General features: G+C 45.3%; 1 protein-coding gene and 1 pseudogene across 1 annotated transcript; both read right to left on the bottom strand.

Moving 5' to 3' along the window:
• The window catches only part of LOC143998088 (H(+)/Cl(-) exchange transporter 3 pseudogene), a 3,022-nt pseudogene extending 1,842 nt beyond the window's left edge, over nt 1-1,180 (bottom strand).
• A 44,904-nt stretch (nt 1,181-46,084) lies between these two features.
• Nucleotides 46,085-70,483, bottom strand: GDAP1 (ganglioside induced differentiation associated protein 1). Its single transcript, XM_077492887.1, has 6 exons — nt 70,293-70,483; nt 61,591-61,783; nt 56,534-56,707; nt 55,285-55,379; nt 51,820-51,934; nt 46,085-46,660 (listed from the first exon to the last, which is right to left on the bottom strand). Exons 1-6 carry the CDS (start codon nt 70,371-70,373, stop codon nt 46,275-46,277), a joined length of 1,044 nt encoding a protein of 347 aa, XP_077349013.1. The 5' UTR covers nt 70,374-70,483; the 3' UTR covers nt 46,085-46,274.
• Nucleotides 70,484-72,089: the final 1,606 nt, after the last annotated feature.

The following is a 72,089-nucleotide window of genomic DNA, read 5'->3' as shown; positions in this document are numbered from 1 at the left end:
GAAGAGCCACCTTCACCATAGCCTCCCAAGAGGACATTTCAGGTGGGACCGTGGACAACCATTTAATCAGAATTTTCTTTCTTAGTATAATAAAGGAGATATGATATTATTAGTTTAGAATGATAAGAGTGCTGCTCATCACCTGAAATCCCCAATAGGGCCTAGGAAGGAGTGGGCGATATGGTAAGTTGTAACCTAAGCTTTAACTCAAAAATAGCCTTCCAGTAGGGCACAATAGCAGGGAAATCCCAAAACATATAGTATGCAGGTATGATCCCAGTTGGAGTCTACAACGGTGACAGAGAGGGTCTGGCTTAGGAAACATTTTGTGGATTCTCGAGGGAGTAAAGTACACCCGGTGAAGAAATTAGACTTGAATTAATTTATGCTTAGCGGAAATTATCAGTTTTGATCCCTTTTCCAAACAGTCATGCCAGGCCTCACTATCCAGAAAGGAGATATCCCCTAACCAGTGCTCCCACAATTTTCTAATTTTGGGTGAATCAACTGTAAGAAGGGCACTATAGAGTATTGAGAGAGGCTTGTCTACATCTCCAGGGGCCAATAACTCCTCAATAGGATCAGCTTGAAGGATAGGTGACTGCGGGAAAAGGGACCTAAGAGCATGTTGTAATTGAAAGTACCGGAACAGCATCTAGCACGGAAAAGAAAATCTCAGAGACAATCGTGAATAAAAGTTACCAGGGTGCCAGTAGGCATTATGTCCCTAAGGGTCTTAATCCTGCAGCAGCACCCACAGCTGAGGGTACAGAACAGTATGAAGTTGGGGAAGCTCAGGGTTACCCCAAATCGGGGTTGAGCAGGTGACAACTGACCAGAGCAGAGAAAGTGTCACGTTGCAATTTTCCAGACTCACCAAGCGCCCCTCGGTATATTAGGTTACACAAGTCCATTGGGGATTCCAAAAATGCTCTAAGTAAGTAGCAGCATTGGACTTAGAACTTTGAAACCACCAATAGACAGATACCAGAACTACTGCACAAAAATAGACCCAAAAATTAGGTAGTGCAAGGCCCCCCAACCTCAGTGGTAGGGATAGCGAAGATTTTGCTAAACGGAGGATGGCTCCATTCCTGATAAAAGAGCTCACGCTGCCATCTGTGTCTTTAAAAAAGGAGTTAGGAACCCAAACTGGCTGTCAGGAGTGACAAACCTGCATCACTTATGTAGAGTAAAGCATCGTCCACATATAGGGACAACTTCTCTTCCAACTGTCCTACCCTCAAACCTCTAATCTCTGAGGATTCTATGACTAAAATGGCAAGTTGCTCCAAGGACAGGGTAAACAGGAAAGGAGACAAGGGACACCCCTGCCTTGTGCCTCTGTAAAGAGGAAATGCCTCCGATATCCAGTCATTGGTGTGGACCCGGGCCCTATGAGCTCTATAGAGTAACTGGAGCCAATGAAGGTACTTGGGCCAAAACCCATATCTTCTCATGATTTCCCACAAATAGACCCACTCCACTGAGTCAAAAGCTTTTTCAGCATCTAATGAGGCAATGACTCTAGTGCCCGGATTGTCATGTGGTATTGAAAGGTTCAGAAAACGTCTGTCCCCTTACCCGGCATGAACCCTGTCTGATCTACATGGATCAGATTTTCAATAATGGTAGAGAGACTGTTGGCCAAGACCTTCGCCAAGATCTTTGAGTCAACATTTAGAAGGGAAATGCTTGGGGGGCTATCATCTCTACAAAATTGGAATAAAATTTTGTAGGGAGACCATCAATGCCAGGAGTTTTGCCTGCCTGCAATCACCCAATAGCTGTTTGAATCTCTTCCAGTGATATATCGGCATCTAATCACTCTCAATCTGCTATGGCCAATGTTGGCAAGTTGACAGAGTCTAAGAAGGAAAGTAAGGCGTTCTGAGAGTATGCAACTTTTGACGCATATAGAGCCCTAAAAAAATGCACAAAATGGTGGTTAGTAAGGTCCGGAGCCAGAAGTAGCTGCCGGTGGAAGGTGCAGGTGTCTCCAGACATCCACCAGAGCAAAGATGGAGGCCCATTGCATAAGTGCAGACGTGCCCTTAGACACCACTCGCAATCTGTCCAGGTCTGGACAGGGAACCAAATTAAAGTCACCTAACAGAAAAATGGCCGCAGTGTCATAACTTAATACCAAATGCACAATGATATTCAAAACAGAAACCAATGCCGGGGGCGGCAAATAAAGTCCCACGAGGACCACAGTTTTTTTGTATATACATGCATGCAATAAAACATATCTAAAATTCAGATCCATGCAAACCTCTAGTTCCCTAAATGGCAGAGACATATGTACCCAAACACTTATTCCCCTAGCATTGTTAGAATAAGTCGCATGGAAATGCTCACCAACCCAGGGTCACCGAAAACCTTTGATCCCAGATCCCTGAAGGTGGGTCTCCTGCAGTAAACAGATATGTGAATTATACTTCTGGAGAAATTTACAGTGCCTTGCAAAAGTTTTCACCCCTTTGGCATTTTTCCAGTTTTGTTGCTTAACAACCTGGCATTAACAAGGATTGTTTGAGGATTTGCATCATTTAATTTACAGAACATGCCCACAACTTTGAAGATTTTTTTTTTATTGTGAAGCAAACAACAAATAGGACAAACAGAAAAAGTCAACGTGTATAACTATTCAACACCTAAAGTAAATACATTGTACAGCCACCTTTTGCGGCTATCACAGCTCCATGTCACTTTGGATAAGTCTCTGTGAGCTTACCACATCTTACCACTGGGATATTTACCCATTCCTCCATGCAAAACCGCTCCAGCTCCTTCAAGTTGAATGGTTTGCGCTTGTGAACAGCAATCATTAAGTCTGACCACAGATTTTCTATTGGATTGAGGTCTGGGCTTTGACTAGGCCATTCCAACACTTTTACATGTTTCCCTTTAAACCACTCAGGTGTTTCGTTTAGCAGTGTGTTTGGGGTCATTGTCCTGCAATATTGAACTAAAGCTGTAGTGTAACAAAATGGGTAAAAAGCCAAGGGGGTTGAATACTTTTCCAAGGCACTGTAAATACCAAATCGTTTGACTGCCGAGTTAAGACCCTGGACATTCCAGGAATTACATTAAGCTGGGACATAAGATTTGAGGTAAACATAAAAAAATAAAAAAAAGGGAGGGGGCTAAGAACAAGACAGCAGAGACCACTGGCTTCAGGGAAACAGATCTGGATGGTAGACAGGCAGCATAAATTGCAAATTTTAAAACAAACTGTACTGGATACTGCATTTAAAATTGTTTATACCAGCAAATAAAATATAAAGAACCAAACAAACTAAAACCAAGAAAATTAAAACATAATATAGAACAGCTCCCCTACCACCCCTGACCCCTGGGCGCAAAACAACCGCCCCCCACCCCGCATCCCCATCCCAAACATGGAGAGCATGAATCCCTGAAAAAACTGACAACCAGTCAGTTAATCAGTGGCGGTGCATCCAGGGTCGGATTAAGAGCATTATGGGCCTAGTGCTGAGGAATTTGGTGGGCCTTAAGGGCCGTGCATCAATGTGCAACCTGAGGTGAAAGTGAAAGGGTGCACCGGCACAGGCCCAATGCTATGGAAGTCCCAGGCTTCCATAAGAGCCCTGCATCAGCGTGCGTGGCAGTCCCTGAGGTGAGGATGAAGGGCACAGCTGTGCAGACCTAACATAACACTACAGAAGCTGAATACCTGGCTTTCATTAGGACTGCCCATGGTGCTCGTTATTAATCCCTCCACCAAGCCCAGATGGTGCATGCGGAATTCAGGACTGGTCAGGCCTGGAGAGATCTCTACCTGTCTGCCAATTGCTTTTTGTGAGTGGCCTGTTCTTTTAGGGGAGAGTGTAATACACAGAGTGCTGGGTTCTGGAGAGAGTAATATACAGAGTGCTGGGTTCTGGAGTGCATAATACAGAGCGCTGGGTTCAGGACGGCATAATACACTGACTGCTGTGTTCAGGACAGCATAATACACTGAGTGCTGGACTGAGGACATTGAAATACACTGAGTGCTGGGTTCAGGAGAGTGTGATACACAGAGTGCTGGGTTCAGGAGAGCATAAGGGCATTGGTAATACCCATCAATGCAACCTCACCTGGCCCATTAATGCAGCCTCATCAGTGCCCAGCCATCAGTGACCATCAATTTAGCCTCAGCAGTGCCCAACCATCTGTACATATCAATGCAGCCTCAAAAATACCCAGCCATCAGTGCCTATCAATACAGCCTTAACAATACCCAGCCATCAGTGCCCATTAATGCAGCCTCATGATCAGTGTACATCAGTGTACAGCCCAATCCCATCAGCTCAGCCTAACCTGGCTGTGCCCAGGTATCTGGAGAGGAGAGTCACTGCAGAGTGGGCCCCAGGGATATTCCACTTACCCAGCAAGTTAAGTGTCACACTAAGTCCCGCCTCCTGGACCGTGTCGGCTCCTATGATGGATGGCTCAGCCTGTCCAGGAGACGGGACCTCGTGTGTCACTAGACTGTTCTGGGTAAGCGGGAGATGGAGATCCTTGCTCTGTTAACCAGCGGTGCTCGCCACCCCCCTCCTTCCCTTCAGAGGAGGCAGCCCAGTGGCAGGCAGCCAACAGCCCAGAGTTCCTGGCCAAACCCAGGCCTTGGGTCTCGGGGCTAATAATTACCATTATAAAGACTGAAACGCGGGGGTTTTTGGGGCTCCGTTCAGGGCTATAGCCCTGGTTGCCACCCCGATGCCATGGAGCAGCGTGCTGTCACTTGTAGCACAGAAGCTGGGCTTCTGTGTTTACAAGTGACAGAAAATAGTGCATCCATAAGGAAGCCTCTCTCCTGCCACCCCCTCCAGCACCAATAGATAGATTCATGCATTGCATGAATCTATCTATGGCAGCTTTTGCCACCCCCTATTCAGGCGCCTTCACCATTTTCGGGCTGGGGCACCTGAATTACAGCGGGGGGGGGGTGTTTTTGAAGAACCTGATTATGCCAGCTTTTGCCACCCCCTATTCAGGCGCCTTCCCCATTTTCGGGCTGGGGCACCTGAATTACAGCGGGGGGGGGGTGTTTTTGAAGAACCTGATTAGAGCCATAGGCTCTAATAGGCGTCAAAAAAGGTGACCTGCGAGCGCCATATTCGCTTTCCTAACACTAAACTGTCTCTCCGCCAATTAGGTGCTCAGATCTGTTACCCATCACCTGATTGGCTGAAACGTCAGGCGCTGTGATTGGATGTGATTGGATGCATATCAGGCGTCCAATCAGAGCAGAGGATGGGAAGGATGGGAAGAGAGGACGGGAAAAGACATCGAGGAGCTGTCCCACCGATACAGGGTAAGTGTTGACGGTGGGCGGGGGGCACACTGGCAGCATTTGATATGACACACAGGCATCATTTAATATGGCACACTGGCAGCATTTGATATGACACACAGGCAGCATTTAATATGGCACAGTGGGAGTATTTGATGGGGCACAGTGGGAGCATTTGATGGCACAGTGGCAGCATTTGATGGCACAGTAGGAGCATTTGATATGGCACAGTGGCTGCGTTTGATAGGCACAGTGGCTGCGTTTGATGGGATAGTGGCTGCGTTTGATGGCAGAGTGGCTGTGTTTGATGGTACAGTGGTGGCAATTGATGGGCACAGCGGCTGCGTTTGATGGCACAGTGGCTGTGTTTGATGGTACAGGGGCAGCAATTCATGGGCACAGTGGTTACATTTGATGGCACAGTGGCTGCGTTTGATGGTACAGTGGCTGCGTTTGATGGTACAGTGGCTGCGTTTGACGGTACAGTGGCTGCGTTTGATGCCACAGTGGCTGCGTTTGATGGTACAGTGGCTGCGTTTTGATGGTACAGTGGCTGTCAAGTCCATCTAAGCCCCCGTTCACATTAAGTGCGGCTTTGAAATCATGCAATTTCACCTGAAATTGCACAATTTCAAAGCTGCAGCTCAGTGCGACTTCAGGTGCGACTTTGAATACATTTGTGTGGCTTCGTGCACAGATGTCTATTAAAGGTCGCACTGGAAATCACCAAAAGTAGTGCATGCACTACTTTTTCAAATTGATGCGGCACCGCAAAGTTTGCGTCACATCAATTTGAACACTGCCATTGTCAGCAATAGGATGCGACTTGTCACGTGATTTGACCTGTCAAATCACTCACACATTTTTTTGTTGTATGCTAGTCTCATGGCGAAAGTGAAGAGGTTACTCACAATTTTCAAAATTTCAAATTCAAAATTTTCGTACGATGGAATACAACGTTAGAAGTGACGTAATGTATTGAATAGTTTTGCATGTATTCTTTCGTTTCTGAGCATGCGTAGTTTTGCTCTTATGTTTTTTTTTTCGTATAAAAACTGTACTAATGAGATGAAAACCGGACGTTGAGTTCACATCCGACAAAAATTTTATAGTCTGCACATCCACCTTTTGTCTGCCGAAAAAAGTAAAATCAGCTGTCGAAAGCACCGTACTTACAATCCAAAAATCGTTCAGACAGCTCGACGTAGGAATTTTTCCATCCGATTTTTGTCTCATGTGTACTGACCTTAAGAGATCTATAGTAAATGCAGCACACATTATACACATTACACATACTTAGGCACACATTTAACACCTTGATCACCCTAGATGATTTTGGCAAAAGTAGCCACTACAAGTTTTGGACGCAGTTCCACTCGGTCTGGAAAAAAGGTAATATGCCCATTTGATTCTCCCAATGCCTGAAGTTCAGAGACTCTGTGTTCCTTCAATGTGTTCTAACTATAGGGGGGTGGGCTCACTAGATCATGACAGACTTCACTGCTCCAGATCACTGGGAGCAGTAGATCTCTGTCATGTTGCTATGCAGAACAGGGAAATGCCTTGTTTACATTGAGTCCGCAGGGCCCATGGGCACGCTCCTACAGCGCGCGTGCCGGCGACAGTGTGCGAGCCCGGGAAAGCCGTCGATGACGCAGTGACATACGGGTACATTGTTTTGTGCACCTGTGCCATTTTGCCAACGTATATCAGCGTGAGTCGGTCGGCAAGTGGTTAATGATGCCCTTAATTTCGTCCATGAAAGAAGGATTGGCACTTTTGGAGGAAAGGAAAATAGGATTTTGCCTTCTTGGGGGCTTCCTCTTCCTCCCATGCAAAGGCCTGCTTGATTGCCTAGATATATGGATCCACCAGAGAGAAGCTAAATCCGAGCTGTTCCGAACCACTCTCCGAACAGGAGGAACTGGTGTCTTCTGCCTGTTATGCAGATTCTGCCGAGACAACTCTGTAATGAGGATCGCTACCTGCTGAGGTTCCTGGTTGATCCTCTATTAGAGATTCCGGGCTGGGGCCACTAACGGGCTGTCTGGCTGGAATAATAAACGTGACCTCAGAAATGGAGTCTCGCACCACCTTCTTCAGTAAGGTTGACACTTGTACAGTCTCCTGTCCACAGCGAACTCTTCCAGGTAGCCCCTGCAAACTAGCTTGTTGGGCATTGGGGCTGCTTCACAGGCCCAGCGGGTCTTTTTATTAGGGCATGGTCTTGCTCAGGAGAAGAGGAGGTGTGCCGCCTCTTTTTTTACTTCCTTTTGGAATGGGAGCGGTGACTGTGGCTGTGCTCTCCTGAGGACTCTCTTTCTTCTCTGGCTCTAGATCTTTGACGTCGTGAGCATGCGGGGGTGAAACAAACCTAAGCAATCCGCAATAAGAAGGCACTCTTTTTTTTCTTTTTTAAATGTACTCAGATGTTGGTCACCTAACTTACAAGTTAAGGGTCTTGTATAAACAGTGACTGACTCATAGCTGGAGAACAGGTAGGATGGCCAGCTGAAAAGGAAAGGCAGGAAAAAGAAGCCAAAGTTTTAAAAATATTTGGGATGAAAGAATAAAACATGCTTCCCAAAAGGTCAAAGGAAAATGCTCCTTTTTTCTTTTTTTTGAGTAATACCTGCAGGGAAACAGCAGGGGGCACTCAAAGAACGCTTGTCTTGCAGAGGGGAAAACCCAAGGAGAGCCGTCTGCATAATACACAGAGGCTTTGGGGGTTATTTACTAAAGGAGAATCCACTTTGCACTGCAAGTGCACTTGGAAGTGCAGTCGCTGTAGATCCGAGGGGCACATGCAAGGAAAATAAAAAACAGCATTTTAGCTTGCACATGATTGGATGATAAAATCAGCAGAGCTTCCATTCATTTCGGATCTACCCCTTAGATTTAGAGTGACTGCACGTCCAAGTGCACTTGCAGTGCAAAGTGGAGTTGCCTTTCGTAAATAACCCCCTATATGTCTGCCTGCATTCAGGCAGACCAAGCCTATTAAATAGAGCAGACCCACCCACTTGCTGGGAAAATACCAGGAATTCTTTGCTCTACCAACATGACGGATGGAGCTCCTGCCAGCCATAGTGCATGTGTAGCCTGGCGCGGCCCGCTAATGTCATCACCAGGCTCCATAGATTGAAAAGGAGCATTAGGTGGCTGCGCTCGCCCTATAGGGCAAACCAAAGACCCCTGAAAGGTGTGCATTACACCCCTGGATGGTATGGACACAGGACCACCGCCAGAGACCGATAAGTGGAAGAAGTAGTGAGATAGAGGCAAAGGAGACAGAAAGAAAAACAGACGACAACAGAGGGTAAGAAACCAACAGAGACCCAAAAAAGAAATAAAATAAGGGACAGCAAAACCCTAAACAGCACAGGCTGCCAATGCAATTGAAAATAAAAAAATAGCTGCCCCCCCCCCCTCCACACCTCTGCCCACAGTCACTTAATAAATGGCAGATTTCATTCCTAGTAAGAAAACACTGCTGGCCCCATCAAGACCCAGAGAAGGGGCTCCCTAGGCTATAGTGCATTTAGCAGCCCGAGCCTAGACCTCATACTGGGAGAGGCTCAGCAGGATCCTGAATGGAGGCAGAGGTGAGCACTAGGGATGGCCGAACGGTTCGCCCGGTGGTCGGTTCGCGGCGAATTTCGGCTGTTCGCGGTCCGCCCGATCGGCGGACTATTGCCGCTGTTCAACCGTCGGACTTACGTGTTTACTGTGTAAAAGAACTTTGACCTATGATGACACGTCCATCATGTGGTACAGGACAGCCAATTAAGACATTACAGCACATGGACACTTGGACATTCCCCCTAACTTATAAATACACCCGATCCGGCGGCCATTTTACATTCTTTCTACTGTCACTATAGGGAGAGGTTGCTGTGTGGAGCAGGGAGAGACTTCAGTGACCCAAATCACTATTTATTAGGTCCACAAAAGTTCTTTTAAGGACTGGTAGGGTATAGGTGTAGTTCAGGATATAGGTTTGAGGCACTGCTATTCAACTCATTGTTGCTGCAGGTTGTATTTTGTCAGTGCTGAGAGAGGGACAGATAGGACGCTGTGTGTTGCAGAGAGGGACAGTCAGTTTAATCATTAGCTGTTACTATTAGGTCCACAAAAGTCCTTTTCAGGACTGGTATGGTGTAGTAGTACAGGATATAGTTTTGAGTGCTATTCAAGTTATTGTTGCAGCAGCCTGTGTTTTGTCAGTTTAAATAGGGACAGACAGGAAGCTGTGTGTGGCAGTGAGGGACAGTCAGTTTAATCAGTAGCTGTTACTATTAGGTCCACAAAGGTCCTTTTCAGGACTGGTATGGTAATAGGGTTGTACACGTATAATATTCTTTCTTCCAAATATAGAAAGAATATTATACTTGACTGCTGCCCTTCTGCTGCAGTAGTCCTTTATGAGTATAGGGACTGAGGTACAGTCTGCTAATCACAACCTACTAGTTGCACAAAGGTCCTTCTAAGGACTGGTAAGGTATAGTGTAATAGAGTATATATGGTTGAGTGAGGTACAGTCTGCTAATCCTTAAGGACTGGTATAGGTCCACAATATATAGGGTTGAGGTGCACTACTGCTGACTGCTGCCCTATTCTGCAGCAGTCCTTTATCAGTATAGGGACTGAGGTACAGTCTGCTAATCGCAAAATACTAGTTCCACAAAGGTCCTTCTAAGGACTGGTAAGGTATAGAGTACTAGAGTATATAGGGTTGAGTGAGGTACAGTCTGCTAATCCTTAAGGACTGATATAGGTCCACAATATATAGGGTTGAGGTGCACTACTGCTGACTGCTGCCCTATTCTGCAGCAGTCCTTTATCAGTATAGGGACTGAGGTACAGTCTGCTAATCACAACCTACTAGTTCCACAAAGGTCCTTCTAAGGACTGGTAAGGTATAGCGTACTAGAGTATATAGGGTTGAGAGAGGTACAGTCTGCTAATCCTTAAGGACTGGTATAGGTCCACAATATATAGCGTTGAGGTGCACTACTGCTGACTGCTGCCCTATTCTGCAGCAGTCCTTTATCGGTATAGGGACTGAGGTACAGTCTGCTAATCACAACCTACTAGTTCCACAAAGGTCTTTATAAGGACTGGTAAGGTATAGTGTACTACAGTATATAGGGTTGAGTGAGGTACAGTCTACTAATCACAACCTACTAGTTCCACAAAGGTCCTTATAAGGACTGGTAAGGTATAGCGTAGTACAGTCTATAGGGTTGAGTGAGGTACAGTCTGCTAATCCTTAAGGACTGGTATAGGTCCACAATATATAGGGTTGAGGTGCACTACTGCTGACTGCTGCCCTATTCTGCAGCAGTCCTTTATCAGTATAGGGACTGAGGTACAGTCTGCTAATCACAACCTACTAGTTCCACAAAGGTCCTTATAAGGACTGGTAAGGTATAGTGTACTACAGTATATAGAGTTGAGTGAGGTACAGTCTGCTAATCACAACCTACTAGTTGAACAAAGGTCCTTCTAAGGACTGGTAAGGTATAGCGTACTAGAGTATATAGGGTTGAGTGAGGTACAGTCTGCTAATCCTTAAGGACTGGTATAGGTCCACAATATATAGGGTTGAGGTGCACTACTGCTGACTGCTGCCCTATTCTGCAGCAGTCCTTTATCAGTATAGGGACTGAGAATTTTGTCACAGGGTCATTTAAAAAATGACAGGCAGAGGAAGAGGCAGGCCCTTCCGCGGGGGTGGTAGGGGTAGGGCAGGAGCAACAGGCTTGAGCCAAAGTGGGAAATTGCAGAAGGTGCATGCGATTACGTCAAAGGAAGCACCAGAATTGGTTGATTGGCTCACTCAGCCTTACTCTTCTGCACCCTCCTCATCCTCTCGATCTGCACCCTCTTCTTCACTCTCTGCTATGTGCACCCCCAAAGAAACTACCACCAACAACACCACCACCACCACCACCACATACCTTCCGCTTGAGTCACAGGAATTATTTTCCGATCCATATCAAGACATTACTGATGCGCAGCCACTCTTGGCATTGGATCAGGAAGAGGAGGTAGCAACAACCGCCACTCAGCAGTCTGACGACAGTACCCAGATCAGCCCAAGGAGGAGGTTGGTCCCCGATGTTGCTGCCTACTCCGAGATCTCTACTTATAGCGGTGGGGATGGTGAAGTCGATGATGACGTGTCTAGTGATGTCACGTGGGTGCCCACAAGAGAGGAAGAGGAGGGGAGTTCAGAGGGAGATATGGACCATCAGATAGGGAGGAGAAGCAGGAATAACTTACATTGCACAGGAGGGACAAAGCAGACTGCTAATGTATCAGGAGCGAGTCATCGACCATGTACTGTCACATCTGGCGCTCCCAGGACACCGGCACATGGCTCCGCAGTGTGGGCTTTTTTCAACGTGTCCGCTGCTGACAATAGTGTTGCCATCTGCAATCTTTGCAGGCAACGCATTAGTCGCGGTAAGCCCAACACTCACCTAGGGATGACTGCCTTAAGAGCCCAGTGGGAGCAACGGAACACACAAAGCCACACTCCAGGCTCTCACCATCCAGCCTCGTCTTCTACTTCTCCTTCTCCTCTCTCCTCACAATTGTCCTCCACTCCACCTTCCATCACGCCAAGCTCACGTTTTTCTGCAAAAAGGCAGTCTTCCGTGGGCCTAATGTTCGAGCGTAAAAAAATGATGACGCCGGATAACCCTCTTGCCCAACGGTTGACGGCTGGCTTGTCAGAACTGATAGCTTGCCAACTACTGCCATATAAACTGGTGGACTCGGAGGCCTTTCAAAAATTTGAAATGGAAGGGGGGGGAAATAGACTTTCGAAAATTTGTGGCCATTGGAACACCACAATGCAAGGTCCCAGGAAGGAAGTATTTCTCAGAGAAGGGCATCCCAGAGCTATATGGCCATGTTCAGTGGCAAGTGAATGTATCTCTGGCACACAGTGTCGGTGCCAAGATACATCTGACCACAGACACGTGGTCTAGCAAACATGGGCAGGGAAGGTATATCACTTTTACTGCCCACTGGGTGAACCTTCTGACGGCCGTCAAGCATGTAACCCATGGCACCCGTGTAGATTTGGTTTTACCGCCACGGATTGCATGCAGGCCTGGCTCTTCTTCTCCTCCTACTCCATCCTCCTCCCTCTCCTCCTCGGCTGACTCCTCCTTTTCCGCTGCTAGCGTCTCTTCCGCTGCGCCGCCCAAGCTCCCCAGAACCTATTCAACATGCCAGGTGAGACGTTGCCATGCCATGCTGCTGTTGTGCCTGGAAGCCAAGAGCCACACTGGCCCGACACTCCTTTCAGCTTTGCGTTCACAGGCAGATCAGTGGCTAACACCGCTCAATTTGACAGTTGGTAAAGTGGTGTGTGACAACGGTGCCAATCTGCTTAGCGCATTGAAACAGGGCAAAATTACGCACGTGCCATGCATGGCACACGTCTTAAACTTGGTCGTGCAGCGATTCGTTGTCAAATAACCTGGGGTCCAGGACATCTTGCGGCAGGCAAGGAAAATCTCGGCCCATTTCAGAAGATCTTACATGGCCTTGGCTCGCCTTGCTGAGATTCAGCGGCGACACAATCTGCCGGTCAGACGTCTTATTTGCGATTCCCCGACACGATGGAACTCAACCTTCTATATGCTTGATAGGCTGCTCCAGCAGAAACGTGCAGTTAACGTCTACCTGTATGAACTCTGCGGCAGAATAGGTTCTGGGGAGCTGGGTTTTTTTTCACCGCGCCAGTGGCTGCTCATGCGCGACGCATGCAGACTTCTGCGGCCATTTGAGGAGATCACCAAACTGGTCAGTCGCAGCCATGGCGCCATCAGTGACATGGTACCTTATGCCTTCTTTATGGAGCGTGCATTGCGTCGTGTCATTGATCAAGCTGTGGAGGAGCAGGAGCGGGAAGATGATGAAGTCGCAATGCTGGATGAATTCCCAGAGGGGGCTACTCTATCTGAGACAAGTGAACAACAGCAGTCTGAAGAGGAGTCAGAGGAGGATGGTGCCGGGGCGGATGAGGAGGAGCAAGAAGAGCATGCTTTAAACCTTTCTGGGATCCCTGTTGTTGTGCGTGGAAGGGGAGAGGAGAATGAAGAGGACGACATTATGATGAGCAGGAGCCAGGCCACCACACCGCTTCCAGTTTAGTGCAAATGGGGGCCTTCATGCTCCAGTGTTTTAATAGGGACCCCCGTATAAAAAGCATAAGGGTCAAGGACCAGTACTGGGTGGCAACATACTTAGACCCCTGGTACAAACACAAAATGGCGGAAATGTTACCGCCGTCACAGAGGGCTGTCAGAATGGAGCATTTCTAGGCCTTGCTTTGAGAAATGCTGCATTCTGCTTTTGCGTGCGCTGGCAGAGGAGCAATTCTGACTCCCAGAGAAGGAGTTGTGGGTACCAATCCAACAGCGCCTGCAAGAAGAGGCCGGTTTGAAGATGTGTTGGTGACTTCTGATATGAGGTCATTCTTTCAGCCGACCCATCGACAGGTGTCATCCGGATCCAGCATCAGGGAACGCCTAGACTTTCAGGTGTCCAACTACATCGGGTTAACGGCTGATGTGGACGCTCTGAGGAGTGATGAACCCCTGGACTACTGGGTGGGCAGGCTTGACCTCTGGCCAGAGCTTGCCCAATTTGCAATCGAACCGTTGGCTTGCCCCTCGTCCAGTGTCCTGTCCGAAAGGACGTTCAGCGCAGCAGGGGGGATCATGACCGTTAAGCGTACTCGCCTAGCTCTCGACAGTGTTAACTACCTCACGTTTCTAAAAACGAATGAGGCATGGATCTCGGAGGAATTCAACACATGTGACCAGTAGACCATGTATATGTCTATAAACTATTTTTTTAATCGAGCACAAAGACCTTCTTTCTTCATTTGGCTCACTTCCTTGTACAAAAACAGCACACCGTACTATATGCCCGTACCCTCCTGTTTGAAGAGGTTGAGCTGTGTCATATTTCTCCTGGGGCTGCTTATTATGAGGGGCTCCCACCATCCCTGTGCTGTGCTGACTTCCTCTTGGGGCTGCTTATTATGAGGGGCTCCCACCATCCCTGTGCTGTGCTGACTTCCTCCTGGGGCTGTACCTTTGCTGTGCATATTATGAGGGGCTCCCACCATCCCTTTGCTATGCTCATTATGAGGGGCTCCCACCATCCCTGTGCTATGCTCATTATGTGGGGCTCCCACCACCCCTGTGCTGTGCTGACTTCCTCCTGGGGCTGCTTATTATGAGGGGCTCCCACCATCCCTGTGCTGTGCTGACTTCCTCCTGGGGCTGTACCTCTGCTGTGCATATTATAAGGGGCTCCCACCATCCCTGCGCTGTGCTGACTTCCTCCTGGGGCTGCTTATGATGAGGGGCTCCCACCATCCCTGTGCTATGCTGACTTACTCCTGGGGCTGTACCTCTGCTGTGCATATTATGAGGGGCTCCCACCATCCCTGTGCTATGCTCATTATGAGGGGCTCCCACCATCCCTGTGCTATGCTGACTTCCTCCTGGGGCTGCTTACGGTGCAGGTGTCAGTGCTGTATATCACGGTGCTGGTGTCAGTGCTGTATATCACGGTGCTGGTGTCGGTGCTTTATGTCACGCTGCTGATGTCAGTGCTCTCTATCACGTTGCTGGTGTCAGATCACTCTATCACGGTGCAGGTGTCATTGCTGTATGTCACGCTGCTGATGTCAGTGCTCTCTATCACGGTGCTGGTGTCAGATCGCTCTATCACGGTGCAGGTATCATTGCTGTATGTCACGCTGCTGATGTCAGTGCTCTCTATCACGGTGCTGGGGTCAGATCACTCTATCACGGTGCAGGTGTCATTGCTGTATGTCACGCTGCTGATGTCAGTGCTCTCTATCACGGTGCTGGTGTCAGATCACTCTATCACAGTGCAGGTGTCATTGCTGTATGTCACGCTGCTGATGTCAGTGCTCTCTATCACGGTGCTGGTGTCAGATCACTCTATCACGGTGCAGGAGTCATTGCTGTATGTCACGCTGCTGATGTCAGTGCTCTCTATCACGGTGCTGGTGTCAGATGACTCTATCACGGTGCAGGTGTCAGTGCTCTATATCACGGTGCTGGTGATCATCTCCTGCACCCTCTTCTTTGCCTACCCTGACCTTCCCTCTCCTCCATTGCCTTTATGCGCTCCACAGTCCTGAATTGTCACAATTTCACATATAAAAAAAGAATGCTTGTAGTTGTCGATCCCAGATTCACCTCATACATGTGTTATGTCATTGGCCATGTGGTGGGACTATGTGTGCACAGCTAGTAATTATTTTGTGGCTGCAAATATGACCTGTAGGTTTGTAAAGTTCGCCTCCCATTGAAGTCAATGGGGCCCGCCGCGAACGTTACGGTTCGCGAACTATCGGCTGCGTTCGCGGTTCGCATTTGCGAAGCATCCCGTCGGAAGTTCGTCCATCACTAGTGAGCACATAACACAGCTTACTTCCTCACAGGTGTGTTGAGGTATGAGGAAAAAAAGAAGAATGGAGGGGGGCGGCTATGCCTTTTTTTATGCTATTCACTGGTCCTGAGGGAGTGGTCAAGAGGCGGAGCTCTATCAATAGTATGCTGCCATGTTGGCGTCAGAAAATGATTTTAATTTCCTTTGGGTAACGCCTTGAATGACTGCACAAATACCAGTCAAAGTAATGCAGTGCTAAATAGTAACAAATGGCCGGCCACGAAGGGGGTAAAGTCTTCCAGAGCTCAAATAGATAAAATAAGATTGGGATGATTTTGTGTCGTATGCAAAGATTTCCCACTTTGGGGAAATATTTCCTCTTACTTTTAATACAGGCATACCCCATTTTTAAGTACACAATGGGGTTTATTTACTAAAGCTGGAAAGTGCAAAATCAGACTCACTTCTGTGTAGAAACCAATGGAAGTTATTTACTAAAGGCAAAGTCACTTTGCACTGAAAGTGCACTTGGAAGTGCAGTTGCTGTAGATCTGAGGGGAACATGCAAGGAAAATAAAAAACAGAATTTTAGCTTGTACATCATTGGATGATAAAATCAGCAGAGCTTCCCCTCATTTCAGATCTACCCATCAGATTTACAGCGACTGCACCTCCAAGTGCACTTGCAGTGCAAAGTGGATTTTCCTTTCGTAAATAACCCGCAATGAGTTTCCAGGTTTTATTACCAAAGCTTAATTGAATAATCTGGGGTTAGAAGCTTATTGGTTTCTATGCAGAAGTGAGCCTGATTTTGCACTTTCCAGCTTTAGTAAATAAACCTCATTGTGTACTTAAAAGTGGGGTATGCCTGTAATAACTCTGTGACAGAAAGCAAAGGAAAAACTTCCCAGTGAGATACAAACTGCTAAAAAAAAAATAATTAAAGGAGGTTTTACCGTTCCCTACTCTCCCTAAAAAATAAAAAAAAATGTTTTGGCTTTGGATGCCCTTTAATTGCCAGTGACTGGAGGTTGTGCACATTACAGCTCTAAATGTCAATCTAAATAAAACATAAGGATACATAAAGTACATAGTAAAACATCGATTTTTCTTTCATTTCTTGTTTTCTCTTTTTCCTGAATGTGACTCCTTGAGTACAATTATAGGTAGTATCTGAAATAAATATTGCTTTTGGCTCTCACATTAACGTTTGTTTAATCATAAATCTCTGGGTCTGTGAAGTTTGGAGTGAAATTGCCCTGGAAGCCTATCTCCTTTCCCAATGCTACCATTTATCATGTTTCTCTATAAAACGATCTCTGTTAAAAACATCTATAGTTTCTGAACACCACGTTCTCCACATCATTTTGAGGTAATTCAGCTGTTTTTCTCAAATCAAACATTAAAATTTACAGCTGGAAAGTGATTCTCCTTAGCAATGGATGAACAAGAACAGATGGTTAAATGGAAAAGATCTGTATTCTTGATTTTCACTCGTCATAGAACACATAAATAGCCCTCTTTGGACCCAAATCATTAGCATCTAAAGAGTGCCCAACAGTGAATGGCATTGCCTAAAATGGTTAAGACGATCCCTCTAGATTTCATACTGTAGTTGTGGAAATGTACACAATTGATAATTCCAGCTGGCAGCACTAGGGTCATCATTTCAAATCCCAACCACAACAGTACCTGCACAGAGTGTGCATGTTCTCCCTGTGTCTGTGTGGGTTTCCTCCAGGTACTCTGGTTTCCTCCCACACGCCAAAGACATGCTGGTAGGTTAATTGGATCCTGTCTAAAACAGCCCTAGTGTGAGATATGGACCTTAGATTGTAAGCTCCTTGAGGGCAGGGACTGATGTGAATGTATAATATATATGTAAATATGTGTAAATTGACAGCGCTATATAAATACCTGTAATAAATCATAATGATAAATAGCTTTAGCGATTCATCATTCCCAGTAGGGAAAGGGAGTGTCCCTTTGGAAAGGCTTATATAAAATAAACTGCCTTAATTAAATAATCCTGGATATAGTAATGGTGAATTCTGTTCACATTAATAAATCCCCATCAGCACTATCTTGGGGTGATTGTAAATTCTTGTTAAAAAAAAAAATAACAAACATTTCATACAAACCTCTTATGTGCCGTGGTTTTACACAGGGCAGCCATATCCTCCTCTTCTTGGGTCCCTTTTTGGCGCTCCTGGCCCCTCCCTCCTGTTGAGTGCCCCCACAGCAAGCAGCTTGCTATGGGGGCACTCGAGTCCAGCTGCAGCTTTGTGTGCCCATTCAGACACAGAGCTGCTGTTGAGCTCGGCCCCCTCTCTCTCCCAATTGCCTAACTGACTTTGATTGACAGCCGCAGGAGTCAATGGCTCTGCTGCTGTGTCACATCCAATCAGGAAGGAGAGTCAGGGATGGCCAAGGGACTCGTGGACAACTCTGGACAGAGAGGGGGCCCAGGTAAGTATTAGGGGGTGCTGGGGAGGCTGCTGCACTCAGAAGGCAAAATGCATTAAGACAAAAAAAAACTTCTGCCTTCACAACTACTTTAAATAACAATATCTGTTTCAGATTCCTTATAGAAGAATTACAGGTATTTTTTACATATGTATATTGGTCCAGCTGGCACCAATGTAACTATGCATATACTAGATCTATGGGATCCCTCCAGAAACTGAAAATCACTGTATTAGACACTTCTGCTACAGTGATCTCCACTAGCTTCTGGTTCCCATGTTGAGTGCCTGCCCTGCTGCATTGTGAACACAGGAGGTCACCTGGGTGCCATTTGGAGATCACTTTGCATTTTCTCAATGAATGCATCTGATTGGATGTCACACTCTCCACCTCATCCAATCAGAGAACGCTATACATTCAGTGAGAAAAGGCAAAGCATTCTCTGAATGGCACCTGTATTCATAATGCAGCATGGATTTCTTAAGGCCCATACACACGATCTGACTTTTTGACAACAAACATGCAAATTAGCTGTTTTGGAGCAACATTCGACCGTGTGTATGCTCTTTTTGGTTTTCATCAGACTTTTGTTGGCTGTGCGAACAGACAAACTTTCTGGCAACAAAAGTCCGATGGAGCAAAGTCTGATCGTGTGTACAGAAAACCATAGGACTTTTGTACAAAGTACAAACAGGCATGCTCAGAACCAATGCAAAAGATCAGACAACAATACAGAAGTTGACCAAAGGTGGCGGTAAAGAGCAGAAAAACCACATGATTTGGTGAAAGTTGGCTGAAAAAGTCCTGCTGCGTGTATGCAATACAAGTTCAGGGCCGACGCCCTTTGTACAAAAATCCAAGGGAAAGTTTGTACAAAGTCCTATCGTGTGTATGAGGCTTTAGGGTGCGCAGGATCTGCAGTGAGGAGGGAGATCTCAACAGGAGAAAGATAGGATGCACTCTAGATTCCTTGATAGGGGCTATCAGTCCAACATTGTAAATAGGGCAATTGAGATAGTGGACCATATCCCTAGGGTGAGGTTTGCGACTGGGCAAAAACGAGAGTCTACATCTATTAGAACTCCTATCTTTTCAACGTCATACAGTTTGGAATATAACAAAATTAGAAAAATAGTGGAATGATATGGGCCCATTCTGTATGAAGATGAATGCTATGCCAAGATTTTGTCTAGGGGGATAAAATCCGTCTCACGGCGGGCACCGACATTGGCAAATTCCCTGTCTCCTAGTGAGTTCAGTAGCAATAAACAAACCAGAACGTTGCTAGATTTTGTGGCCCCATTGTCCATGCTGTTATTGGGTCACAAAAAAAGATATATTTCGCTCCACAGTGAATGGTAGATCTTTTAAAATCAAGATCTTCATTAATTGCAACACTAGAAACCTGATCTATTTGATTACTTGTAAAATGCGTACCATCCAATATGTGGATCGCACAACTAGAGGGCTATGAGATCTTGATCAGGTCCATTTTAATAAGCTTCATGGAGGTCACACTGCCTTATTACAAATACAATGAATTGAAAGGGTTGTCACTCCCAGGAGATGTCGAGATAACTTTATAATTCTCTGTTAGGCTGGGTTCACACTGCTGCGATGCTGGAACGCTGCGAATCCGCTGCGGGTTCCCGCATCGCATGCCTCCCGGCGGCAGTTTACACTGCCCTATGCGAACTGCTGGGAGTGTCAGTGAAAAGTTAATGACACCCCCAAATCAGTTCGCATATCACAGTGCGAACTGCAAACTCGGACAGGAATCGGATCGCACGGTGTGAACACCCATGTGATCCGATTCTGCTGCGGACCAAAAAAAGGGTCTTGTGCGAGTTTGGGCCGGATGCGATTCAAATTCACTATCTGTATGGCTGAAATCGCATCGCACAGAGATCGCATGTGATTTGCAGTGTGGTGCGAATCACATCTGATCTCATACACCGCAGCAGTGTGAACCCAGCCTAAAAGAGACTTTTTGGGATATTTTCCCCCAAACGAGGATTCCAGGAGGTTTAAACTTTGAGTAAGATTTGACTCACTTTTATGATTAGGATAGTGCTTTTTCCATTTTTTGTCATAGCACATATGAGGTTGCAGTGATTTTTGCCTTTCTTCCATATTATATGTTGCCTTTTGAGTTTTTTGACAGTAAAGTCAAATAGTAAAAGGTAATGTAATAATTATTGTATATATCCTTGATAATAGGATTTTTATATACAGCTTACCTGTAAAATCCTTTTCTTGAGAGTACATCACGGGACACAGGAGCTCATTACATAGTGGGTTATATAGGCACCTCTGGTGATTGGACACTGGTTAACCCCAATTAAGGAGAGTTCCTCCCCTATATAACCCATCCCATATGGGAGGCACCTCAGTTTTGTAGCAAAGCAATAGGAAACCACGTAAAACCCAAGAGGGGCAGGAGCCCTGTGTCCCGTGATGTACTCTCAAGAAAAGGATTTTACAGGTAAGCTATATATAAAAATCCTATTTTCTTGATCATACATCATGGGACACAGGAGCTCATTACATAGTGGGATGTCCCAAAGCAATGCTCAGATTGAGGGGAGGGAGACACAGATCATAATTATAGACCGCCATGGGCCAGAGGACCTAAACTGTAGCCTGCAGTACACTGTGCCCGAAGGCGATATCCTCTTGCCCTCTGACATCTACCCGATAGAATCTGGTGAATGTGTGGACTGATGACCAAGTCGCAGCCTTACAGATCTGAGCCAGGGAGGCCTGGTGATGCACTGCTCAAGAAGCACTTACAGACCTAGTAGAGTGCACCTTCACTTGAAAAGGAGGGATTTTCCCTTTAACACTATAGGCCTGAGAAATAATCTGTCTAATCCACCTTGAGAGAGTGGATTTTGATGCCACCTGGCCCTTCCTAGGGCCTTCCGGCAAAATAAATAAGCAATCAGTTTTCCTTATCTGAGCAGTTGCTTGAAGATAGATACTGATTGCCCTAACCACATCCAAAGTGTGCAAAGATTCTTCTTCTGTAGACTGTGGGTCCGGAAAAAAGGATGGTAGGATTACATCTTGATTCAAATGGAATCCCGAAACCACCTTAGGTAGAAAGGACCTGTTGGGGCGCATGACCACCCGGTCCTTATGAACAATTAGATACGGCTCTTTGCTGGAGAGAGCTGCTAGTTCTGACACTCTTCTAGCCGTGGATATGGCTACCAAGAAAACCAATTTTTTGGTCAAAAGAACCAATGAAGCCAGATGCAAAGGTTCAAAAGGTTGCCCCTGCAAAGACGAGAGAACCAAATTCAGATCCCATGGGCATACTGGAGGTTTGACTGGCGGCCTTATCCGCATAGCCCCCTGGATGAAAGCCCGCACCAGGGAATGCGATGCAAGTGGCTTCTGAAAAAACACTGACAAGGCCGAAATCTGCACCTTGATAGTGCTTACGGCCAAATTCATTTCTAGGCCTGATGCCATCTCCTGAGTTCACACCAGGAAACATATGTCCTCCAGATTTTGTAGTAAATAAGCCTGGAGGCCGGCTTTCTGGCATTAACCAGAGTAGAAAGGACTGACCACGAAAGCCCACGATCTCTCAGAATGTGGGTCTCAGCAACCAAACCGTCAAATTCAGACTGTGTAAAGCAGGATGGTAAATCGGACCCTGTGAGAGCACATCTGGCTGGAGAGGGAGGATCCTTGGCCTGCCTACTGCCAACTTCATGATCTCTGCATACCACCGTCGCCTGGGCCAAGCCGGGGCTACCAAAAGGACCGATTTTGTCTCCCTCTTGACTCTTCCCAGGAACCGCAATAGAAGCGGGCACGGGGGGAAGGCATAAATCAGATTGTAGTGATCCCAGGGAACTGTCAGAGCATCTGACCACTGAGCAAGTGTATCTCTTGTTCTTGACACGAATTTGTCCAGTTTTCTGTTGAACCTGGACGCAAACAGATCTACGTCTGGAGTACCCCACCTGCGACGGGGTGCAGAGCCCATTCTCCTGGGCACAACCGCTGGCGGCTCAAAAAATCCACCTGCCAATTTTCCACTCCTGGAATGAAGACTGCAGAAAGGCATGGAACATGCTTTTCTGCCCAGACAAGTATGCGATTCACCTCTTTTTGCGCAACCAGACTCCTGGTACCGGCCTGGTGATTGATATAGGCCACTGCTGTGGCATTGTCGGACTGAACCCGAACAGGGAGACCCCGTAGTCTGGAAGACCACTTTATGAGAGCCATGTAAACTGCCCGGATCTCCAAGACATTTATGGGCAATAGCTTCTCGATCGCAGACCATCTCCCCTGCGAGCACGTCTCCTCTAATACTGCTCCCCAGCCTGTCAGGCTGGCATCTGTCGTAATAACCTTCCATAGAAGAGGAAGAAAAGTTTTGCCTTTTAGCAAATTCTCGGTTTGTAACCACCAGACGAGACTCTTGCGTGTCCCTGGGGATAAACGCATAGGAAGATCCAAGGATTGGGGCTTCCTGTTCCAAGCCGCAAGGATGCATCTTTGCAGAGGCCTTGAGTGGAACTGGGCAAATGGAACGGCCTCGAAGGAGGCAACCATTTTCCCTAACAGTCTCATGCACAAGCGAATGGGGGAAGATCTCCTGCCCAGAATTAGGCGCACCAGATCCCCAATGGCCAAGGCTTTTGGCCTTGGAAGAAACACCTTGCCCTAAGCGGTGTCGATAAACATACCCAGGTATTCCAAACTGGTAGCAGGCTGTAGGGATGACTTTTCTAGGTTTATAATCCAACCTAGGCGCTGCAGGTGTTCTAGCGTTCTGGAAACACTGAGGTTCAGGAACGCTACTGTTTTCTCCATGAGAAGCAAGTCGTCTAGATAAGCCATGACGGCTATACCCTGAGCTCTTAGGTTTGCCAAGAGAGGGTCCAGAATCTTTGTGAAGACTCGAGGGGCCGTAGCGAGCCCGAACGGCAAGGCCACAAATTGAAAATGGTGCCGCTCTACTGCGAACTTTAGATACTTTTGGTGTGTGGGAAAAATTGGCACATGGAGATATGCATCCTTGATGTCTATTGATGCCATAAATTCTCTCCCTTGCAGGGTAGGTCTGACACTTTCATTTGGCTTTGGAACGGTGAAGAGATTCGAGTAAAACCCTGAACCCTGTTCTTTTGGGTCCACTTCTACTATCACCCCCTGGGATAGTAAATGATCTAAGGCCAGAAATAGCGGTTTATGCTTTACTGGGTCCCTGGGGATCCTTGACCTTAGAAAGCGAGAAGGTGGAATCTCCTGAAACTCTAGCTTGTAGCCCAGAGATACCGAAGAGATCACCCACTTGTCCCAGATCTCTTCCCGCCAGGCTTCCGCAAACTGCCGAAGCCTTCCCCCCACTCGGCCGAGCGGGGGCGCCCCTTCACAAGGAAGCTTTTGGGCTCTGCTTGGCAGGCTTTCGCCCCCAAGTCTTTTTCTACCCCTGGGCTCGCCCGGAACCTTTCCTGTAGAGGAGGGTTGAGAAGGCCGTCACCACTGCTTAGAGCTTGATGCTCCGGGAGAGAGAGAACGCCTAAAAGACTGAAAGGAGAGTAGATTTACCCCTGAAATTTTTTGGACGAATTTGTCTAATTCTTCTTCAAACAAACGTTCCCCTTTAAACGGGAACCCAATCAAATGCTTCTTGCATGATAGCTCGGCTGCCCAATTCTTTAGCCACAGGGCCCTTCGCATGTGTACCAACAGGAGAGACAAACGAGATGTCTGTTGGACAGAGTTCAAAATCGCATCAATCATAAAACACAGAATTTGAGGTATTTATGCATAATTCTCCACTTCCTCACTGGGAAGGATCCCAAGCATCTGCTTAACCTGTTCCTTGAGGAACTGAAACAACCCCACGGCTGCGACTGTAGGTTGCACCACAGTGCCAGTCATGGAAAAGGAGGCTTTTAATAATGTTTCCAACCTCTTATCAGTTGGATCTTTAAATACCTGAGCATTATCCAACGGACAGGTCAGGTTTTTATTCACACAAGAAACAGCTGCATCGACAGATGGGACCCCCCATTTCTTGGTGAAACTTTCCTCCAGAGAATAATGCATAGAAAACCTTTTAGGAGGAGCAAACAGTTTATCGGGATGTCCCCAATCCTCATACATCAATTTATCCATTAAGGGATGAATTGGAAAGGAAAAAGCAGTCTGTGGGACTTTCCTGACTCCCAGGGAAGAAACAGAGGACGTAGCTACTTCAGCAGCAGGCATTCTGAATGTGGTACGCACCAATTCAGTATAATACTGCACCTGCTTTCTGAGCGCCTGGGAGGAGGGGACTCTCTCCTCTTCCTCTGAATCATCCGACTGCTCCTGATCCCTGTCCCAAGATAGGGATCTCTCCTCATTGTCAGAAGAATCACCTGAAAGAGGAATCTCAGCAGAGGGAGGGGGATCTACCCCTTTTCCTGCTATCTTTCAGGGAAGCAGAAATAAAATTAATGATTCTCCCTTCAAAACCCTCCAATGTAGCCCTAAGGGAGTCCTCAGTGACGTATACCGGGGCTGAGACATTAGGAGAGGCTGCAAAACCTGACAGGGGCACTGACTTATCCTGTGAGGCTGGCTCTAGTCTTGCAGGGGGGGATGGTAACTTACAGGCATTTTTAGAACCCCTGGACCTAGGCGGTGATTTACCAGTGCTCTTGTTACCTCCCCCTGAGACCCTCTTACGAGGAGACATAGTCCTAAGCTACAAATCAGAGGTACTAGTACAAAGTGCAATCACTGTTGTGCTAAAAGTCTCACAATAAAAAATGTATATGCTTAATACTGCACAACCTGTTGCTGAGTAGGTGTCTAAGGTTTGCCTGGATCTCTCACTGTGTCTCTCACTTACAGTCCCCTGACGCTCTGGGCTTTTAAAACTGCCACCTGGCACCTGCGCAGTACAGCGTCGTGCACACCAACGTGCACGGCTCACAACCACACTCCCCCCTCCTCCATTAGCCCGGGACTGCCAGAATCCAGGGGGGGGGAAGGAATCTCATCAGAGCTGCGTGGGACCCCCAGACTACGTGGGACCCCTGTATTACCTTATTGTGGCAGGGACTGCAGTGGAGACGTGAGAACTCTGGAGAACCAGGCTTCACTGAGCGTGTGTACTGAAAGGCATGCAAGTATGCATCAGGCTGCTCTTACTCCCTCTAGTGGTGGAAACCAGGTAAGACATACAACTACTCAAATGAAGAAATCCATCATATAATTATATATAGGATTAACTTCCCTTACCTGTCCTCGCCACAGGAATTGCTGAAAACAGACAGATTCCAGCCTTCACCCAGAGTTTGCCAACCTTCAGGTTTTTCTGGGGTTCTTTCTCAGAAGAACTTCCTACCTGGACCTTGTAAAAGACTCTGCCACAAACATGTGTAAACAGTACACCAAGCCTGGTTTTCCCAGAGCCCAGTCTTCCAATAGGAGAGGACTTACAGGCCAAACCTCGTTTCTTCTGATGACGAGGCCCGAGTGCCATACCATCCTGGTAGTCAAATATCGGCCCGAGATATGGATCCGGTTTGTTGTAGCCCTTAGGCCCTCGCAGGGACCTGCACAGAGCTTTCTTCATAGCACATGTTTTACGTGACCAACCACCATAGACACTGGCGAAAAAACTGAGGTGCCTCCCATATGGGAGGGGTTATATAGGGGACGAACTCTCCTTAATTGGGGTTAACCAGTGTCCAATCACCAGAGGTGCCTATATAACCCACTATGTAATGAGCTCCTGTGTCCCGTGATGTATGATCAAGAAATAGGGATTTTTGATTACACGTGTACATACATTTTTTCACTGTGTTGAATATGGAAGAGGCATTGTTTTCCCCACCACCTGTAGTAGTGTGTAGGTTTCCACAGGTAAGACATAGTAATTTTTTACCTTTATTTTTTGGAAAAGGAAAATATTATATTCATAAGTGTAATTCTGTAGAATTTCCAGGATGCAGGCTCTGTTTTGCTTTTTGCTTTCAGCAGGATGTACACACCTTTATTTTGTTTTTCTCTTTTGTAGTATATAATGCATATTTTTATTATTATATTTCAGTTTTTCAGATTTTGCTGTTTATATTTATCTTACAGAGGAATGGGTGCACCAGAAATGGTTTGCTCTCCTTTTCAAGTGCATTGCATTTTGCAGATTAGCACTACAGAACATGTTCCATAGGAAACCATATTAAATCCATCCAGTCCATTTAATATGGTTTCCTATGGAACATGTTCTGTAGTGCAAATCTGCAAAATGCAAAAAGCACTAAAAATGCATAGGTGTGAATCCAGCCTTACAGGCCAGGTTTGCATGATGACTGAAATACATCACAGGTGATATAATTTGCTGCTCAATAATTGCAGTATTCTAGTCTGCATCCTCCCAAGGTGATACTTAAAATATGGCCTGTCAGTAGGTCCTGAGGACAGGAGTTCAGAACCACTGTTCTAGAGCAGGGATATGCAATTAGCGGACCTCCAGCGGTTGCAAAACTACAAGTTCCATCACACTTCTGCCTCTGGGTGTCATGCTTGTGGCTGTCAGTCTTGCTATGCCTCATGGAACTTGTAGTTCTGCAACAGCTGGAGGTCCGCTAATTGCATATCCCTGTTCTAGAGGAATCCCACAGGTTTGGTATATGCATATTTAGATTGGTTCAAGGTGGATCAATACAACTATGTAAAAAATGTCACACCTGAAATTTTTCTTTAAGATCAACGAGTAAGAAATAAGATCTCCAATCTTCTTTAGTCAGAAAATTAAGTCCCGCTAGATCACATCAGGCTGGCCCCTTTTGCAGGTATAGGTATGTAAAAGATTAAAGATACATGCCTATATTGTTTAACCACTTTCAGACCGGACCATTTTGCTGGTCAATGACCTGAGGTCTTTTTCCAATTAATTCCAATTTTTTTTTGATCCCCATGAAGAAGTCACGTGGTGACGTAACGCGTAGGGAGTGGTCGTAGGAATACCGGAACAAGCGTAAGACTGGCTGTATACGCCAGATCTCTTTCTGTTTGATATTTTCTTTTTAAATGTGAGAGTCCATTTGCTTTCTCTTAAATAAATTTATTCAGTTTTGGAAACCACTACACTATTGGAGTCCCCTTTCTCTCTCCCTTCCCCCTTCCCCTCTGTGTTTTCTTTAAGTTTCACACCACGAGGATACATATGCTGCAGCATTACTCATAAGAGGTTGAATCGGCCCTCTAGTGGTAGAAGTTTATACCATTTGATGATTGTGCACAGAGAAGTGAAGAAGTCCATTGGAATTATTTTCTTTTGCCTTATTATTCCATCTCTGAGGTGAGAGTTCTGGGAGCCTGATCTTTTGGAACATTTGGTCCTGTTCTTCCTCCAGTGCTTTTTCACTACACACTTACACTATTGGTGTGTTTATTTTGAAATATTTTCATTGACTCTTGTTTTTTTCACATTTTTATACATTACTCATTTTTTGTGGTATTATTTGCGCAGGACTCTTTTTTATTTATTCAAGTGATAGTTTGTGTTTACTATTTTGTCCCGCTGCATTTTTTGTTTTATTTAGCAGCACTTGCACTTTTGTTATTCCACAGATTGTTACATTATACTTTGTTATATATTTTATTTTGATGCACGTAGATCCATTTTACGTCTAGCACATAGTGGCGCGAGGGTCCATTTTACACTTTTTCCAATTTGGCACTGCGCTGCTTTAACTGGTAATTGCGCGGTCATGCAATGTTGTACCCAAACAAAATTTGCGTCCTTTTCTTCCCACAAATAGAGCTTTCTTTTGATGGTATTTGATTGCCTCTGCGATTTTTATTTTTTGCGATATAAACGTAAAAAGACCGCAAATTTTGAAAAAAAATGATATTTTCTACTTTTTGTTATTAGAAAAATCCAATAAACTCAATTTTAGTCATACATTTAGGCCAAAATGTATTCAGCCACATGTCTTTGGTAAAAAAAAAGTCAATAACTGTATATTTATTGGTTTGCGCAAAAGTTGTCACATCTACAAACTAAGGTACGTTTTCTGGAATTTACGCAGCTTTTAGTTTACGACTGCCTATCTCATTTCTTGAGGTGCTAAAATGGCAGGGCAGTACAAAACCCCCCCAAATGACCCCATTTTGGAAAGTAGACCCCCTAAGGAAATTGATAAGTGGCATGTTGAGCCCATTGAATATTTTATTTTTTTGCCTCAAGCGATTGAATAATGACAAAAAAAAATTTTTTTTTATTTTTTTACACAAAGTTGTCACTAAATGATATATTGCTCACACATGCTATGGGCATATGTGAAATGACACCCCAAAATAAATTCTGCTGCTTCTCCTGAGTAGGCCCCGAAAACCAAGCACCGCCTTCAGGCTTTCTAAGGGCGTAAATTTTTGATTTCACTTCTCACTACCTATTACAGTTTTGAAGGCCATAAAATGCCAAGATGGCACAAAACCCCCACAAATGACCCCATTTTAGAAAGTAGACACCCCAAGCTATTTGCTGAGAGGCATGTTGAGTCCATGGAATATTTTATATTTTGCCACAAGTTGCGGGAAAATTACAAACTTTAATTTTTTTTTATTTTTTTTTCACAAAGTTGTCACTAAATGATATATTGCTCATACATGCCATGGGCATATGTGAAATGACACCCCAAAATAAATTCTGCTGCTTCTCCTGAGTACGGGGATACCACATGTGTGGGATTTTTTGGGAGCCTAGCCGAGTACGGGGCCCCGAAAGCCAAGAACCGCCTTCAGGTTTTCTAAGGGCGTAAATATTTGACTTCACTCCTCACTACCTATTACAGTTTTGAAGGCCATAAAATGCCAAGATGGCACAAAACCCCCACAAATTACCCCATTTTAGAAAGTAGACACCCCAAGCTATTTGCTGAGAGGCATGTTGAGTCCATGGAATATTTTATATTTTGCCACAAGTTGCGGGAAAATTACAAACTTTTATTATTTTTTTTTTTTTTCCACAAAGTTGTCACTAAATGATATATTGCTCACGCATGCCATGGGCATATGTGAAATGACACCCCAAAATAAATTCTGCTACTTCTCCTGAGTACGGGGATACCACATATGTGGGACTTTTTGGGAGCCTAGCCGTGTACAGGGCCCCGAAAACCAAGCACCGCCTTCAGGCTTTCTAAGGGCGTTACAGTTTTGAAGGCCATAAAATGCCAAGATGGCACAAACCCCCCCCAAATGACCCCATTTTGGAAAGTAGACACCCCTAAATTTAGGGGTACACTAGTGAGACTAGGTAATAAATGGCGGGTGCCCTGAAACTATAAAAAAATAACTAACCAACCAGCGTCACCTGTAACAGTTATATGGTGATCACTGGTGAAAGGGTTACTAGGGGGCAATCAGGGGGCTTTATGCGGTAGTATATGGGGGTCCCTGGCGCTATAAAAAGCTGCGGCGAACCTAAATACCTACCTGCCTAACTAGCGTCACCTGTGACACTAATACAGCGATCAGAAAAACGATCGCTTATTAGGCTGGGTTCACACTGGAGCGATGCAGGAACGCCACGAATCCGCGGCGGGTTCCCGCATCGCATGCCTCCCGGCGGCAGTTCACACTGCCCTATGCGAACTGCTGGGAGTGTCAGTGAAATGTTAATGACACCCCCAGATCAGTTCGCATATCGCAGTGCGATCTGCAAACTCGGATCGCATGGTGTGAACACCCATGCGATCCGATTCTGCTGCGGACCAAAAAAAGGGTCCCGTGCGAGTTTGCGGCGGGTGCGGCAGGTGCGACACGAATTCAGCCATACTATCTGTATGGCTGAACTCGAATCGCACAGAGATCGGATGTGATTTGCACTGCAGTGCGGTGCGAATCACATCCGTTCTCATAAACCGCTGCAATGTGAACCCAGCCTTAGTGACACTGGCGACGGGGGGTGATCACGGGGTTAAACCTTTATTGGGGGGGTTAGGGGGGTACCTTAGAACTAAAGGGGGCTAACCCTAACTGCCCTAACAGTTATTACAGTCACAAATGACACCCGCCGGGTGATCAGGGGGTTAAACCTTTATTAGGTAATAAATGGCGGGTGCCCTGAAACTATAAAAAAATAACTAACCAACCAGCGTCACCTGTAACAGTTATATGGTGATCACTGGTGAAAGGGTTAACTAGGGGGCAATCAGGGGGCTTTATGCGGTAGTATATGGGGGTCCCTGGCGCTATAAAAAGTTGCGGCGAACCTAAATACCTACCTGCCTAACTAGCGTCACCTGTGACACTAATACAGCGATCAGAAAAATGATCGCTTATTAGGCTGGGTTCACACTGGAGCGATGCGGGAACGCCACGAATCCGCGGCGGGTTCCCGCATCGCATGCCTCCCGGCGGCAGTTCACACTGCCCTATGCGAACTGCTGGGAGTGTCAGTGAAATGTTAATGACACCCCCAGATCAGTTCGCATATCGCAGTGCGATCTGCAAACTCGGATCGCATGGTGTGAACACCCATGCGATCCGATTCTGCTGCGGACCAAAAAAAGGGTCCCGTGCGAATTTGCGGCGGGTGCGGCGGGTGCGGCGCGAATTCAGCCATACTATCTGTATGGCTGAACTCGAATCGCACAGAGATCGGATGTGATTTGCACTGCAGTGCGGTGCGAATCACATCCGTTTTCATAAACCGCTGCAATGTGAACCCAGCCTTAGTGACACTGGCGACGGGGGGTGATCACGGGGTTAAACCTTTATTGGGGGGTTAGGGGGGTACATTAGAACTAAAGGGGGCTAACCCTAACTGCCCTAACAGTTATTACAGTCACAAATGACACCAATGCAAAAAAAAAAAAATGCAATTGGTGTCACTGTGACTGGGGGGGCAGGGGTAATTGGGGGGTGATCGGGGGGTGAAGGGGGGGTGTGAGTGTGCCTGGCATGTTCTACTGTGTAGTGTCGTGTTGGTGCAACTCACCGAACCTCTCTCCTCGGTGCCGGAACGAAAAATACCGACACGGAGGAGAGATTACATCACTTCCTCTCCTGTGTTTACATTACAGGAGAGGAAGTGATGTCACGGAGCATTTCTATTCGTCGGGAGCGATCGCGAGGGGGTGGCCATGAATGAATGGCCGCCCCCTCATCCCGGATCGCTCCCGAACGAATACCGACCGCAGCAGGCACCGGGGGGGGGGGGCCCGATCGGGCCCCCCACCCGCGGGAAGGCAGGGACGTATATATACGCCCATATGCCTGCCCGTGCCATTCTGTCGACGTATATCGTCGTGCGGCGGTCGGCAAGTGGTTAAAATCCAGTAATACACTGTCTCACCCTGCTCTGCACATGCTCAGTTGCTCTCTGTTTTTGGGCACTGTGATGAATTTGTAGAGGCCGATCTGCTGAACCTGCTGTTCAGGGGCTCTGGGCTTCAGCAAAATGTCAGCCTCCAGCAATTTACAGAACACACTCATTTTGGTAGCATAATTATTAATGTGGAATGTACTGTATACAGTTCTCAGGTCCAGGTAATCAAAATTATATGGAGGATGGTTCTGACCCATACCTCCCAACATTTTCAGATGGGAATGAGAGACACCTACTAACAAATGTATGTAGGCATCGGACACACCCCCTAAAAGGAGAATTAACCAAAAAAAAGTTTATTCAATCCACAAGGACTTTTGTTTGTACCACTACTATTCCTTTATATTGGCTTTTAAATTTTACAAATGTAGCAATTTAGAAATTGAATGGAAGGTTTAGTGCTGGAAAACACTTTTTGAAAGATAAAAAGTGCATTTTATATACAACTATATAGATCAGACCAAAATGAGGGACAAATGAGGAGGAAAGAGGGACAGAGAGACATTGTTCCAAATCAGGGACAGTCCCTTGAAATCGGGGACAGTTGGGAGCTATGCTGACCTCTATCATGAGTTCATGTAGAATGGCAGCGCCACCATCTCAGTAAACCATTTAATAGTTGCATATTGTGTCCCTGGCTGAATATTTCTACTTCACCTACCGTAGTAAGTTTCTTATTGATGACAATTCGTTTTCCTTTTTAGTTTAAAAATGTTTAAACAATAAAAAGAAAATGACCATAGAAGTTCTGTAGAAATGTTAATGTGAAATATGAATTCACTTAGAGTGGCACACTGCTGACACCTGGTGGTATTTCTTAGTATGTCTTTTTATTATATAAACTGCAGTACTTCTAAAAAAAATATATCAACTAAAAGCCATTCTCCCAATCATAAAATATTACCTAATAGATGTAGTGGTCTTTTTAATTACTTCAACTCTTCTATCTCATAGCTTAATGGACATTGAAATTGAATTTGTTTGCCAATAGCATTTGTTTCTACTGTGAAACACCTACAGGTACATGGTGTTGTAGAATTGTTAGACTCCTACCTTTCCAATCTTGGTTTCTTCAGGTTTCCTTTTCATGGAAATGTTTCAATATGTGGACGCATTTATGTAAATGATTCCACATTTTTTATCATTTAGAAATGCAGATTTTTCATTGGAGAGTACATAGGAATGCATAGTTGGCAACATTCTCAAAAAATGAATAGGGACAGTTTTTTGTCTGTAGGCGGAGTCGTATTTTAGAAGACGGTCAACGAGGGTGTGGACATGGTACAGGAGACAGTCAAAGAGGGTGCAGACACGATACAGGAGATGATCAGAAAGGGTGCGGACATGGTACAGAAGATGGTCAGAGAGGGTGCAGATATGGTACATGACTTGATGTACACCTCCAACTCCTAACACAGCTTTGTACCCCCACCCCACCCCAGCACACAGAATGTCCAACAGATCACCCCATGGCCAATTACCTGCAACTGTGGTGCCTGCAGTATCTCCCCCAGCATCTCTGGCTGTCAGCTCACTAAGAATTGAGGGGGTGAGGGTGGACCGAAGCACTGTGGTGCCCGGAGGATCTCCCTCCAGCTAGCAGGTCTCCTGCCTGTGTACAGTGGAGAGGGGAGAGGCTTCTGACCCGGGCAGCTATCAGCTTTAGTGAGTAAGTGAATTGCTATGCTTGTACATTGAAGAGAGAAGCTGATAGCTGGCCGGGTCAGAGGCCCCCTCCCCTCTCAACTGTACACAGTGAAGAGATCTGCTAGCTGGAGGGAGATCCTGCGGCCATGTTTTCACAGCCGGAAGCTGCAGCTGTCCCCGTGATCTGACGGGTCGCCCACAGAGGACTGGGACAAAGCCAATTTCCTGTGATTTTTCCCGGGACACGGAAAGACCGGACATGGGTCTGAATACTGTGAAATTTTTTTACAGTCTGGTGGTACAGAATTAGTTTCCAATCTGGTAGTACAGACTTTTTTTTCCGTCCTGGTGTTACAGATTTTTTTATCCAATCTGGTGGCACAGATTTTGTTTTCAATCTGGTGGTGGTCTTGTGCATCACATATGTGTTGGGAAGCATTTTAAGGTGCATTGAAGTGGCATCACAACACACTGTCTAGTGTTATAGTAACGCAAAGTAAAACAAAGTAAAGTAAAGTAAAACATGCATTTTGACGCAACACAGAGATATGAAGCCAGTCTAAAGTCTCGTGTACACGGGTTCAGTATTTCATAATGCCAAAGACACAGCAAATACATTATTTTATGCTGCAATGCATTTATGAGCCCCACAATGCACATTTGTTATTTAAAAACCAGCGTCTTCAATAACATTTTTTTGACCAACGCTTATGGTTTTTAACCACTTGACCACTGGGCACTTAAACCCCCTTCCTAACCAGACCAATTTTCAGCTTTCAGTGCTCTCACATTTTGAATGACAATTACTCAATCATGCAACACTGTACCTATATGAAATTTTGTCCTTTTTTCACACAAATATAGCTTTCTTTTGGTGGTATTTAATCACCACTGGGTTTTCTATTTTTTTGCTCTATAAGAGAAAAAAGACTGAAAATTCTGTGAAAAAAAATGCATTTTTCTTATTTTCTGTTATAAAATTTTGCAAATTAGTAATTTTTCTTCATATATTTTGGCCAAAAATTATACCGCTACATATCTTTGGTAAAAATAACCCAAATCAGTGTATATTATTTGGCTTTGTGAAAATTATAGAGTCCACAAGCTATGGTGCCAATCTCTGAAAATTGATCACACCTAAAGTACTGATGACCTGTCTCATTTCTTGAGACCCTAGCAAGCCAGGACAGTACAAATACTCCCCAAATGACCCATTTTTGGAAAGTAGACATTCCAAGGTATTTAGCAAGATGCATGGTGAGATTTCTGAAGTCATAATTTTTTTCCCACAATTCTTTGCAAAATAAAGATTTTCTTTTTTTTGTTCACAAAATTGTTATATTAGCAGGTTATTTCTCACACACAGCATATGCAGAGCACAAATTACACCCCAAAATACATTCTACTACTCCTCCTGTGTATGGCGATGCCACATGTGCGAAACTTTTGCACAGCATGGCCACATGCAGAGGCCCAACATGCAGGGAGCGCCATCAGGTGTTCTTGGAGCATAAATTACACATATAATTTCTTGACTACCTCTTACATTTTTGAAGGCCCTGCAGCACCAGGACAATGGAAACACCCCAAAAATGACCCCATTTTGGAAAGAAAACAACCCAATGTATAATCTATGAGGCATATTGAGTCTTTTCAACATGTCATTTTTTTCTACAAGTTTTTTGGAAATGTGTAAAGAAAATGAAAACGCATTTTTGTTTACACAACGTTGTCCATTTACACAATATTTCTAACACATAGCATGTACATAGAAAAAATTACACCCCAAAATAGATTCTCCTACTCCTCCTGAGTATGTCAATACCACATGTGTGAGACTTTTCCACAGCGTGGCCACATACAGAGGACCAACATGCAGGGAGCACCGTCAGGTGTTCTAGGGACATAAGTTTAAAATCTGATTTGACTACCTATTACACTTTTGTGAGGCACTGTAGTGGCATCGATGGCAAAAGGTGAGTATAGCCTCAAGTTACCGGTAATTAGAAATGAAATACAAGTACCATCATCCAGGGTTCATAATGGAGAGAGGTTGGTTGGTATAAAGATGCCTGGGCAGCTGCTCACACTGACCCTCAAACACTTTTAACCAACAGATTTGGACTATACCGGTACTAGGTAATTAACAAAACAAACTAGTTAAAATAAATACAATTTAATAAAGGCAAAAAAGAACAATTACAGAAAAAAAATACATTAAAATATACTCATAAGTACACCACAATTCATGAATCCCGAGAAAATTTCAGAGGAAAGGGGGTGCACGGAGTTTCCTTGACTAGTTTCGCAGGGGAGCCTGCTTCATCAGGAGGAGAATGATCTATGAAAAAATATTACATTTAATAAATCATGCAAAAACAACAGAGCACAAAATCATCGGAAGGATTAGTTTACAATATACAAACATTTTTATGAAGAATAAGGAGATCAGCTCACCCCCATAATAGAAACAGGATGCAGACAGGAGGACCCGTTATTTCCCCTGGTGGCGTACACGGGGGATTGGTTGGACAAACTCTAATTGAAAGAAATAACTCTTTATTAAAAGTAATAGTATACACATGCTGTATCTGTAAAGTTTTACATGATGTAACTAGGTGGCCCAGCACCAATAAGTGAAAGTGATAACGGAGAAGGGGAGAAAACAAAACTGAAAGGGGGGGGGGGGGAGGGGAGGAAAAGAGGGGGGGGATAGACAAGGGGATAAGGATAGAAGGGGAAGAGAGGGAAGGAAAGAGGGGGGGAGGGAAGGAGGGACAGGGGAAAAGGAAGGAGAAAGCGAGGAAAGAGGGGGAAAAAAGGGAGTGAGGGAGGGAAGGAAAAAGAAAGGGTAAGGTAGATAAGGATAGGAAGGGGAAGGAGAGAGGGGAAATTAAGAAAAAGAAAAAAGGGAGGGAAAAGAAAAATGAAGGGGGAAGAAAAAGGTATGATGTGGTATGGATGAGCATGAATGGGGATGGCTGAGCATGAATGAGTATGGCTGGGTACGGGTAAGTATGGATGGGTATAGATGGGATGGCTGGGTACGGCTGAGTATGGCTGGGTACGGCTGAGTATGGCTGGGTACAGCTGAGTATGGCTGGGTATGACTGAGTATGGCTGGGTACAGCTGGGTATGGCTGAGTATGGATGGGTATAGATGGGATGGCTGGGTACAGCTGAGTATGGCTGGGTACGGCTGAGTATGGCTGGGTATGACTGAGTATGGCTGGGTAAGGCTGGGTAAGGCTGGGTATTGCTGAGTATGGATGGGTATGGCTAATTATGGATGGGGGTGGATGGGATGGCTGAGCATGGATGCATGGATGGATGAGTATTGCTGAGGATGGATGGATGGCTGAGCATGGATAGATGGATGAGTATGCTGAGTATGTATGAGTATGCTGAGCATGGATGGCTGAGCATGCTGAGTATGGATGGGTGCGCATGGGTGGATGGATGAGTATGCTGAGTATGGATGGGTGAGCATGGATGGATGGATGAGTATGCTGAGTGTAGATGGGTGAGCATGGATGGATGGGTATGCAGAGTATGGATGGAGGGGTATGCAGAGTATGGATGGATGAGTATGCAGAGTATGGGTGGATATGCAGAGTATGGATGGGTATGCAGAGTATGGATGGGTATGGATTGGTATGCAGAGTATGGATGAGTATGCAGAGTATGGATGAGTATGCAGAATATGGATGGGTATGCAGAGTATGGATGGGTGAGCATGGATGGATCTATCACTGAGCAGTGTTGTGGGCACTACACATGCAGCCCACAGCGCTGCTGCCACCATCTCTCCCTTCTCTGCTCACACTGGACGGAGAGGGGACGGAGGAACAGGATATCACGCCGATTTGTTTACATTTGACAGAGCGATCATGTGGTAAACGGCCGGATGTTCTCGTGTGTACGCCCCAGGGGAGCGTGCGAGAGCAGGATTCTGGGAGGACGTCACTGTACGCCCTCCCAGAGAAACCACAAATGTGTTGACAGACTTTTGTATTTTCTCATTGTGTAACGTTCCCAGGTGTGTAGCACAATAAAAGCTTGTGTGAGAGCTGAAAATATATGTTGATGTGTATAAATCCCTGGTAGGACCGGTAGGACTGGAAAATAGAGTGCCAAGATTCAGGAAGCAGTTAGGTAGGGGAAGAGAAACTCCAAACAACTCACATGGAAGGCCTAGTTGTCTCAATTTGAAGAAGATGCTCTATTGCAGTGTTTGCACCAACCAGCAATTAATCATAGCTGGGGAGATTATGTTGAAAATAATTTATTTACAGTTCAAATATGGCTGGCCATACATTATACAATGTTCTTATTCAATTTCCTTTAGCTTCACCTTCAACTATGTAGGGCCAACCTGACTGCATACAAATTGAAAGTGTTTAGGTTTGACCTCATATTATATGGTATTGGTAAATATAATGGAAAATTGTACTCAGTTACCTGATGCCTGATAGTTACAAGCAAGAGCAGTGATGAGTCCCTTGTGTCCAGTGGTGCTATAAAAGGGCTTATGTGCAAGGGGGTAAAGTGAGAACTGCATAGAGAAATTAATTTAGGCAAGACAGTCACCTAACCTGGATGACTACTCAGAAGTGGTAGGAGGAAAGATTTCGTGTGTTCCACAGTCTATCAAGTTGAGGTTTACTTCAGTGACTAATACTTTTCATCTTACCCTAAAGCTAAAATTTAGTTAATTTTTCTAGGTATACTGCACCAGGGATATAACTTACCTCTAATGAAGGGTGTCCTTCATCCTGCTGGCTGTCTTTTTATAGAAAGCCTTCCTTTTTTGATGTTCAGTGAGCCTCTTTGCAACTATGAACTATGAATGGGTTACGCTACAGGGGTTAAGAGTAGCTGCTGCTATGTAACTGCTGTCATTAAACAACTTGTTGTTAAACTGCCTGTTGCACTTGACAGAAAGGCCTGTTAAAAAATACAAAACCACTCTCACGATACAACTTCTAAATGCTGCTAAGGCCTGCATTCCGCTTTGCTGGAGAGATGCCGAACCTCCTACAAAATCTCTCTAGTTTGCTAAAGATAACAGCCCCCAGGACATGAAAGACCTTACAGCTAGGGTTGAGCGAACCCGAACTGTAAAGTTCGGGTTCGTACCGAACTTTTGGCTTTTTGGGTCCCGAACCCGAACAATTGACTGTATGTTCGGGTTCTGGTCCGGTGTTCGGCAACATAATGGCGCATTTTAAAAAGCCCTGCAGCAGCCAATCAACATTTGTTTAACTGGTGTGCCCTTAGAAGCCATCACAGCCATGCCTACTAATGATATGGCTGTGATTGGCCAGTGCAGCATGTGACCCAGCCTCTATTTAAGCTAGAGGCACACAGCACAAGACATCACTCTGCTTAGACAGTGTAGGGAAAGGTTCCTGGCTGCTGCTGCTGCTGCTGCTGCTGTGAGGGAGAGAATAACATAGGAGTCCTGATTCTGAAATCTTCTAATTAGTCAGCGATTTACATTGATTTAGTTGTGTGGGTGCAGTGCACAAGCTTTTTACACTGCACCCAGAGAAAAGATAGACAGTGTAGGGCAAGGTTCCTGCTGGTGCTTTGAGGGAGATAGAATTATCTAGGAGTCCAGAATCAGAAATCTATTCTAATAACTCAGAGATCTACATAGATTTACCTGGTTGGGTTGCAGTGCACAGTCTTTTTACACTGCCATGAGCCCAGTGCCAGAGAAAATATAACTTTTATCTGCAAGCTCAGTGCACCAGCACTGCATATGTTACTGTGAGATACACCTTGTACATACTGTGGGTGTATTCTGCTCTTCCAAAAACACCCATTTAGTGCAAAAAAAAAAAAATATTCAGTGTTTTCTGCATAAGTGTGTGTTACACAATGTATATAGTTTTCTTCTATTGTGCTATTCAAAAAAAATAATTTAGGGCAAAAACATTTTTTGAATAGCATTTTCGCCATTTCTGTAGCTCAGAGATACACGGTTTACATACTCTGGATGTATTCGGCTATTGCAAAAACACCCATTTAGTGCCAAAAAAAAAACGTTGCAGTGTTTTCTTCATATGTGGAGGTGTACGTTACACAATTGATATATTTTTCTTCTATTGTGCTATTCAAAAAAAAATAAAAAAATTTAGGGTAAAAACATTTTTTTTGAATAGCATTTTCGGCATTTCTGTAGCTCAGAGATACATCGTTTACACACTCTGGGTGTATTTTGCTATTGCAAAAACACCCATTTAGTGCAAAAAAAAACTTTGCAGTGTTTTCTGCATATGTGGAGGTGTGCATTACACACTTTATACAGTTTTCTTCTATTGTGCTATTCAAAAAAAATTATTTAGGGCAAAAACGTTTTTTGAATAGCATTTTCGCCATTTCTGTAGCTCAGAGATACACGGTTTACATACTCTGGGTATATTGCAAAAACACCCATTTAGGGCAAGATCCTAAATTTGGAAAATATGAGGAGAACGTCAAAGAAGGGACGTGGCTCCGGTCGTGGTGCTGCTGGTGGAGCTCCTGTTGCAGGGAAAGGACGTGGTCGATCTGTGCCAGCTACACGCACAAGTGAAACACCTTCCTCAGGTGCGAGTAGGTGACAGAGCCTGCAGCGGTATTTGGTCGGGCCTAATGTGGCTGTACGAATGTTGAGGCCAAGACAAGTACAGGCGATAGTAGATTGGGTTGCTGACAGTGCCTCCAGTTCCTTGACATTGTCTCCCACCCAGTCTCCTGATGAAAGATCAGAGTTGGCACCTGCAGCCAATGTCCATCAGTCTTTCACAACACCCCCTTGCAAATCAGCCAAACAGTCTGAGCCCCAAATCATGCAGCAGTCTCTTCTGCTTTTTGATGACTCTGTTAGCAGGGTTTCCCAGGGCCATCCACCTAGCCCTGCCACAGAAGTGGAAGAGATTGTGTGCACCGATGCCCAACCACTTCTGTTTCATGATGAGTACATGGGAGGACCATCGCAGCACGTCTCGGATGATGACGAAACACAGGTGCCAACTGCTGCTGCTTTCGCAATTGTGCAGACCGACAAGGAGGGCAGGGGTGAAGACTGGGTGGAAGATGATGTGGGGGACAATGAGGTCCTGGACCCCACATGGAATCAATGTCATGCAGGTGACCAGTGTAGTTTGGAGGAGGAGGCGGTGGTCGCACAGAGCCACCAGCACAGCAGAAGAGGGAGCAGGGTGCAAAAGAGGAGCGTCCGTCCCCTAGACAGTACGTCTGCTACTGCCCAACACAGCAAGGGACCGAGCACACCAAAGCCAGGTCCAAGAAGTTCCCTAGCATGGCAGTTCTTCAGACAATGTGCTGATGACAAGACACGAGTGGTTTGCACGCTGTGCAATCAGAGCCTGAAGCGAGACATAAACATTCTAACCTGAGCACAACCTGCATGACCAGGCATCTAAGTACAAAGCACGAGCTGCAGTGGAGTAGACACCTCAACAACCAAGAAAGGTCTCTGGCTCCTCCTGCTTCCTCTTCTGCTGCAGTCTCGGCCTCTTCATCCACCTCTGTAGTGACAGTGGCACCTGCCAACCGGCAAACAGAGGATCTGCCAGCAACACTACCACCTGGGTCACCAACCATCTCCACAATGTCCCATAGAAGCAGTCAGCTCTCTATCTCCCAAACACTGGAGCGGAAGAGGAAGTACATCCCTAGCCACCCACGATCCCTGGCCCTGAATGCCAGCATTTCAAAATTCCGTCTGGTGGAGACGCAGAGTTTTAAAAGCCTGATGGCATTGGCTGTCCTACAGTACGTCATGCACAGCCGCCACTACATTTCTATGCGAGCCATCCCTTCCCTGCACAACCAAGTGCACAACCAAGTGGGGGACAAAATCAGGTGTGCACTGCGAAATGCCATCTGTGGCAAGGTCCACCTAACTACGGATGCGTGGACCAGTAAGCACGGTCAGGGACGTTATATCTCCCTAACAGCACACTGGGTAAATGCTATGGTGGCTGGGCCTGAGGCGGATAGCAGTTTGGCGCATTTCCTTCCACCACCGAGGACTGCAGGGCGCTTCAGTTTGCCTTCTGTTGCTAACTCCTCCTACTCCGCTTCATCATCCTCTACCGCCTCCTCATCCGGTTAGCACCTTCACCACTAATTTCAGCACAGCCAGGGGTAAACGACAGCAGGCAGTTTTAAAACTTTCTTGTTTGGGGGAAAAACCCCACACCGCGCAGGAGTTGTGGAGACACATAGAACAACAGACCAATGAGTGGTTGGTGGCAGTGAGCCTCAAGCCCGACCTGGTGGTGTGCGATAATGGGCAAAATCTCATAGCAGCTCTGGGACTAGCCGGCTTGACGCACATCCCTTGCCTGGCGCATGTGCTGAACTTGGTGGTTCAGAGGTTCCTTAAAAATTACCCCGATATGCCAGAGCTGCTACAGAAATTGTGGGCCGTCTGTGCGCACGTTCGTCGTTCTCACCCTGCTGCTGCTCGCCTGTCAGCGTAACTTTGGCCTTCCCGCTCACCACCTCATATGTGACGTGCCCACAAGGTGGAACTCCACCTTGCACATGTTGGCCAGACTGTGCGAGCAGCAGCAGGCGATAGTGGAGTTTCAGCTGCAGCACGCACGCATGAGTCGCTCTGCGGAACAGCACCACTTCACCACCAATAACTGGGCCTCCATGCGAGACCTGTGTGCCTTGTCGCGCTGTTTCGAGTACTCCACCAACATGGCCAGTGGCGATGATGCTGTTCTCAGCGTTACTATGCCAGTTCTATGTCTCCTTGAAAAAATGCTTTGGGTGATGATGGAAGAGGATGTGGCACAGGAGGAGGAGGAGGAAGAGGGATCATTTCCAATGCTTTCAGGGCAGTCATTCACAAGTGGCTATGAGGATGGGTTCCTGCAACAACAAATGGCAGGTACACAATTGTCCGGCAGCAAGGGCACAGTTCTGGAGGATGACGAGGTGGAAGATGAGGAGGAGGAGATGGAGAAGGAGGAACCATGTTCACAGCAGGGTGGCACCCAGACCAGCTCATGGCCATCACTGGTGCATGGTTGGGGGGATACAGAGGACACAGACGATACACCTCCCACAGAGGACAGCCTTTCGTTGCCTCTGGGCAGCCTGGCACACATGAGCGATTACATGCTGCAGTGTCTCCGCAATGACCGCCGAGTTGTCCGCATTGTAACTGGTGCTGATTACTGGGTGGCCACCCTGCTGGATCCCTGTTAAAAGGACAATGGACCGTACTTAATTCCCTCACTGGAGTGTGATTGTAAGATGCGTGAGTACAAGCGCACGCTGGTAGACGCGCTGCTGGTGGCATTCCCACCTGACAGTGGGGGTACGGTGGAAGCACAAGGCGACGGCAGAGGAGGAAGAGGTCGCCACCAACACAGCCGAGGCACCGCCAGCACCTCAGAAGGCAGGGTTAGCATGGCCGAAATGTGGAAAAGCTTTGTCAGCACGCCACAAGAGCCAGCACCACCAGCTGAGATGGAACGTCTTAGCAGGAGGCAGCATTTCACCAACATGGTGGAGCAGTATGTGTGCACACGCTTACACATACTGAATGACGGGTCTGCCCCCTTCAACTTGTGGGTCTCCAAATTGGGCACATGGCCTGAGCTTGCCCTTTACGCCTTGGAGGTGCTGGCCTGCCTTGCAGCCAATGTAATATATGAACGTGTATTTAGCACGGCAGGGGGCGTTTTCACAGACGAGTGCAGCCGCCTTTTCAGAGCCAATGTGGACAAGCTCACGTTCATTAAAATGAACCAGGCAAGGATCCCACAGGACTTGTCCGTACCTTGTGCAGAATAGACATGTATACCGGTGTTCTGACAAAAACTGTCTGGCCATCGGATAGTGTCCGGCCCGAGGACAAGGAGATTCCGAAAATCTCGGAAGATGAACGACGCCTGCCCCGTGAGTGCAGGTTCAAGCCCCACCATCCAAGTGGACATACGGTAGCACATAGTAACAGGGCCCCTCACGGGCTCGCTTCGCTCGCCACGCTTCGGGCACAGCCTTGCTTCGCTCGGCTTGAACCTCGGATGGTGTGGCTTGAACCTGGACTCACAGCACAGCACCGTTCGTCTTCGGAGATTTTTGAAATCCCCTTGTCCTACATACTGAGCAAATGCAGTACAGGCCGGACACTATCTGACGGGGGGACAGAATTCGACACATAACCGGCCTTACCCAGCCATTGTTGTATTTTTGAACCAGAGTTGGCTACCTCGTCCTCCTCTACCGCCGCTTCCACCTACACTGCCACATCCGCTGCCACCTCAACCTCCTACTCCATATGGACTTCGTCCTCCTAGGTCAAGATTATAATTTGAATTTTTTTAATTTCAAAGTATTTTATTTTCCCACTAGCTTATCCATTAAATGAATATTTTTTTCCAGAAAGGGCATATTCTGGGGCATTCCCACCATATGTGTGGTATCGTGCCGTTGAGTTCCTGAGGTTCTTAATCACTTTATGTACCTTTTCTTCTAAGAAGGGGGCCTCCAGCATATTATTATTTTTTTTATGTTATTTTAAGTTATTTCCCTATCCACATTTGTTTGAAGAGCACTTGTCATGCTCTTAACAACATGTTGTTGCCATTTGCAGCCCTCTAGCCCTTTCCATTACTTTCTTAGAGCCATTTTAGTCCTCAAAAGTTCAGGTCCCCATTGACTTCAATAGGGTTCGGGTTCGGGGACAAGTTTGGGTCAAGTTCGGTCCCGAACCCGAACTTTTTTCCGAACCCGAACATCCAGGTGTCCGCTCAACTCTACTTACAGCCACACTGTACAATAAGGAAGTTGTTCACTGAAACTTGGAGACCTTGGAACTACTTTGTGTATACCGATACCTGCCTCAATGAGCTGTCCAACTCTTTGTGAGCCCCTGTCCACGCTGTCCTTAGCCAGGAGAGGAGTGACCTTGTGTTCCCTTGGCCCTTCCTACCTCCCTCACCCCCTTTCCCTCCCCCCTCTCTTCTCCTCGCCCCCTTCCTTGCTTATTTTGCCAAATTCTCACATCCTGTCTACTTAACCTCCCTGGCGGTATGATTAGTTCTGGTTTTAGGTGCTGAAAGCGGTACAATTATTTTGCATGGAAATTTGGTGTTTTCTATTGTAGTCCTGTAATTCTTAGAAATAACTCTCTTAAATCTGTTCAAACCAGAGTCTAGCAGACATCCCGGGTATGATAAAGTTTATAATATAATAAATAATAATAAAAATTATTCAATAAAGTAATCAAATCCTAAAACACTGAAAAAGGGACACTTTCTGGTTGCTATGGACAATCTCCAAATTCCAGGCAGAAAAAACAGTATTTATAATATAAAAGTGCATGCAGGGCATTGCACTGACCACTAGGGACAAAGGGGGTGTGTAATTTTTAATACAGCACTGTAATCTGTAAGATTACAGTGCTGTGTGTGTTTTGTGTACATTTACTTTTTTGAATTTGCCGCCGTTCTCCGCTCCCGTGCGCCGTAACGTCGCAGGGAACGGAGCTCGGCGGCATTCGGCACTGTGAATCGAGCGGAGGACAGCTCGCACACACAGCACGGCGGACATCGCTGGATCCAGGGGACAAGGTAAGTAACTCTCCCTGTGTCCTCCCCTGCATCGAGCGATGCGATCCCGAGTCTGGCTCGGGGTTACCGCTCCTGTAATTAAAATCCCAACCCGAGCCAGACTCGGGATTACCGCTAGGGAAGTTAAGAAAACTTTGTATATTGTTTTCACAGAATGTAACACAATAGGGTTGATTTACTAAAGGCAAATGGACTGTGAACTTTGCAAGAGCAGTTGCTCCAGAGCTTAGTAAATGAGTAGAAGCTCTGGTGACTTCCGTCATCCAATCACGTGCAAGCAAAAATGCATTTTTTTTCTTTCCTTGCATGTGATTGGGTATTCTGTGCTCCATTTACTTAAGCTCTGAAGCAACTGTTTTTGCAGAGTGCAACTGCACTTTGTAAAGTGCACAGTGTATTTGTCTTTAGTAAATCAACCCCAATCTGTTTAAGTGGGAGAGGTGGATGAATGACAGGATTCCCCCCCAACTTATAGAATGTATTGCACATTCGGTGAAAGCAATACATGGAGTTTTCCTAAATGAAAAGAGGGGAGGAATGGGAGGGCTGGTGTCAGGAGACTTTCACAACCTCAGTGACTGCTCTTAACCCATGCTGCTCTGGAGTCCAAACTACTTTTTCAACCTTAGGACTTCTTTCCTTTATGAAGGCCTTCTGTTCCACATTTGTTAGCTGAGAATTAGGTAATTTTTTGTCCATGGAAACTGCTATGCATGTAAACATTTCTGAGAAATAAAGTGTATTAACGTAGATTTAGACGTATGTATAAATCTCCCTTTCCTCGAAAGCTACTGACTGGTGGTGAGGAACCAATGTAACACCTTTACACCACCTGCTTTGATCCTATATTTTTTTGACAAATGTGCTGCAATCTTGTGCATTGCACAAGGCTGTGGAGCATTTGCGGTGCTTCCTCATTTGCTTGAGTGTGTAGCATTCGACTGGCTTGCTGCCGCAATTGCTACATGTCAGGTAAACTTTGCTGCAGATGTGAAGCGAACCATCGCGATTATGTCATGTAAATACCCCCATCACGCTGGGAGGGGGGGCTTTTGGCAGGTGGCAAAAACGTGGCTCAACTGCGCATTTTTGCCACCCCCAAATAAAGCTTAAGAAGGTTTTATAATCTTCATCAAACAAACTGATAAATAAATATTTTTAGATATGCTTTCAGGTATATGCAATACAGTAGAGCACATTTTGACATAGCAATTAAAAATATACTCCATAAATATTTATCCATTTATTATGGTGTAATATATTTCATCACAGTTTCACACTCAAGATATGTGGCTAGCTGGGCAGTTCTAAACATACACTGACTGTTATCGCTTTCCATATTTCATCCTATTCTTGTATGTTTATTAGCAGTGGTGATAACATATTAAACTGATATCCATATTCGCATCCTTACAAAGAACTAAAAAAAGTTTTTAGCCCTAATTGAGGTGAAGACATTAAACAGTCTTTTTCTAATGCACAGGAAGATGATGTACCCGGCCCCGGACAGTAACCCCATCATCAAAGAAGAACCAAGAATGGAGGGCGCTCGTTTTTTTGCCACACGGAACGCAGTCGGCAAGACAGCGGAGATTAAAATATTGTTGACATTTCCCAGAACTTGATTAAAAGTCTTTCTCTGCAGAATCCGTTCATAATATGCCTCTAGATGAGGACGCTTGCCATTCCCCCAGTTTCTTCTAGCAAATCCTAGGAACTTCAGCCGGTGGAGAGTGACAGCTAATGATACATCTGCCAGGCTGAAGAACTGTCCACACAGCCAGGAATCATTACTTATGCCTTCCTCTACAGCCAAGAAAAATAAGAGACAATCTGTTAATTAATCTTTTTTAGCATGCAAGCATAACAAACACGATGGAGAATTCATATTGGTTGATTTGATTGGAAAGAGGTTGAAATTAGTTTTGTGGGGTTTTTTTCCATATAAAATTTTATTGGAAGTTTTTTATAAACAGTACATAATACAATTAGCCGCATAAAACATATAGGAAAGATAAAAGTGCATGGTTCCAACTTCGGGGAGGCCTAGGGTTCAACATACCTGTAAATAGAAAGCAAAATGTACTGCCTCTAGGCGCCATTGGTAGGAAGGTCACACCTGAAACCTCTACTGGTAAGAAATAAACTGTTAAAGAAGATATATTGCGGTGTGCCACCGGCCTACTTGAAGCTTGTTGGAATGGAATATTCCAAAACAGGATACACATTATAGCTTCTAGAGGTACTATAGGGCATACAGGGAGTAGGAGTAGCATCCGATAACCATGTCGGCCTACGACTCCACTCCTGTTTTGAGAAATTAAGATAAAAAGAAAAAGAAAAAGAGGAAGGACAGGGAAAAGAGATGAGGGCAATAAAGAGAACAGATTAAGGTAGTGGGGGAAGAGGGGATAAGGGTGGCACTGTAGGGGGAGTATGTGAGGAGGGGGTGGGGTAACCACCAACTACCCTCCCCAGTAAACCCCCAGTGTTGTGAGAGGTATATCGCTCTTAGTTATACCTTTCAAGGGTTATCCCGGACTAAATCCGACATTAGTTTTATGGATAAATATACCTCATCTTCATCCATATGGTTATGGGAATCCATCCTGACAATTTGTAAAATATTTATTAAGGATCATTAAACCAGGTAGTATCTTTCTTTGTCTACTGACTTAAAGTGGTTGTAAACCATTACATATACCCAGTAAAATGACTGGCCTTGGGTGATACACATAGATGAAACAAATCCTCCTACATAAATTTCACCTCTTAACCTCTTACCGACCACCTCACGCCGATATACATCGGCAGAATGGCATGGACAGGCATATTAACATATCTGTACATCGCCTTTAAGACGCAGCATTGTGGGCGCATGCATGCCACCACTGGTGCACGAGCACACCTGCCGCAAGCTCCGTAAGTGTGATCGCGGGTCTCGCGGACTCGATGTTTGCGGGATACCCGCGATCGTCTCACAGAGAGGAAGAACAGGGAAATGATGATGTAAACAAGCATTTCCCCATTCTTCCTAGTGATAGGACACTGATCACAGCTCCCTGTGAAGGGGAGTGGTGTTCAGTGTAGTGACACATGTAGCCCATCCCCCTAAAGTTAGAACACATCCATAGGACACACTTAACCCCTTCAGCAACCCGTCCTGGTTAATCTTTTCACTGCCAGTCACATTTACACAGTATGTGCAAGTGAGGAAAATACTGCTCTAAACCATAAAAAAATATAACAACAAATATGTGAATAGATGATGCTGGCACTTTCTGCTTCCCATATTGCTTTTTATATCACGTGATTTTTTATGCCTACCATTTTTTCTGTATGGTATTTTAACCTCAATAAACCTTCATTGGTTGATCTATGCTATGTGGAGCGTCTCCATATCTTTTCTTTCCCCTTTATGCTCGGCATCTGACTGATACCTCTGGATCAACATTTGAGGGATCAATTTTGGCCGTCCATCCATTTTGGAGCTACCTGCTTGGAATCGTGAACTCCTTCTGAAGAGGACGTGGATCTGAGCCCCAGTCTGGGTGTTACCATCAAGTCGGACACCGACCACCATTGGCTATTTAGCCCCTCAAGCCCGTATGACGCATTGCCTTATGGTGTATGTGTCCACCAGTTATGGTAAGAGTATTCATTCTCTTATCTGTGTATATTAGCCCCTCAAGTAGAGGTTATTTGGATTGTAAGCTGGTGATAGAAGATACAGTTTCTTGAGTAGACTCCTACATGTAGACATTCATCTCTTGATTAATGGACACTGCTATTGTCCTTTTGACACACTGCCAAGGACTTATCACTTTGTTGTTATTTTATCTTAAGCGCTACACTTTAATTTTGACATTCACAAAGTAATCAATGCATTTTTATAGCATTTTCATAGCACTGATCGCTGTATAAATGACAATGGTCCCAAAATAGCACCAAAAGTGTCCGATGTGTCCGCCATGATGTCGCAGTCACAATAAAAATCGCTGGCCGCGCCAAAAAAAATTATTAATAAAAATGCCATAAACTATCCCCTATATTGTAGACGCTATACTTTTGCGCAAACCAATCAATAATCGCTTATTGAGATTTTTTGCTACCAAAAATATGTAGAAGAATACGTATGGGTCTAAACTGAGGGAAAAAAAAAATGTTTTTTTATATATTTTTTGGGGACATGTATTATAGCAAAAAGTTTAAAATATTGCTTTTTTTTCAATATTGTCGCTCTTTTTTTGTTTATAGCGCAAAAAATAAAAACCGCTGAGGTGATCAAATACCACCAAAAGAAAGCTCAATTTGTGGGGGAAAAAAGGACGTCAATTTTGTTTGGGAGCCACGTTGCACAGCTGCGCAATTGTCAGTTAAAGCGACGCAGTGCCGATTTCACAAAAAGTGCTCTGGTCTTTGGCCAGCCAGCCAAATGGTCCGGGGCTGAAGTGGTTAATCTGCAGTTTTCTGTTCTCTACACCTGATCACAATGCAGAATTTATAAAGCTTGTCTGAGCCTTTAAGGGGTTGTAAAGGTTCAGGATTTAAAAAAAATAAACAAACAAGTCATACTTACCTTCTCTGTGCAGTTGGTTTTGCACAGAATGGCCTGATCCTCCTCTTCTGGGGTCCCTCAGCAGCGCTCCTGGCTCCTCCTCTACTTGAGTACCCCATCGGAGAAGCGCTCTCCTTTGGGAAACCCATGCGGGAGTGCTTCCGTGTCCAGCTTCTGTGTCTGACACAGAAAGCAGGACTCGGCACCAACCCCCCCCCACCCGGTCATTGGATTTGATTGACAGCAGCGGGAGCCAATGGCTGCGCTGCTATCAATCTACGTAATCAGGTCCCGAGACACTAGCCAGAGCTGGTGTGCTCGTTCCCGTCGTGGGAAACACAGGGCTCAGGTAAGTATTACGGGGGCTCTGCTGAATGCAGTATGGTAAAAAAAATGAGGGTTTACAACCCCTTTAAGAAAAAAAGGGGGCAGAGACCTGAAGTCACGCTCTGCAAAGCTTTGTGAGGAGAGGTCCGAGAGCTGATTGGAGAAAAGGTACACACCTTCTTCACACAGCACACAAGAACAGAGCTGAGACTGTCAATCAGCTGGAAATCCCTCCCCGTCACCATTTTTCTCCAGGTGTCAGGAAAACATGAAGTGACTCATGCTGATATCAGCGGAATGAAGCAGAAGACAGAAATGACACTTAGGGGTTGATTTAATAAATGCAAATAGACTGTGCACTTTGCAAAGTGCAATTGCACACTGCAAGTGCAGTTGCTCCATAGCTTAGTAAATGAGATAAAGCTTCACTTTTCAAAGAATACCCAATCACATGTAAGGAAAAAAAACAAAAAAAACATTTTTGCTTGCATATGATTGGATGATGGAAGTCAGCAGAGCTTCTGCTCATTTACTAAGCTCTGGAGCAATCACTTTTTTTTTTCGACACTTTTTCGCATGTTTTCGACACGCGTCGCTTTAACTGACAATTGCCAAACAAACAAAATTGACGTCCTATTTTCCCCACAAATAAAGCTTTATTTTGGTGGTATTTGATCACCTCTGCGGTTTTTATTTTTTGCACTATAAACAAAAAAAGAGCGACAATTTTGAAAAAAAAAACGCAATATTTTTTACTTTTTGCTATAATAAATTTCCCCAAAAAATATGTAAAACATTTTTTTTCCCTCTGTTAGGCCAATATGTATTCTACATATTTTTGGTTAGAAAAATCACAATGAGTGATTATTGATTGGTTTGCCCAAAAGTTATAGCGTCTACAAAATAGGGGATAGTTTTATGGTATTCTTCTTCTTATTTTTTTTTTACTAGTAATGGCGGCGATCATCGATTTTTATCGTAACTCCGATATTATGGCGGACACATCGGACACTTTTGCCATGGGCCTACTGATTTGGGATATACTATTTTTGGCAGTATTGTCTTGCAAAAAGTGATTTCCTTTTTCTATATATTTTACAGACAAAAAAAGACATCTTGCAAAAAACGAATATTTAAAGTAAGAGGAAGTCCGTTAAGTCCCTTTACGTGGGGCGGACTCTATTTTGATCAGCAGGGCATCTGTCCGCTGATCAGAACAGAGGGGGCAGATGATAGGTCCGTGTCAACTCAGTTTCTGCAGAACGGATACGGAGTGAGCCCGTTCTGCTCTACGAGTGGCCAGATGTAAATGGATTCTGTCCGTTTACACCCAACTGCCTGCAGGTCTGCTTAGACAGAGGGCAGTTGGGTGTAAAGGGACAGAATCCATTTACATCTGGCCACTCGTAGAGCAGAACGGGCTCAGTCCGTATCCGTTCTGCAGAAGCTGAGTTAACACGGACCTATCATCTGCCCCCTCTGTTCTGATCCCTTTCTGTTTTTTATTTTTTTATAGCAGATGGGATCGGATTGGAGGTAGGTGGGGGTAAACAGACACCCGCCTGTCCATAGGGGTGAATGGACCGTTAGATCAGATCTGCCTGAAAAACTGACAGGCGGACCTGATCGGAAAAGTCACATGAAAAGAGCATTGGGGTTGATATGGATTAACTATTAGGTTAAATATAAACAATTCTGATTGTGTCCACTGTCTTTCCATGTAACTCTGAGACTGTCAGGGTCTGGAAAAAAAAGTGGAAAAGGTAGGCGTCCTATTCCATATTTTCAGACCTGAATTTGACAAATCGGAGGTAGCCAGATGTAAACAGTCACAAATGTGTTGGGTCTAGCAAAGTCTGCTAGTAAAATGCGAACACAAACTAAAGGGCACAGATGTCACAAAAACGACATGCTGAAAGGAATGGAGCGGCACGCCGTGAAAGGGCCTTTACTGGATAAAGAAAAGCTGTTGTGTTACCACAGTGAACAATCAGAAAATATCTGTTGGAATCTGATTGGCTATGTGCTGTACAGGCAGTTCCTACATTTATAATGACGCATTTACACACGCTGCACTGACCTGGACTTTCTTCGCTCCGTCTCTGTAACTCCACTTCAACTTGATCCAGGACTTTTTCCAGCTCATCCAGTATTTTTGTCAGGTATTTTATATTATCATGTTCCAACAATTTGCTCTACAAAGACATATGCATAAGCAGAATAAATATGGTGCTAACACATCATATGGTAATGCATTCTGATGATTGAATATAAATCCTCTGTCTGCCAGCAATCTATGGAATCTAATTATCTGCAGCAGAATTTATGCATAGCTATATCCACAAATTAGAATTCATCATGTACTGATCTGACTTCAGCATTTTACACAGTGATTGCTTTTTGATAAGCCTGCCCCTTACTAGCAATGTAGGGTTCGAAGCAGCCATAAGGGGCTGATTTACTAAAGAAAAATAGACTGTGGATTCTCAAGTGCAGTTGCTCCAGAGCTTAGTAATTGAGGTAAAGCATCACTTTATAAAGAGTACTCAATCATATGCAAGGAAAATTTAAAAAAAAAAATAATTTTTGCTTGTATGTGAGTTCTCCCTCATTTAATAAGCTCTGGAGCAACTGTACCTTCAAAAGTGCACAGTCTATTTGCCTGTAGTAAAACAACCCCATAGTGTCATTATAATGATGCTTTTGTAGGGAAAAGAAAGAAAGAGACAGGGTTTGTGGGGAATTAGGGTCACTTAGCAAACTACATCTCTAAACCTGTAACTTAAATTAGAACTATCGGCAAATTTGGTTTTTCATTTTGGATAGAGCAAGAGAGGGTCATAACCAGGAGCGGCCAATCCATTAGGGTGTAGGGGCACGGGCATGGGCGTTTTTCAGGGAGGGGCATCATTTTAAGGTCACCCATGCTCTGACCCTTTTTGACAATGTCATTATCACATTATCATGGTCATAGATGCAGATGTAGTACAGGTGATGGTCAGAGACTGCAGACATGGCCCAAGAGGCTGTCAGAGACTGCGGACATGGCCCAAGAGACTGTCAGAGACTGCGGACATGGCCCAAAAGACTGCGGACATGGCCCAAGAGACTGTCAGAGACTGCAGACATGGCCCAAGAGACTGTCAGAGATGGCATACATGGCCCAAGAGACTGTCAGTGACTGCCTACATGGCTCAAGAGACTGTAAGAGACTGCGGACATGGCACAAGAGATGACCAAAGACTGCATATATAGCCCAAGAGACTGTCAGAAACTGCATACATGTGGGGGCTGATAGAGAGAGGGGGGTGACAGAAAGAGGCAGAGGGGGGTGACAGAGCGAGACGGAGTGACAGAGAGGGGGGGGTGAAAAAGACAGAGGGGTGAGAGAGAGAGGGGGGTGACAGAAAGGGGTGATGGGGGTAATCACTCCTGATCCGATCCCTGATTCCAGGGGGGGTCACTTGCCCCCCCTTGCCCCTTCCTGCAGATGCCCATGGGCGTGGGACTCATGATTAGAGCTTCTCCTCCCAGCCAATCAGAACAGGAGGCAGATCGGATTGGCGGGGAGGAGAAGCTGAGGAAGCCATGGAGGGATGACTGCGGGGGGGGGGGACCGTCACCGTGGAGGGGTGAGTGTGGGGGGGGGGTCATCACCATGGATAGGCTGAGTGCGGGCAGACCTGGGTGGGGGGGTTCTTTTGCCACCCTCCCCCCAAAAAATTTTTTAGCACCAGATGCCACTCGTCATGACCCCCCCCATCAGATGTTTTTTTCGTCATCTATGTCCCATTGCATAGATTTCCTTTCACTTCCTGTCCCATAGCCAAACAGGAAGTGAGAGAAAATCCCTAAAAATTAAGGGAATTCCTTGGGCACCCTTAGGTCACCAGAACTAGTGTCCCCATTGGAAGATTTCCCCTCTGTTACGTTTCTGGGGATGACCCAAATTTTGGGATTCTCTTTTGCTTTCACTTTCAGTAATAATGGTAAACAGGACACATAGAGAGGGTGATTCTCCTTAACAGGAGCTACAGACAGCAATAAAAACTGACAGGTGTTCTAATCCCTCTCCATTCCATCCAAAACTAAAAAAAAAGTTTTTCTTTTATTATACTTTAAAGGGTTTGTTTTGCCCTCTAAGCAACAGGAAAAGGACCCTCTCTCAACGGTGTATTAATTAATTTTTTAATTTTACCTAAAAATGGTTAGAATTGACTAACAATATTTACCCACTACAGACTTCAAAGCCATTTACAGGCATACCCCACTTTCAAGTACATAATGGGGTTTATTTACTAAAGCTGGAAAGTGCAAAATCAGGCTCACTTCTGCATAGAAACCAATGAGGTTCCAGGTTTTATGACCAAAGTTTAATTGAACAAGCTGGGGTTAGAAGCTCATTGGTTTCTATGCAGAAGTGAGCCTGATTTTGCACTTTCCAGCTTTAGTAAATAAACACCATTGCGTACTTAAAAGTGGGGTATGCCTGTACACAACGTTTGGGTTCGTTTTGTGTACCCTATGAGTAGTTTCTGACTGTGGGGAGATGATTTGACTAAAGGAAAACAGAGATCCATGTTTCTGCTTAGCAGAAACACAAGATCTCCATTTTCCTCTCTGGCAGAATGGTGGTCTGCCTTGTTTACATAGGCAGACCACTGTTCTGCCTCTCTTCAAACGATCGTCAGGTTCCCAGCAGACATCACGTCAGCTGGACCCACTGATTGGCTCCCGCTGTGTCCAAGCACAGTGTGAGCAGGGCTCCTGCGGTGTGCGCGCACACCTCACAGCCATAGAAGAAGATCATGTACAGGTACATGATTTTGCGCTTAAAGGCTACCCTGCTGCAGTATATGTATGTGGTGTGTTCCTTAAGTGGTTAATTCGCTGAACATTTTTTTTATGTTGCTATCAGGGCCAGGACAAGGGATGGGCGAGAGGGGAAGCTTCCCTGGGCGCAATGGTCTACTGTACCAATAGGGGGCCTTCGTTCTGTAACAAGGCTTACAGAAGTAGTGACACTGGCAGTGATTTTGACAAGTGAATGACTGCTGGGCGTAGCCCTGGGTGCTGAATGACCTCATCCCGGCACTGGTTGCTATAAGAGCCTAATATAATAACAACATTTAAAAATGTTGTCTCTGTGGTTGGCAACATCGGTTGGGTGTTTATTGATCAGCAGGCCCTCAGACAATGACAAAGAAAAATGCGATTAAAATTGCATTGATTACTGTAAAAAATGTCACAGGCAATGAAGGGGTTAACATTAGGAGGCAGGGGAGGGGTTAATATGTATCCTAGTATGTGTTCTAACTGAAGGGGGGATGGGACTGTCCAGGGAAATTAACAGATCGCTTTTCATACTCTGGATGAACAGACAATCTGTCAGTTCACTGCTCAGAGAACTGGAAACTGTGTTTACACACAAAGCTCCTGGTTCTCTGTGCCCCGATCGATCGTGGGAGCCCGGCGGTGATCGAGCCCCCTAGTGCCCGTCTATGCTACCGATGTAGCATTTAAAGTGCCTTTCGATGGGACTTACTTTTAGGCGTTTCTGTTTCGCAATGTAAGCATCTTCAAGATCTGGATTTTCTTGAGCAAGTTTCTTGAGTTCGGACTCAGTGCTCCCAATTTGAGCTAGACAAAAATATATTTGGATAGAAAATACATTTAAATAACTCCATAGCAACATGAGAAAGGAAACTAAACAGTTTCATAAATAACAGTTTTCACCTTTATGGTATAAAATGCAAAATATAGGGGTTGATTTACTAAGGGCAAATAGACTGTGCACTCTGCAAGTGCAGTTGCTCCAGAGCTTAGTAAACGAGCAGACGCTCTGCTGACTTCCATTATCCAATCATGTGCAAGCAAAAAATTCTGTTTTTTTATTTTCCTTGCAAGTGATTGGATACTTTTTGCAAAGTGTAGTGGCATAGGGTGAGGGATGTAACCAATTTCTGCTAGTGTTGGATATCTGTGTCCCCCATTGTTGCTGTGATTCCATTTGCTGCCTCCTACATACCTCCTACATACCTAAAGAGCACAGCAATGGCATTTTTTTTAGAAAATTGACAAAGTATCTTTAGCAGCCTATGTGCTGCATCAAAGGATTTTGGGTCATTGTCCTGAAAAACCCATACAATAGTCTGTAAATTACAGAGACATTCTTGGTAGTTGGTAACATGTAGCAATAGTAAGCATCAAAGGGGACCTCAATGAGATGCTGGGACAATACCCGAAGCAAGAGTAATGCCACGTACACGCGATCGCACATTCCAACAACGAAATCCTAGGATTTCTTTACGACGGATGTTGGCTTAAACTTGTCTTGCATACACACGGTCACACAAATGTCATCGGAAATTTCGATTGTCAAGAACACGGTGATGTACAACACGTACAACGAGCCAAGAAAAAAGTTCAATACTGTAGCCAGTGCGGCTCTTCTGCTTGATTCCGAGCAAATTTTGTGCGCCGGAATTGTGTACACACGATCGGAAATTTCCGACAACGGATTTTGTTGTCAGGAAATTTGAGAACCAGATCTCAAATTTTGTGTGTCGGAAATTCTGACAAAAAATTTCCCACAACAAGCTCCCATCGAAAATGTGTTGTCGGAAAATCTGATCGTGTGTACGCGGCAATAGATGATTGAGCCTGAACAACCCACAGGAGAGCTCACCATATCTGTCCTGTTTGTTAATTTGGACTAAATACTGTATATCTTAATCTGTAAAGGCAGAATTATTTATTAAGGAATATATACATATTAAATATTCTATACATACTGCGAATCCTGGAGGTGGCATATGCCGGAATCATGGATTCTGCTGTTAGTTCTGGGTGTAGGATACAGCCATGAGTATAAGCATCCATGGGTAAGGAGTCCAGTAGTTCTCTGTAGTGTTGTACCCTTAGGTAGTACACACTTCCTTCTTCTGGAACTAGTCTTGCTGTTTTATCTGCAAACACAGAAAAATGTAATCAGATGAATATAAAGTGGTTTATTATATCTAAACCCAAGAACAATTACAGCTTACCAGCCAAAATATGCGGCGGCTGCATTTGTGTTCTTTCTGCATTTGTGCTCTTCAGGTTAAGAACATTTTCAGCAAGTACAGAAAAAAAATCTGCTAATCTTGCCAGAAATTTGGTGTCCTTGTCACTTCCCGTGAACTGAACTGGAAGCACAAACGATCTTTTTCAAACTACCAACCCCATTAACAACCATGAAATGGAGAAGAAAAGAGGAAGACTTGTTGAAAGTCTATGGATACTGTGGAGAAGTGAGTGTAGCCACTTAGAGACAGGAATTGCATTATTTGCAGAATTACGAGGAGAAAACTAAAAGGAAAAAAAAATCTGTCTGGTAGGCTGCAGTATATTGAAGTTTCCTCCCTTCCTCTAATCCATCCGGCAGCATTTTTATCTTAGCCCAGGTCCCTCGTCAGCACCATTTCTGGGGCTGGTGCACCACTAATCAAGCTCTGCAGATGGTCCCTTGCTAGCCAATCCTCTTCCATCCCCTTGCAATGATATCACCACTCTTCTGGAGCCTGAGAGCACCCTGCCTCTACACAGCCAATAAGAAGTATCCATGTCACACAGGCAGTGACCTGGCCACCCAGAAAAGCACCCCCCGCCTGATGTAAACAAAAGAAAAGAGAATAATCAAGAGGAAAATGTGACCACAGCTTTCACTAAGTAAAATAGGCATTTAGATACGTTTTTTGTTTGTTTTTGTTTTTTTACTGCCGGCAATCAGTTATGCTGCGTACACACAACCGGACTTTCCGGCACATTAGGTCCAACGGAATCATCCTGTTGGATAGTCCAATCATGTTTGGGATAATCCGATCGTTTTTCTTTAAAAAAATTTCAGACTTAGAAATAGAACATGTTTCAAATCTGTCCGACGGACTCAATTCCTATTGGGAAAACCGTTCGTCTGTATGCTGATCCGACGGACCAAATAAGACGCAAGGGCAGCTATTGGTTACTGGCTATTGAACTTCCTTTCTTAGTCCCCTCTTACATCATTACGTTTAAAATGAGTGGACTTTCGAACGGAATTTAGTCCGCTTGTGTGTGGGCAAGTCCGTTAGTTCGGAAGTCCATCGTAACTCCGTCAAAAGTCAGTCGGGAAGACCGTCAGACCTTTTCTGCCGGAAAGTCCGGTCGTGTGTACGCAGCACTGGAGGAGTTTAGGAGGGATGGTAGTGTTATCCTGAATATAGACTTTAAATTTTGTTCTTGGGATTAGAAAAGCTTAACGCTTCAATACAGGGAACAGCTTTCAGCGCTTACACTTTGAATGACAATTGCGTGGTCATGCAGCGCTGTACCCAAATTATTTATCATTTTTAATTGAATCACCTCCCTTTGATCAATCAGAATTTAATTAGTATTGATAAAATTTAGTTTCATGCATGTATTTTCCACTCCACTCCCCTCCTTTGACTCTGGTTCCTTGTACCTGCTTCACCAACCCTTTAGCATTTAGTCCTTCTTTGGCTCCAGGAAACCCCATCCCTTGAATTTGGGGTGAGTCAGCTTTGCATTTACTGGTTAAGTGATGTTTATCCCTTTTTTATTTTTGGTTTATTGATCCAGCCAATACGTCTGTTGTTTTTGTTTTTCAAAAGAACATCCCTGCCAGTGTTAAATGGTTTATTTCATTCCTGTAACTGCTCTCTTGCAGTGACAGGGATGAGACAAACCATATAACACTGGCAGGGATGCTTACAATGATCGGCTTTAAGCCCTGGTTCACACTGGAGCATTCTGACATGCGATTTGCCATGTCAAATCAATTGCCATCAATCGCACCACCCTAATCGGTGTGACGCCGCATCTGCGGCACTGCACCAATTTCAAAAAGTAGTTTCTGTACTACTTTTTGCAATTTCAGGCTGCGATTTACATTGACATCTGTGCAGAAACCCACACAGATGTCTCTAAAATCGCAGCTGAAATCGGGACTGACATGTGGGAGTGAAATCAGCTGAACTCGCATGGCTTCCTTCCCGCAGCTCAGTGTGATCCTGGGCTTATTTATTTTTATAGAACCTTTATCCCAAAACAGGGAAGAGGGGAAAAGCCTAAAAAAAAAAACCTGATGCAGCCACCACATCTAATGATTGGTAAGCTGAAATATATAACTTTTTTGGTTTGGGGTTTAATACTGCTTAAAGATAAAATAGATACAATACTAATGATTCTGATACATGTTATGCCCCATACACATGGTCGGAAATTCCGACAGAAAAAGTCAGATCGGATTTTCTGACAACATAATCCAATCTGACTTTTTCTGTCGGAATTTCCGACGGGAAAAGTTTGAGAGCTGGATCTAAAATTTTCCCACAACAAAATCCGATCGGACTTTATCTGATCGTGGGTAGATAATTCCGACGCACAAAGTGCCACACATGCTCAGAAAAAATTTGGAGATGAAAGCTATTGGCTACTGGCCTCTATGTAGTCCTGTCGTACGTTACGAATGTCACCTCGTTCCGAACAATCGGACTTTCCAACAACTTTGTGCGCTCGTGTGTATGCAAGACAAGTTTGGGCCAAAATCCATCTGAAAAAACAGACGGATTTTATTGTTGGAATGTCCGACCGTGTGTATGGGGCACTAGAATGGGAAAAACCTATGCCACATTCCTGCTAAATGAATGACATGACTGAGCTCTTGTACACATGGTCGGACATTTCGACAAGCAAATCCGTCGGATTTTGTCTGTCGGATCTTGTCCGAAACTGTTGCATACACACGGTCGGACAAAGTTGACAAAAAATCCGATCTTTCAGAATGTGATGATGTAATTTCGTTACGATGGGACTACGTTCAGGCTAGTAGCCAATAGCTTTGATGTAAGAATTTGATCTGAGCATGCGTGGCACTTTGTCCGATCGAAATTCTCTACACATGATCAGAGTATGTCCTATCGGACCAGTTAGTCGGAAAATATTTCCAGCAAGTTTGAAAATTTGGTCCGACGGATATTCCGACGGAAACAGTCCGATGCAGACCACACACAGTCGGATTATCCGACAACACGGTCCGATAGGACACATTCCGACGGATTCTCCGACCGTGTGTACAAGGGCTTACCGTATCTAGATCAGGAGCAAAGCTATGAAACTCCATTTGTCACAATTATATTCATGTATGTACATCTATTGAACATCACACCACAGTAATTATTACTATGTATCCTTATAGAATGTTGTAATTGTTCTTTCCTATTCTCTTTGAAAAAACAATAAATTGAGATTGAAGTAAAAAAATCTGAAGAACAGATCAATATGTAGGAAACAGGAAACCGATACTATCAGAGTTTTAAGCAATTACTATATTGTTTTCATACAAGATTCACATAGCTTTCTCCCATGATTCACACATTTTCTTGTTTAATTAAATTGAAAAAAATGTGTGATTCCAGGGTAAAAGTTGTGTAATTTTTTTATGAAATAAACATATAAATAGACTAATATGTGATTTTTGCAAATATGACCACCCCTAACCAGGCTCCATCTCTGAGCGTTTAGGTGCAGTCAGTTTAATCTGCGTTTACGCTCAGTTCCCATCTATGTGGGTGGCTGTGGGGACTGAGCGATTCCTGCAACCACCAGCTGTGACCCCGGATGCCTGCACACTTAGCCCTTGTACACACGGTCAGAGATTCCGTCGGAATGTTTCCTATCGGACCGTTTTGTTGGATATTCCGACTGTGTGTGGTCTGCATTGGACTATTTCCGTCGGAATATCCAACGGACCAACTTTTCCAACTTGCTGGTAAAATTTTCCGACAAAATGCTCCTATCGGACATACTCCGATCATGTGTAGCTCAGATCAAATTCCTAGGCCAAAGCTATTGGCTACTAGCCTGAATGTAGTCCCATCGTAACGAAATAACATCATCACGTTATGTACAATCGGATTTTCCGACAACTTAGTCTGACCGTGTGTATGCAACATCACTTCCGGACCTCTTGCGGAATTAATCCGTCGGAATAACTCAGACGGATTTGGTTGTCGGAATCTCTGATCGTGTGTACAAGGGCTTAGATGTGCCTGTTTTAATCATCAACCATGTGACTTGCTAAATGTTGTACCTTTATTAAATGTAACCATATTGCTACATTTAGAGGCGCCTCTCATCTCTTTTATACTCAGTTGTGACATGATGCTACTTGTATATCAAGACATCGCTTGTATATCAAGTCAAAATTTGCTTGTCTTGCAAAATGCTCTCAAACCAATGTTTTACTGTATAATTGTGTTAAAAAAAAAAAGATACAGCTAAAAAATGCAGTGTGGGGCCTTCAGAGCCAAAGATTTGAAGGAACAGGTGGGAAAACCCTGCCAAACAAAAGATAAATTGAAAGGTTAATGTGTTTCTCATTCATTAAAAATGTAACTGTTTGCACCGGGCATATGTGACATTGAGCGATTTTTCGATCAGAATTCGGTAATTACATGATGGCACTATCGTTTGCTCTTACAGCCGAGTGTTCGTAATTTGAAAACACGTTTGAACGATTTTTCATATAATGTATGCCCAGCATTAGAGAAAATAGACTGAGTCCAGAATCCAATCCAGGATCCAATTGATGGGGATATTTGTGTTTTTGAATTGAGCATATTTAGGAGAAAATTATTTTGTGATAAAATAACGAGTTAAAATAATATATCCATCTTAGTTAATTAAGCCTGATTAGTTCAGAGTTCCATTAACTTTAGAACATCCTTGGTATCTTTATGCGACCTTCAATATGCACCAAGCAAGAAATGTAATTAAATAACCCTATTGTACGCATCAAACGACAATTTACCATCAGTAAATGTCTGTTCCAGATAATCAATAATTTGTGTAGCTTCACAGATTATATTTTCTCCGTGAACAAGGACTGGAACTTCTCCGGATGGGTTAAGGCGCATAAACCAGGGCTCATTGTTTTCACTCAAGGGTAGACTGACATCGTGTTCTTCACATTTCAGACACTTCTCCGCTATTACCAGTCGCACCTGAAATTAATCACAAAGAGGAATGTCAGAGATATCACCAGAATAAAATCACTTCCAGATCCTGATCAATCATTTGTTCCATAGTGCCAATATCATTTCTACTGCTGCTGTATGTTTTGTCCTCCTGTCATTTCAATATAGGCAAATTCCAAAGGACTATAGAGGGTAAAACCCCCAATTATGGTGGACTTTTTTAAGGCACAACTTACACAATTTTAAAAAAAATTATACCAACATTTATTACAAAAACATATATAGACGCCATACAAAAACCTTTCCACAGAGCTATATGATTGGATATTCAATTGGAGCTCTACATATGAATGGACAGTGATGATCGTAGCAGTACAGCCGAGTATAAAAAGCTCCCACAACCTCAACGTGTTTCTTGGATCAAAATCCACGTCATCAGGAGTTCATTGTAGGAGCATATATGAGTACACTAAATGAAACAATGCATATATACTGTACATATGAAAATTAATACCTTACTATTATTTCAAATAACCGATAAAAAGCAGTTTATTTGTCAAAAATCTGGATCAAAGTGCATAACTTTCCTAATTACCTGAACACTGAAATGCAATGAGGGAGAACACCCATGCCATTGGGGGATGGCACACATACAGAGCCCCAGATAAAGGAACAGAGCACCCGGGGAGCACCACACTGAACTATCGCAGAGAAAAAAATATTTGGAAACGTTTAGATGCGCATCTCATGGTATATGGAAAACAACACACTAGGATCTCTAAGAAAGGAGGAAAAAAAAAAACCTTTGTTTGTATTTAGGTATGGATCATAACTTATGTCCATATGTATAAGTATTAAGAAATAAAATGAAGAAAAAAAAATGTTGTTACCTGTAAAATTCAGAGAATATCCAGACAATTTCTTACATTGGTTTAATCCAACCATTTGATGATTAAATCTTCCAAAAAGCAAAATATAAAGGGTACGCTGGTTTTAGTTGAAGATCATTGCTATAAATGACGTTTTATATATACAGTATAAGCTAATTCCTTATTATACTGTACTAGTAAAAGTGTTTTGGGGATGGAGGTTTTACAAACAATGCTAAAGAAGTGTCTTAGCGTGCATTACAGTAAATTCTGAAGAGGAGTGCATAGGGTGTGGCACCCTTTCCTACCCACCTACGTGGAGCCCACTGAGTAACATACTTACCTTCAGGCCTGACCCAGCAATGTTCATATGCAGCCCTATGTAATGCGACACAGCCTTTGCAAAGAAGACCTCCAGTCAGCTCCTCTTTACTGCCTCCTAGGTGACGGCTGTACTCACAGCAGCCAACAGCAGTCCTGTAAAGTACAGCCATCCAATAGAAATGATTGCACTCGGAAGGGGGGGACCTGAAGCTGTGTACTAAAGCACATACTTTGGTTGTTGGTTTTAGGGCCAGTTCACACCGGATGCAGTCCAGTGTATTTTTTTCTGCATCAAAAACACATAGAAAGTAGGTTATACGGTTCCCAATGGCATAGTTCACACCAGTGCGGTCAGTTCCAGAAAATAAGGTAGAACATGCTGCATTTTTCTAAAAACACACCGGATTGCACTGGAAAGCATCAAAAACACAACAGACCCCAGTACAGTGAAAAAAAAATAGGAAAAAAAGAAGACAAAAGCATATGGAATACAGCCTGAGACGCATCAAAAATGCATAAAAACTACACCGGAACGCAACAAAAATGCAAGGCTGAACGAAAAATAAAACTGACAGCTCAGGAGGAGCTGCTGTACTAACTACCTGATGTTAGTACAAAGATCTCCCTTTCTGTTCTATTGTGTTTTAACTGAAAGACGACCCCCCTGTCAGAACACTCTGGTCAGCGCTCTCAGGCACTGGCTGAAAGCGATGATCGGGAGCCAACTGGCATACCTTTTTCGGTCATGTCCTTTCAACAGAAAGCATCCGAATGTCCAGCTTCTGTCGGACCGACTCCAGTACACATGGGTCGAATGTGTACTATTCTATTGAACCAACCAATGCCACCCAATATTCAGCCCATGTGTACTAAGCTTTGGTGCTGGCTAGCTGTTCAGTTTTGGAGTTATTGGGTTGTCCACACAGTACTGGTGCTCATGGCCAGATTAAGAGCATTATAGGCCTGGTGCTGAGGATTTTGGTGGGCCTTAAGAGCTGTGCATCAATGTGCAACCTGAGGTGAAAGTGAAAGGCCCAATGCTATGGAAGTCCCAGACTTCCATAAGAGCCCTGCATCAGCGTGCGTGCCACGCCCTGAGGTGAGAATGAAGGGCACAGCTGTGCAGACCTAACATAACACTACAGAAGCTGAATACCTGGCTTTCATTAGGACTGCCCATGGTGCTCGTTATTAATCCCTCCACCAAGCCCAGGTGGCACATGCGGAATGCAGGACTGGTCAGGCCTGGGGAGATCTCTACCTGTCGGCCAATTGCTTTTCGTGAGTGGCCTGTTCTTTTTAGGGAGAGTGTAATACACAGAGTGCTGATTTCAGGAGAGAGTAATATATAGAGTGCTGGGTTCAAGACAGCAAGACAGCATAATACACTGAGCGCTGGGTTCAGGACAGCATAATACACTGAGTGCTGGGTTCTGGAGTGCGTAATACACAGAGCGCTGGGTTCAAGACAGCATAATACACTGAGTGCTGGGCTGAGGGCATTGAAATACACTGAGTGCTGGGTTCAGGAAAGCATAAGGGCATTGGTAATCCCCATCAATGCAACCTCACCTGGCCCATCAATGCAGCCTCATCAGTGCCCAGCCATCAGTGCCCATCAATTCAGCCTCAGCAGTGCCCAGCCATCTGTACCCATCAATGCAGCCATAACAATACCCAGCCATCAGTATCCATTAATGCAGCCTCATGATCAGTGTACATCAGTGTCCAGCCCAATCCCATCAGCTCAGCCTAACCTGGCTGTGCCCAGGTATCTGGAGAGGAGAGTCACTGCAGCCAGTTTACACAGAGTGGGGCCCAGGGATATTGCACTTACCCAGCAAGTTCAGTGTCACACTAAGTCCCGCCTAGTGGACCGTGTGACACTGAGACCGGACCATGTGTGTCACTAGGCTGTGTTGGGTAAGCGGGAGATGGAGATCCCTGCTCTGTTAACCGGCGGTGCTCACCACCCCCCTTCCCTTAAAAATGGCAGGCGACCAGAATTCCAGGCCAAACCCAGGCGTTGGGTCTCGGGGCTAATAATTACCATTATAAAGACTGAAACCGGGGTCTTTTTGGGGCCACACTCAGGGCTATAGCCCCGGTTGCCCCCCCCCCCCCCCCGATGCCACGGAGCAGCGTGCTGTCACTTGTAGCACAGAAGCTGGGCTTCTGTGTTTACAAGTGACAGAAAATAGTGGTGACAGTGAATCTGGCCAGCCAGGGCCTATTTTATGGTAGGGGCCTGGTGCTGCAGCTCCAATAGCCCCTATGTTAATCCTGCCCTCCTGGTGCTTGTTTAATCACTTCAATACCTGGCACTTTTACCCCCTTCCTGTCCAGGCTAATTTTCAGCCTTCAGCAATGTCACACTTTGAATGACAATTGCGCAGTCATGCAACACTGTACCCAAATAAACAATTTTGTATTTTTTTGAGACAGATAAAGCTGTCTTTCGGTGGTATTTAATCAGTACTAGAGTAAACAAACAAAAAAATTTTTTTAAATTTTGCAAATAAGTAATTTTTCATCTTCACTGTTATGCAATAATAAGGCTGCAAAGATGGGCACTGATAGTCTGCACTCATAGACACTGATAGGTTGCACTGATGGGCACTGAAAACCTGCACTGATGGGCACTAATAAGCTGCACTGATGAGGCATTCTGATTATCAGTGTAATCTCTGTCACCTTAGGAAATCCGGTCATCCAGTTATCGGCTTTCCTTTCCTGAAGACAATGACTGCTCAGTGTCCGATCACAGCTGATTACATGGTAAAGAGCCAATGTCAACGAGGGACACAGCACACCACCTATTACCTATTAATGTCTAAACCGTTGGCAAAAAAATGTCCAAATTGGGCCCAAAGTGTCAATATTTTATGTGGCCGCCATTATTTTCCAGCACTGCCTTAACCCTATTGGGCATGGAGTTCACCAGAGCTTCACAGGTTGCCACTGGAGTCCCTTCAACTCCTCCATGACGACATCACGGAGCTGGTGGATGTTTGGAGACCTTGCGCTCCTCCACCGTCCGTTTGAGGACGCCCCACAGATGCTCAATAGGGTTTAGGTCTGGAGACATGCTTGGCCAGTCCATCACCTTTACCTTCGGCTTCTTTAGCAAGGCAATGGTCATCTTGGAGGTGCGTTGGGGTCGTTATCATGTTGGAATATGTAGGGGAAATGGCTAATTGGGCCCAATTTGGACATTTTTACTTAGGGGTGTGCTCACTTTTGTTGCCAGCGGTTTAGACATTAATGGCTGTGTGATGAATTATTTTGAGATGACAGCAAGTTTACACCATTAGCCCCTGTACACACGGTCGGAGATTTCGACAAGCAAATCCGTCGGATTTTGCCCGAAACTGTTGCATACACATGGTCGGACTAAGTTGTCGAAAAATCCGATCATTCAGAACGTGATGACGTAATTTCGTTACGATGGGACTACGTTCAGGCTAGTAGCCAATAGCTTTGATGTAGGAATTTGATCTGAGCATGCGTGGCACTTGGTCCGATCAAAATTCTCTACACATGATCGGAGTATGTCCAATCGAACCAGTTGGTCAGAAAATATTTCCAACAAGTTGGAAAATTGGGTCAGATGGATATTCCGACAGAATCAGTCCGATGCATACCACACACAGTCGGATTATCCGACAACATGGTCCGATAGGACACATTCCGACGGATTCTCCGACCGTGTGTACAAGGGCTTATACAAGCTGTACACTCATTACTTTACATTGTAGCAAAGTGTAATTTCTTCAGTGTTGTCACATGAAAAGATATAATACAATACTTACAAAAATGTGAGGGGTGTACTCACTTTTGTGAGATACTGTATGTTATACTTGAATTATATTATATGCATTATAAAGCCTAGCTCCACCTAAAGGAAGAGTTAGAATCTGTGTCAGATTTTTGTCCCCATTATAAAGATTTCTCCTCGCATTCTATCCTGGTGACAGGGAACCTGAGGGACAGGAAGTGGTAACACTTACATTATGATTCTGGTACAAAGCATTGCAATGTTATTTACATATTATAGAAAGCCTTTTCTTTTAGCTTTTTTTAAAATACAAAACTAAGAAAAAAATAATAATAATGTACAAAACAAAATAATAATAATAATAATAATAATAATAATAATAAATAGTTGTAAAAATAGAAATAATTAAGAAATGTACAGGAAACAAATTGTTAAAGCTGAACTCCAGACAAAACTATACTTTAAATATTTTCCTCAAGGGCCACAAAGCAATTAAATTTACTTTGAATACACCGAATGTACAGCTTAATGCATAAACGTAGCAGGGACATCATCACTGTGTTGTACATTGCCTGTGTAGAGAGCAGAGCAGTGGGATGGACCTGCTATGGGGCTCACACAGACGAAGCAAAGTGGAGAGCGCCACTGTGGGGCCCTAGAAGAGGAGGTAAGGGGCCACTTTCTGCAATACCACTGAACAGAGCAGGTAAGTGGATCTGTTTCCTGCACACCGTATTGTAAAATGACTGTCAGAGGGGACCGCTCTTATTCTGGGAGGATGTCATATGATAGGTGGTGTGCTGTGTCCCTCGGTTGTTGGCCCTTTACCATGTAATCAGCTGTGATGGAAGACTGCACAGTCAGTGTCTGAGGAAAGGAAAGCCAATAACCGGCTTTCCTGAGGTGGCAGGGGCATTACACTGGTAATCAGGGAGCTGATCTTCATTTCAGCCCCATCAGTGGGGCTGAAAAAACATTTCTTCATCAATTTAGGCCAATATGTATTCTTCTACGTATTTCTGGAAAAAAAAATCACAATAAGCAAATATTGGTTTAGCGTCTACAAAATAGGGGATATATTTACGGCATTTTTATGGCTTTATTATTTTTTTACTAGTAATGGCGGTGATCTGCAATTTTTAGCGGTACTGCGACATTGCGGCAGACAGATCAGACACTTCTGACACCTTTTTGGGACCACTGACATTTATACAGCGATAAAATGCACTAATTGCTGTGTAAATGTCACTGGCAAGGAAGAGGTTAACACTAGGGGGCGATCAAGGCGTTAAATGTGTCCCCTCGTGAGTGTTTTTTACTGCGGGTTGGTGGGACTGACTGGGTGCTGCTAGACTGCATTTGATGGGCTGCATTTGATGGGAGCTGGGGGCCTGCATTTGATGGGTGCAGGTGGGCTGCATTTGATGGGCGCTGGTGGGCTGCATTTGATGGGAGCTGGTGGGCTGCATTTGATGGGCGCTGGTAGGCTGCATTTAATGGGCACTGATGGGCTGCATTTGATGGGTGCTGGTGGGCTGCATTTGATGGGTGCTGATGGGCTGCATTTGATTTGAGTTTGTGGGCTGCATTTGATGGGCGCTGGTGGGCTTCATTTGATGGGAGCTGGTGGGCTGCATTTGATGGGCGCTGGTGGGCTTCATTTGATGGGAGCTGGTGGGCTGCATTTGATGGGCGCTGGTGGGAAGCATTTGATGGGAGCGCTGGTGGGCTGCATTTGATGGGAGTTGGTGGGCTGCATTTGATGGGAGCTGGTGGGCTGCATTTGATGGGAGCTGGTGGGCTGCATTTGATGGGTGCTGGTGGGCTGCATTTGATGGAAGCTGGTGGGCTGCATTTGATGGGAGCTGGTGGGCTGCATTTGATGGGTGCTGGTGGGCTGTATTTGATGGGTGCTGGTGGGCTGCATTTGATTTGAGCTGGTAGGCTGCATTTGATGGGCGCTGGTGGGCTGCATTTGATGGGAGCCGGTGGGCTGCATTTGATGGGAGCCGGTGGGCTGCATTTGATGGGTGCTGGTGGGCTGTATTTGATGGGTGCTGGTGGGCTGTATTTGATGGGTGCTGGTGGGCTGCATTTGATTTGAGCTGGTAGGCTGCATTTGATGGGCGCTGGTGGGCTGCATTTGATGGGAGCCGGTGGGCTGCATTTGATGGGAGCCGGTGGGCTGCATTTGATGGGTGCTGGTGGGCTGCATTTGATTTGAGCTGGTAGGCTGCATTTGATGGGCGCTGGTGGGCTGCATTTGATGGGAGCCGGTGGGCTGCATTTGATGGGAGCAGGTGGGCTGCATTTGATGGGTGCTGGTGGGCTGCATTTGATTTGAGCTGGTGGGCTGCATTTGATGGCAGCTGGTGGGCTGCATTTGATGGGCGCTGGTGGGCTGCATTTGATGGGAGCAGGTAGGCTGCATTTGATGGGTGCTGGTGGGCTGCATTTGATTTGAGCTGGTGGGCTGCATTTGATCGGAGCTGTTGGGCTGCATTTGATGGGAGCAGGTGGGCTGCATTTGATGGGAGCTGGTGGTAAGCATTTGATGGGTGCTGGTGGGCTGCATTTGATGGGAGCAGACGGGCTATATTTGATTGGCGCTGGTGGGCTGCATTTGATGGGCGCTGGTGGGCTGCATTTGATGGGCGCTGGTGGGCTGCATTGGATGGGCGCTGGTGGGCTGCATTTGATGGGCACTGGTGGGCTGCATTGGATGGGAGCTGGTGGGAAGCATTTGATAGGCGCTGGTGGGCAGCATTTGATGGGCGTTGGCGAGGCTGCATTTGATGGGCGCTGGTGGGCTGCATTGGATGGGTGCTGGTGGGAAGCATTTGATAGGCGCTGGTGGGCAGCATTTGATGGGCGTTGGCGAGGCTGCATTTGATGGGCGCTGGTGGGCTGCATTGGATGGGTGCTGGTGGGAAGCATTTGATAGGCGCTGGTGGGCTGCATTTGATGGGTGCTGGTGGGAAGCATTTGATAGGCGCTGGTGGGCTGCATTTGATGGGCGTTGGCAAGGCTGCATTTGATGGGCACTAGTGGGCTGCATTTGATGGGTTCTTCATTAAAAAGGTAGGTTATACATGGGCAGGGCAAAGGGGGTGGAGGCAGGGATGGAGCTAACGGGGCAGCAAAATTACGTTTCGCCCAGGGTGTCAAAAATCCTTGCACCAGCCCAGGACACAAGCGTGATTTACCCATCATGTGATTATTGGGTCTCTGACCCCCCATCTATGCAGATCAGCACAGCTTAATGGTTGCCATGTAAATGAAAGGAGAGGGGACAATGTGATTGTCCAGGGAGGAAATGAGATGACAAGGGAGAGCCAAGGGAAGAGAGAGAAGGAAAAGAGAAAACAAAGGCAGGGTTAGCAGATCACCCACAGATCATACATGGACTCCATCTGTGCCCTGCAGTGATAGGCCAAGGCGGGTGGCCGGGTACTGAGTCCGGACTGTGATAGGCTGAGGAGGGTAGCCGGGTACTGAGCCCGGACTGTGATTGGCGGAGGAGCACTGAGCTGTCCAGGTGCTGAACCTGCGGCGCTGCGCTCACCTTTTGGGAGGTGAAGGAATGAGTCCAATGATAAAGGATCAGCTTCTCCTTCATCACCCGATCCGCCGCACTGTCCTCCATATCAGCCGGGGGAGTAGAGCTCTTCACCGTCACCGGAGCCGTTACCTGCCGCACAGCATTGTGGGAGAGCCGATCAGCAGCCTGCTCCTTGTGCTGTTTCCTTCTCTGAAATGCTGGGACGGGATTGGCTTGCTTGGCAGTCATTACTCTATGACTAGTGTGGTTAAAGGGGCACTCCACTTGCATCATAGCAGTGCTTGTTGTAGCTGTGGATGTAATATCATGTATATACCGGCACTATAATCATTATACACCGTGCTCCCTCTCTATGTAATATTCACATACCCTGCTATACAGTATCTTATAATTGTAAACTTTTTATTTTATTAAAATACCAAACATGTCATACTTACCTGTTCTGTGTAAGTGTCCTTTCACCTGGGTGGTCCCTCGGCGGGGGGATCGATCCGCTGATCCCCACTAATCAGGTCCGTGTCCTCTTGCTGAGCGGAGACAGTCCCGCTCTCCTCTATGGGGAAATCGGGTGAAAACAGACCACCCGTCCATTTTCACCCGCTCTTATCCGATCCAATCAGCCAGACGGATGGAAAATAGGGTCACCATCAGTGGCCAACCCATACAGGGCGCAGGAGCGCCCCCCCCCCCTAATCAATGCGTCCAGCCCCTAATCTACATGCAGGGTGCCGGACGCATGGATTCCAATAGTATTTTTTTTAAAGAGTCTCTAACTGGCTTCAATAAAGGGCAAGCTTGTGGCACAGGGCAGTGCGCCCTGAGCCCACCCAGTTCTATCACAATAGCAAATTAATATTCGCTATTGTCTACCTGATTCTCCTCCCAGCCAATCAAGAAGCGGGTCCTGAGACCCGAGTGGCTGAGAGGAAAAGCGACTGTATTGGCTCCCGAGGAGGAGAAGACGCAGGGGAAGCTGCCATAAAGCTGAGAAGGAGGAGACGCTGAGTGAAGCCAATGAGGACATGGATTGGGTAAGTGCGGGGCTGCATGCGCTGACAATCGATCGACGGGGGGGGGTTGTGTGCAGCCGATCTACCTACCGACTGCGGGGGGGATGTTGGGTGATTTTGCCCCCCCCCCCAAAAATGGAGCACCAGCTGCCACTGGTCACCATCTGTCTGGATTTGGTGGACAGAATCGGATCGGAGAGCAGCGGGTGTTAGCAGACATGTCACCGCTGACATCCACCGGCCTATAGTGGTGATCAGGTCCCCCTGAAAAACTGACAAGACCTGATTGGATCACCCGTGTGAAATGGTTTTGCACAGAGCAGTCCTTGATTCTCTCCTCCTGGGGTCCCTCACCTGGGGGCTTCTAGCTCCTCCTGTACAGCGAATACCCCCCACAGGAAGCAGCTTCCTATGGGTGTACTTGTGTGGGCTCAACCCCTATAGACACAGACACCGTGGCTCAGCCACGCTCCCACTCCCTTATTACAGAATTTGATTGGGAGGTGGTGACTCCTGTTGCTATCAATCTGCCCAGTGAGGAGGGAGAGAGCTGAGAGAGCCGCTGCTCTCATGCACCAAGCTGGATTAAAATCAGACTTAGCTAAGTTAAAAGAGGGAATGGGGGATTCTCTGGCACAGAAGGTTTTTAACTCACCACACATATTACAATCTGATTGAACAATTTCCTTCACATCTACTGACGTAGTGCATGAGCATATCTGTCTGGATACAGATCAGTTGGATAGTTTAGCCAGGTCCTTATATTACATCGTTTTGTTAGCTCTAAAGC

The sequence above is a fragment of the Lithobates pipiens genome, unplaced genomic scaffold, assembly GCF_037356315.1.
Source record: "Lithobates pipiens isolate NorthernLeopardFrog02 unplaced genomic scaffold, aLitPip1_a1.2 Scaffold_19, whole genome shotgun sequence".
Lineage (NCBI taxonomy): Eukaryota > Metazoa > Chordata > Amphibia > Anura > Ranidae > Lithobates > Lithobates pipiens.
The sequence above is the reverse complement of the archived record's forward strand: the minus strand, read 5'-3'. Positions and strand labels throughout refer to the sequence as shown.

Bases quoted from the DNA above. Each gene is read 5' to 3' on its own strand.
- GDAP1 (XM_077492887.1), bottom strand. From the start codon at position 70,373: ATGGAGGACAGTGCGGCGGATCGGGTGATGAAGGAGAAGCTGATCCTT. The intron at 56,708-61,590 runs GTAAATTGTCGT...CTGTGTTTGCAG, and splicing joins GGAACAGACATTTACTGATG to ATAAAACAGCAAGACTAGTT. The intron at 46,661-51,819 runs GTCAGTGCAGCG...TCTTGGCTGTAG, and splicing joins ACGGAGCGAAGAAAGTCCAG to AGGAAGGCATAAGTAATGAT.